The sequence below is a fragment of the Ruditapes philippinarum genome, unplaced genomic scaffold (genome assembly GCF_026571515.1).
Source record: "Ruditapes philippinarum isolate M1 unplaced genomic scaffold, ASM2657151v2 ctg2575_1_1_1_1, whole genome shotgun sequence".
NCBI classification, from domain to species: Eukaryota; Metazoa; Mollusca; class Bivalvia; order Venerida; family Veneridae; genus Ruditapes; species Ruditapes philippinarum.
Genome location: NW_026859698.1, coordinates 229,437 through 299,736, shown reverse-complemented (window position 1 = coordinate 299,736; position 70,300 = coordinate 229,437). Strand labels below are relative to the sequence as shown.

At 32.2% G+C, this 70,300-nt stretch overlaps 2 protein-coding genes across 2 annotated transcripts; both read left to right on the top strand.

Annotated features, from left to right (window-relative positions):
* Nucleotides 1-9,592: 9,592 nt before the first annotated feature.
* Nucleotides 9,593-22,913, top strand: LOC132757555 (uncharacterized). The gene is made up of 5 exons (XM_060748869.1): nucleotides 9,593-9,746; nucleotides 16,846-16,953; nucleotides 21,282-21,626; nucleotides 21,936-22,007; nucleotides 22,888-22,913. Exons 1-5 carry the CDS (start codon nucleotides 9,695-9,697, stop codon nucleotides 22,911-22,913), a joined length of 603 nt encoding a protein of 200 aa, XP_060604852.1. The 5' UTR covers nucleotides 9,593-9,694.
* Nucleotides 22,914-37,811: 14,898 nt separating this feature from the next.
* LOC132757554 (uncharacterized) lies at nucleotides 37,812-40,418 on the top strand. The gene is made up of 5 exons (XM_060748868.1): nucleotides 37,812-37,817; nucleotides 38,254-38,416; nucleotides 38,643-38,996; nucleotides 39,633-39,908; nucleotides 40,390-40,418. The coding sequence occupies exons 1-5, from the start codon at nucleotides 37,812-37,814 to the stop codon at nucleotides 40,416-40,418; spliced, it is 828 nt and encodes a 275-aa protein (XP_060604851.1).
* Nucleotides 40,419-70,300: the final 29,882 nt, after the last annotated feature.

Genomic DNA, 70,300 nt, shown 5'->3' with positions numbered 1-70,300 from the left:
CTCAACTATAGGTTAAATACTTTTATTGCAGAAATTTATTTGAATTCAAGAATATTCTTACTCGATATGTCTAATTTGAACAAGAACAATGGGTAATTCAGCCGTTTAATAATGACGCTTTTTCTTTTACATATATCGACGGCATATATAATTGTTGTGTGATGTATACTGTTTTTTACAATAGTATACAAATAACATAGCTTTAGTTTTAATACTTTTAGGGGGAAATGTTGTACTATGTATGAAACAAATTTATTTCATGTAAATCAAATACTATCCAAATATTTGTCTTACTGTAACACATAGAATCAGAAAATCGGGCAATTTTATCTCAGGGGAATGTTTTTATATCACTTGTAGAAAATTAAAACAATTCTTCATGTTAAAATTGATATTTTTTAGCTTTAACTTCGGGAAATGAATAATACTTTTAGATCTAGTATAAGTGATGCCTTTTGTGTTTATTGTTATTTTTCAAAAAAGACTACTCTGTCGTCCATGTTTGATTTTAGTCCCAACTTTGTATAATTATGTCCCTTTTAACAATCAGCTTGAAAGTTAGGGTCGTCTAAGGTCATATTTTTGTGTAATCAGATGTGTATTAAGTAGATGTATTTCAACTAACAAAGAATGATTGATGAATAGGTATTGGTATGTTTTATTCATTTGTTCTTAAAAGTAACAATTTCGACAAAATTAAGTTGTGATTATTATAATAAAAACAGTTGGGGATATATTTAAAGTTATTTAGATACATTTGTAGTATTATTCTTAAGTGTTAGAATTCAAGATTGCAGCATACTTTCTTATCCTACACGAATTCCTAGAAATCACTGTTTCTATTTGTTATGCAATGATGTTTTTATTTTACAGTAATTAGAGTACAGACAATTAAGATCACAGAGTTACAGAAAATCAGTTCCACAATCGGTTTAATTGTTACATAATGTTTATATGTCATTGTTTTTAAATGGCCCAAGTTACACAGACGGTTTTTAAATTTTAAATTTACTCGCTGTTATGATCGGTTGTCATGCGTTATTTTATTTCTGGTTTTCTGTGTCAACGGCCATCGGTGACAGAAAGCAAACTCAAACGGGGTTGGATCGGTGATAAAAATGATGCTGAAATACTATCGGTTTTTATCGTTTGTAAATCGGAGCTAAATCGGGCGTAACGCTGATAAATCGGTGTTTGATAGCTAGTCATTAGTGGTTAAACACTTTCCGTCTGATATGGCCGGTGATTCATATTTGGTTATCTTTGTCCGATCGGCAATATCGGTGATTAAGAGCTTGCATATCTCGTGATATAGGTTGCTGTCGGTTATTTGTAAACTATTTTCACCGATCGAGAATTTTAAACATGTTTAAAAATCCCAATCGGTAATTTTTCACCGATGAAACTTATCTTTCCCCAATAGCAGTTGATAGGTGGAAAACAGGTGACCAATAGGTGATATCGGTGTTAAATACGTTGTCATCGGTTCACTCCATAATTTGTCTGAAAAATCTATCGATCAATCACCGATGACTCTGTGTAACTGGGGTGTTATGTTTTGGAGCTACATTTTATTTAAAGTTAACCATATACAATGTATTGTATATTGATTTAATAATAAATACTTAAGTGGTATTTAGATGCAATTATAATATGTTTTAATACATTTAAATATGTATTTCATTTGCATATAATTTGTTTAGGAAAGATATAATTCATGGACTATTTCCATTGACATATCTATTGTTAGATTGGATTAATGATATTTTGGAGATTGTAATGTATGTACTACACCATATATTCCATGCTAGTATAAAATATGTAATAATACTATAACTGTTAGGGCTTGTTGTGTTACTGCTGTTTTGCAATGCAATGTATGGTTACATTGTGTTGGAATTGCGTAACATAATATTGTAGTAATTAAAGAAAAACCAGTGTAAAATATGTAGTTTAGATAACTTCAATCTTTAATAATCCAATTAAATGATTATTTCCTCTTCCCTTTTGTTATCAAGAATCAGGGAAATTGAATGATATATGTAGCAATTTGAATGGAAATGTCATATCCGTATAATCCTGTATCCACACAATACAATCAACATCAAAACTATTCTGATAATTGATGGAAAAACTCTTAATACACCTTTCTATCCTTAACGGACTTCGGAAATGGATTTCGTAATACGGAATAAATTTGGGGATTTTCTCAAAACATAACTGTGCAGAAAAATAAGTTAAAAAAGTAATAAGCAAAAACTGTATTAAACGGTTTTTGTAATGTACATGCTTGTTGTAGTATTTCTATAGTCCATCAACACATTACAGATGAAGACTGAAAACAATACAAGTTTCTTAATTCATATGCATTGTAACACCGCAAAACGTCCGTACCGCAAAACGTACGCGTGTAGACATTTTGCGTCGCATATCGTACACACGTGGACGTTTTGCGGTGCATATCGTACTTGGTACGTTTTGCGGCGAGAGTGTGTCTTTGCGTCGCATATCGTCCATATTTTTTGTATTGAAATATATTTATTATAAACGTTACTTTTATTGGTTCTGTCACTTTCATATTGTTTCAGGTAAAGATATGACGAAATAAACAATTTTTGTGATCCTATGTATTTCTGACTTTTTTATTTAAAAAAAGAAATATGCTTAAGCCGAGGATGTTTTCCGAATAGATTTTTTTTATGGAATGGAACAAGCAGCAGCAGAGATATAAAAACGATGATATTGAAATAAATGTAATCTTATAGAGATACAGAAAAGGACGGCTATACGGACGGACAACCCGGGGATTGGACTGAGTGAATGAGAAAAAATATTAAAATTAAGCTTTGCTTTTGACAATAGCTTTTCATATAATTGCATCAAGAAGTGGTAATGATTTTTTGTGTTCTTGTTGACTATGGAGGTTTGGTTCTACCGTTCATTTTTACGGGGGATGGATGGGAGCTTTTGACAGCATAGTCATATTTGAGCGAGAGAGCTATATTGTCATGGAAATGGGGCCTTTAAGCCGCCATGTCATAATTGAGCAAGATAGCTTTTGTCGCGAGGGGCGAGGGTGGGGATTGGGGTGCTTTTAGTCGCCTAGTCATATTTGAGAGAGAGAGAGAGAGAGAGAGAGATAGAGAGAGAGAGAGGGAGAGAGAGAGAGAGAGGGATGATGTTACCCGTTCTGTCAGGACATTTAATGCACCAAAAACCTTCCTTGTTAGGACGCTCAATGGGATGTCAGGACAAATCATTGTCCTCACTTCAACGGTTCTTGTTATGAACATGCTTTGACCGTTTGACATTTTGCAAAATGAAATTCCTTGATGGGACACGTGTCCTTACAAAACCATATCTCACTCTCATCACCATAAAATATTATATGCATCTGATTAAGTCACTCTAGGATAAGATATGAGATGTTCCGATTCAAACGGGTACCTTCTTTAGACCCACTCATTTAGACGCTTATCTACAACTGAAAGCCATATCAAGCGCCTGTCGATGTGAGCGAAATATTTAGCGGGGAAATATGGCGTCAGGTATGTCGAATTAATTACAATTTTTAGATAACCATTACTTTCAAGACATTGAACGTTTACATATTTATTTTCATAAATACTAAAGTTAGAGAAATTGTTTAAGCCTTTCGTCGATACCAATATAATGTAACCGCAGGTTTCTTGGTCTCTTGAACATGTTGAACGTTTCGGCCCAAGGTATTTCGGACTCAAATCTCATGTCTATTCGGCAAATGTTCATCTTGATAAGATATGTATAAGATGTAGACATCTTATTATTCTATTAGAGTTGAGAGGATTGTTCATGGAGCCTTCTGACAATAGTCTGATAAGTTATATTAGGTTTCCACTGGCCTTTTACTTTTCCACCACTAGGGAGGAGGGTCTCACTAAAAAGCGTCCCGAAGGATTTTAGCGTCCCGAAGCGTCCTGAAGCGTCCCGAAGCATTATTGTTAATTTAAACAGCCAGAAGGGTTATATTTATTGTAAATGAGCTGTATTATTATGTACTAAGGTATTTATGGTAGAAAAAAATATTCTTACTTATCGTTTTTTCTATTGATATAAAAAAACCTAACATACCTTCGACTCCAGTTCACTTGCTCAAAAACCACCGTATACCGACAAAGCGTCCGGAAGGTTTAATGTTTATCTAAACCAAAATTATTTTGAAATACTTCGTAATTTTAGTTAATGAAATAGTTATGTAAGTAAAAATAATAAGAAAAATGTTTTCCATACATAAAATTATCTTTATAGCGCCCGAAATCGTACGTCTATCCAAATTAAATATTCTTTGATTTTTTTCGCCAGCCTTTTATTAATGTATTTTATTTGATTTCCGAAGCGCTCTTTTGTCAAACCCGGTGCTTTAGAAAATTCGCCTTTGGTCAAAATTTCACAAATATAAACTTTTTTAACCCCAGAGGCCTTTAAATTATCCACAAGAATTTGGATTCTACTGACGATTTCGTTCGGGAATGATTTAGCTGTATGTCATTACCGCCTACATTCAGAACTACAACATCTGCGTTTTGGCGCAGCAGACGAGAATATAGGGCATGGTCCATATGGTCGGTTCTTAGACCGCCTTTAAAACACCAATGCACGTGGATCTTCGGCACAATGATAGTGAAGACGTTTGATATAACTGTCACCAAATAGTACGACTTTAGCCATTGTAAGTCAGACTGTAATCAGTACGCAATAACTAGTAGTTTATATACATCTAAACTGAGCTGAAAATGTCATATTTTAATGTTTGAATGAAGTAAACTGTTAACACAATGTAACACCTACCTGCATAAATAGTGCCTGAAGTAATTATATATCAATCACGATTTGTATACAGCCGTAAGTGTGAAAAATAGCATACCTACTCCTTAGATAGTCTCTTGTTAATTCGTTCAATTATATACATTAGAATATAATCTATTTTTTTTCCAATTTCAAATTTTATTGCCTGAAACATTATACAATGTTTATAGCATATAAACAACATAAACATATATACATATATATGCAAGCATTGCATGACAACAACATCTACAACTATAAAGAATGTCATTCCTAGAATGATGTGATGCATGCATTGCTCAGCACCATTTATTCTTGACCAAGCTGACAATACAGAAATTTGTCAGGATTACAAGTCTGACAATGATTCACTTCCAACTTTACAAGCTCATAACTGGTTGGCAGAACAAAATACGGACCCAATCATTTCTTTGGTAAAGTCAGTCGTCTCACTTGGCAATCGTCCCACTGAACTACAAATGAAGGATTATCCCATTATGGCGAGGAAATACCTTCGAAATTGGAAGAAGTTATTTATTAACGACGGTATTCTCTTTCATCGAACCATGATTAGAGGAGAGATTATGGAGCAAATTGTTCTTCCAGAATCTGCCAAAAGAGATATATTTAAAATCCTTCATTCTGATATGGGCCATCAGGGAAGAGACCGTACAACAAGTTTGTTTAAAGAGAGGTTCTATTGGCCGGGTATGGACTCTGACATTTCGTTGTGGGTGAGTCAGTGTGATAGGTGCATTCGTCGTAAGGTACCACCTACTTTAGCGACAGGGTTGGTGAACATCTGTTCTTCGGCGCCGATGGAGTTGGTGTCCATTGACTACCTTTCACTCGAGGTATCTAAGGGCGGCATAGAGAATGTACTTGTCATCATGGACCACTTTACTCGCTTTGCTCAGGCCATACCAACAAGGAACCAGACTGCTAGAACTACAGCCAAAGCTCTCTTTGACAATTTCTTTGTTTACTACGGATTTCCCGAAAAACTCCATTCAGATCAGGGTCAGAATTTCCTCTCAAAGGTTATTAAGAGACTTTGTAGGATTGCCGGTATAAGAAGGTCAAGGACGACACCATACCACCCACAATCAAACGGACAAGTGGAGCGTTTTAACCAAACACTTCTTCAGATGTTAGGAACGCTTACCGATGACAAGAAGAAAGATTGGAAAACAGCCATACCTTCACTTGTCCATGCATATAATGCCACTCGTCATGAGAGCACTGGTTATGCACCTTACCAGCTGATGTTTGGTAGACCACCCAGATTAGCAATCGATGCATTTCTTGGTCTCAAACGTCAGCATATCAGCGGAACTTCTCCATCTGATTATATGCAGAAGCTAGAACAACAGCTTTGCGACGCATACCAAAGGGCTAACGATGCAGCGATCAAAAGTGGGAAACGGGGCAAGAAATACTACGATCAAAAGGTCAAGGAATGCAAACTCATACCTGGAGATCGTGTTCTGGTCAGAAATGTTGGACTCAAGGGAAAACAAAAACTTGCCAATGTTTGGGAAGAAGTACCTTACATCATTCAAAAACAGCCAAATGAAGATCTGCCAGTATTTGCTGTAAAAAGAGAAGATGGTGAAGGCAAAACACGTGTTCTTCATAGAAACATGTTGTTACCATTTACCAGCTTGCCGACTCCTATCTCTGACCACACTGATGAAAGTTCATCTGAACCTGAAAAAGATAACGGTGATAAAATTAATTCTGTTTTCTCTGATTCTTTTTCAGATTGTAACAGCTGTTCATCCTCTACAGACAGATATCGACCTCCGCACAGACGAGGACCAAATGAACCCGGACTTCTTCCTCGCAGAACACGGCAGAAACCAGGTTGGATGACCTCGGGAGATTTCATGTTAGGTCAACATACGTTTACCGTACCACGGGACCGCGTTGTTCTTCTATAGATATCAGCCAACACCTATTATGATAATACTATGACTTGTACCAATATCCTGATACTGATATTGTAGATTTATAAAGTTTCTAATATATGTTATCTGACAAGAGCAATCTTATGACAGTTTTGTAACTTCATTTTTATAATGTTGTTATTGCTTCAATTGAATTGAATGTTACATGTATATTGCAAACTCATTTGTAACATTGTCCATAATATTTCAATAAATACAACGATAACACCTGATAGCATTGAACTTGTCTCTACAATATTCATGTCACCTTTATTTATGGGTAACATATCGGACGCGCGAATTTGTAATAAACGCATTGTATCTACCTCGTTGCTATATTTTCACTGGTAATGTCGAGGACGACATTTTTATAGGAGGGTAATGTGTTACAGGTGCTTCAATTACTATAGATAATATAAATAAAATCCTGAAACAGTATTTTGTCTTGTATTTGATTTTTCCCTCAAATATATTATCCAATCATTAAAGCATCTTTGTAGCCGTAACTAGACTATGTAGTTGTAGGCCGTAGCATAGTATGTAGGATGCCGTTTCAGGTAACATTCTATTTATCTATCTCTCTAACTGTGCACTTTACACCTTATTCTATTGTTATGCTAAATATTTGACTGTATTGACCAATCGCAATGTACAATATCGATGAGACTACCATGTTATCATTGAGTTGTATATTCGATTGAGAAATACATTTGAATAATTGCAAAATATATATTGTTTTATATATATTTTCCAGGTAATTTTTAAAGCATCGTGTTTGAAATACATGTTTCTACAATATTGTATGTTAATATGTAAATCTGTTTCGTAAATAATGCTTTTGATGATGTTTTTCTATGCGTCTTTGTGTAAACTATATACGTCGCCATATTTGTTCATTGTTTACATTGACAATATCGATGAGACTACCATGTTATCATTGAATTGTATATTCGATTGAGAAATACATTTGAATAATTGCAAAATATATATTGTTTTATATATATTTTCCAGTAAATGCCCGCCGTCAGTCCAGCTTATAACCCTCAATCCTCAGTCGACGCACTTATAAACCTAATCTACAGAATCATATGACATATATATGAGACCCATACTGTAACATATAATTGTATTTTTGACATTGTTGTATTTTTGACATAAAAACACCGTTGTATTAAGCCTCTTATTTGCAGTCATGATTTTAGTTAAACAAAACGTTGTTTTTTATTGTTCGGCTAATACCCTATATTCCGTAAGGCTTATAATATATTTTTCTAATAATCCAGTATAGCTAGAAGAGCATATGTTACACCTACGTGACACACTATTGTTTGTACATGAAAATAGGTATATATAGAATGTATATGTTCATTTTTCATATCTTCCTGCCATCTTATGAAAACTCAATTTAAAAAACCAATTGACGGTCAATTTAAAGCTGTACTAAAATTGTGTTCTTATATCACGAAATCAATCCATCATATCAAGCACTTTTTATACTTTTCACTCTGTCGTTTTTCCCAATCTACGGTCTTTTCTTGTAGAGAGTAGATATGTAAAATCTAAGTTGATTCAGAATTTATGTGGAATTAGTAGCCGGTTTCTTGTGGAGAAATTGGGTAAACATTGTTATCGGAAAGCCGTAAGACTCTTTTATGAGGTGGACTCACCGCCGAAATATGACAAACATTTGTTAGAAAAGGCGTACAATCAATCAAACAATCACAAAAATGAAGCAATATATTTGCCTTGGATTTTAAATTTAATTTTATAAAGTTTGACTTGTACCACGTGTCTGGTTACGCGTATGGTTTCTCTAACTGTTTACTCAATGTCATTTTAAAATAACGTGTTAGTTTAAACATCTAAAATAGGTTATGAATACATACCAGTTAAGGAAACAGGAATAAAACATTTAAAATTATTTTACAGATTTTCTATCCAGGTGCTTTCTTAATATTTATAAATATGAAATTGTAGTTTTTAAGAAGAAATTTTTTTAATTTCATTCTATAACACACTCACGCACACACACACACACGCACACGCACGCACGCACGCACGCACGCACACACACACACACACACACAGGTCAGGTAAACCGCAGCACATTCACGCACACGCCCGCCCGCACATACGCACACACACACGCACGCATACGCACAAACACACACGTACACGCGCACACGTACGCTGCCACGCACGCACACTCACACAGAATCATGCGTTATTCTCTGTGGTTATTTTCTTATGTTCTGAGAAGAAAAAACAACCTTAATTCATGTGAAAAGGAAAAAAAACAACAGCTGAAAAATATGCTTGCTTTTTTAAATCAGTCAGAGTGAATATAATAAAGGGATTTATATTTTAGAGATAAGCATTGTTATATATGGCGGCATTTGTTATGAAATCAACACAGTGAGACACAGAAAGAATAGTGTTACCATGACTCTAATTTATCTGATTTATATTTTTGCATCTCTATTACCAAACATAGGACATAGATACAAAGCTGAATACAGGAAAATAAAATAACATCAAAATATAACATTTATTTGATATTAATGAATGGCAAATTGCTAAAAAAAAGACCGCACTCGTTCAAACACATAAACTGACACCCCTAGTTTCAGACAGGAAATTCAAATATCATAAAAATATGACATTATTAAACGCACCCAATTATTTTCCCTTTACATGTATTTGATTATTCAATATGGGAAGAGCATTTTATTTATATTAATGAATTATAAATTGCTAGGAAATGCCAAATCGTTATAACGAGTCATATTTATCTCTCACTTGGATTTGATCGAGCGGCGCAACAAGTTACTCCGCAGATTCATTCGACTTTTTGGTGAAGACTTCCGTTTAACGTAATATGCCGGATTGAGTGTGAAATTTAACATTCATATCAAGCCATCATGGCTTTGAAGTGGTTTTTCATCTTTATTTTTGTCAGCTATTTGAATACAGGTATGTCGTTTATTATATTAATTAGATAGGATAGTTTAAATTAAGCTTGTTATAATTTGTAACGTGTTTGGTAGGCAAATGACAGAAAAGGACAAACGCGGAACCCGTTTGCCTAAACTACCCTTTCTACGACTATTCTTGATTTGATTTATATTTTATGACCGCTTGCTTCCTTTACTGACACCTGTCTCACATGACTTTCTGCATTCTTTTTCCAAACTTCTTATTGTTTACTATTTTGTTTCATTGAGCTATTTTAAAGAAACAAACAACGCATGTATTTTCAATAATCATACAATTCAATAGATTCTGATTCTGTACTTTGGATTTACCTCTTATCCTAAGCCTGGCGGAATCCTGATATGAACCTTATATCTGCTAATTAAATGCTATAACAACTCTAACGAGAAATTATTAAGGTTTTTTAAAACGCGTATATAAATATAAACGTGCACGCAAAGTAATAACAGAAGAAGAAAAACAATCAGACGGATGAATTTGACGAATTTTAATGATTTTATTTTAAGATATTTCAAGTCCGCGTACTGCAATCTTTTCAACGCTATTTTGTTTCAAACGTTTGGCAATAATAAACAACGGATATTTCTACAAGCATAACACCTATTGATATACCAAGTATGATAAAATCGGTACTAGGGTGTAGAGGAATCTCATGTTGAAATTTCATCACCATAGAGTAAAACTTTGCTAAATCCTTATTATCTTTTATCTTAGTTCCAAACTGTACCTAAAACAATACTTCACTGAAAAAAAAAGAACTTTCACAAAGGAAATACTAGTATGTGTTCTAAAACTTTACACATTTTAATGACTGTATATAGGAAATGTTCGATACATTTTCCGGATATTTTATTGTCGATATATAAGTTAGAAATTTAAAATAAAAATATAGCAAAGTAAATGCGCATTATATGTATATGTTTTCTGTTTCTATTTTTTAACAAATTAACATACCACAAACAATCACCGAAGGTACTGTTTGGCAATATAGACCTGAGACTGATTTATTTTCGAAGCTTTTTACGTTAGTCTCTGTGTTAATTTTCTGTAATTTATTTCGATTAACCAATTGATTTTAATGATATAGTTTTCAATAATAAATTCAAAATGACGGCGCTATGTTCTACTGTTAAGTATTATGGCATAACAGTCGAGCAGTTGCAAGTTCAAATTTTTTTTATAAAATTATTGTTCGAAAAAAGAAAAGTTTATATTACAGAAAGAAAATGTCTGAGATAGAAAATTTAAAGAAAGGTAAACTAAGAGATTTTCGGAAATATTTTTAAAAACAATTGAACAACTTTGGAAAAAATATTACAGTGGAACAATTTAAAGAATATTTTTCTTAAACTCGTATATGCAACGACTTATTTGCTTGTTGCAATGAGGAGGCTAATCAGTTTTGTCATAATAATGATTTTATGAAATCACACGAAATTTTTCCACAACTAGACCAGCCAATTACAGTTTGTGAAAGTTTAACTGCTGTAAAATCATTAAAGCGTAACCAAGTGTATGGTAGCGACTGCTTATTAAACGAGTATTTTAAATGTAGTTTTGAGTATGAACTTTATTTGGATATTTTGCCAAGATGTTTTAGATTTTATTTCTGTAGATTAAGAATGAGTAGTTTGCCTTTGAGAATATAAACTGGCAGATATTCTCGAAATATAATTGTTAGAGAAGAAAGGTATTGTTTATGCAGTAATGCCTGAGACATTAAAGATGAATTTCATTTTGTTTGTATATGTTGTTGTTATTCAGAGTTAAGAAAAAAATATTTGAAAATTAAATATACCAGAAACCCGTCATTTTATAATGTTTTACAATAATTGAACTCAAAAATTAAATATGAATTAATTCAGTTATCCAAAGATGTTAAAGAAGCACTTGCTTTGAGAAACACATTGTTAATTGTTGAGCGTTAAACATCATAATTGCTCATTCTCCTTTTCGTATGTCTTTCCTTTTTTAATTCGTAGTACATGTATACACATTTATTACTTCATTTTCTTGTTACTTGATAAATTAAGATTAAGAATTTTGAAAAAATGTCATGATTGATATTACCATTATATTGACGTTATTTTTGTAAAAGATACCCTTCCGACAATTTACAATATTAATAAATATTTGCAAAATAATGCAATATCTAGCATAATATTTTATTCTTTTGTGTTTAAATAAACAAACAAATCTGTGAAGAGTCGCGCATAATATTTTGCATAAGATATTGTGGTACATATGGCCGCCAGTATAGGATTTTTATGCTTTTGCATTTAATGACTCATTCTTCACGCTTTTGTAGACATTTTGGACTTCACCTTATACTCTAAATAAAATCAAGTTTAAAAGTTTAATTTCAATAACTTATCATCATAAGTACAATATAAGAACAATATTTTATACTGAGACCACTGAAAACTTCTTTAAAATGTGATAATTTAATGATTTATTTCTACTATAAACGCCAATTTAATGACAATTACTACTGTTAACGCCAGGTTCTTAGTTTAAAACATATATTCAACAGAATACAATATCACTGAGTAATATTTAACAATGGGGTGACGATATAAAACAGCTAGACATATATCAAACTAAGGTAATCCAAAGTGGTTGACTTGTAGAATTAATAGAATGATTATTTGTACTTTGACCTTAACTAATAGAACCGTTGAAGAAATACTCGACTGGACCTAACTGCTTGTCCGAAAATATTTAATCTTCCCACTACTCTTTGTTATTCCCGTAACGATTTTTTCTTCCTTTTAACTATAGTTGATATTAATTGGGAGAATTCTTGAATTTTTTTATTTGGGATTCGGACCATTAATTTGGACGTATCAGTTTCTAAACCTAAGAACACCATTACTGTAGTTGGATTTACAGACTTATCATGAGCTATGGGGATGACTAGTTTCACAAAAACCTGTTCAAATGTTGATACTAAATGCTGGCTTGACTGCTAGCCATGATAAAATCATCCAGGAGGTGATCAATTGAGTTTGCATTTGCCTTGTTGATGACAAGGCAGTTAAGGAAAGAAAAACATATTTTGCACAAGTTTACACTTTGGCTTAACCCCATCGGTAAAAATGATCAATGTAATATTTTCCTTCCACACTTATTGGCAGAACCCTATATGCTGATTTAAGCTCGCGTTTTGCAATTAACAATGAATGACCCAAATCGTAAATCATTGCAGTTACTTTATCAAACAATGTGTATTTTACCAAACAAAACTGGGTGTCAATGCCATCATTAATACTTGATCCATGAGGGTATGATAAATGAGCGATCATTCTTCAACCCCCATCAGGCTTCGGAAAAATTCCTACTGGGATCAAATGGCCCAGCAATCCTACCCAGTGCTATTTCTATTAACTTTTTCCTGCAGTTGTTCTTTATGTTCATAAGCAGATTTAAGAGTTTGAACACTTGGTCCATTGTTTTCAATTTTGAAACCATGCACAAAGATCCTGTATGTTTTGTGATTGATATTGTTACTGTGTGTATACAACACTTGCAAAAAATTATATATTTATATAATTATGCAAATAAAACAATTTTCAAACATCGAAGAATATGTAAAATGTGTACTGCAAATATTTGTGCACATTATATTTAATCAATAAATTAAGTGCATTCATTCTTATTGGACAATTTGGCTTAGAATTTATAGAAAATAAATTTCTAATTACCTCCCTTTATTTACACGAAATGTTAAATTGGGTATTATCTTTATAAATAATGCTTATTTGAACTTACAATATTGACAAATCTCAATTTGAGCATCATATTATGAAATAAAACCATGGAAAAAATGTGTTACAGGATCTTTTAACCCATTAGCTAAAATATTTGCATCTGTGCAATTCTCATAATGCTGCAAGCATTTTTTTAGTACTTGGATTTTTACTGGTGAGGTACCTAGATGTAAACATGTCACAATTGCATTTGGAATCTTGGTGTATTAGAGGAGACGCGGGGCCTAAATGGTTGCCTGCTTGACCAGCGATGCACCTTCTGTTGTGGCATGAACACATTGGCTGCTGTGCCCCATGTTTGGGTATGTCTGCCTCTTGCATGATCTAACTGTGTGATTTCCCCTACAATTTTAAAAGACAAGACGATAAGTGCAATCCAATCTTGTGCAAAAGCGGTAATTGAAATCATAGCATGTTTGTCCCCCGTTGACATAGCTATTGCACTTTGACCCATAAACAATATCCATAGCTCTTCATCTATAGCCCAAAATGACATGTTTGAGTTTGACTATAGTCTTAACCGAAATTGAGAGTCATAACTCTAAATGACGCTTAGCTGCTGTCCTAATAATTGACCCATACTTCGGACTTGCCCGAGTTTCTGTGGGGTAAGCGCTTAGATATATGCTTGCAAATACTAAAAATGCATCAGACCATTATTATATAGTATTTATTTTCTTTGCGTTTGATGGGGCCATAACTAATTGACCAGCTCCGTTTATAACAAGTTTTGCCCCTTTTTCGTCTTGAGGAATGGCGCTATTGTTACAACTAGGCAATAATGTAGCCATATCTATATATTGCCTCTGTTTAATCTGTTTTTATATATTGGGGAGCAAACACCTCTAGCATAGATTTGACACTTAGAATAGGTTGTACATTACCTTGTTCGTTTGCCAGTTTGAAGTTCTGGTCCAACCACTGTTGCCTCATGTCAGCAGGTGGTGGTATGGGTGCCCTGTGAGATGTTGTAGGATCCCTGGGCGGTCGTGTAGGTACCCTAGGAGGAGGTGTGGTGGCTTGAGCGGTTGTGTTGCCACAGTTGGTGACCTACTTGACCTTGCGGGTGCTCTTGGCGATGGCTAAGGGGCCCTAGGTAGTGTGGTCGCCTTTTCAGTTTCTGCCTGTCATCATGGTCCTCTAGTCTGCCAGGTGTTTTCCGCTTTCTTGTAGAGCGTATCATCTTCTCTTGAATATGAAACCGTAAAATATCAAGTTTCCATTAAAATGGATTAAATTAAAACAGTAATAAATATACTTGTAAACTTTAATTTACATTTAATGTAAGTTACCTTGTCCTATCCAAACCATTTACTATTGTGAAACGTGTCCCCTTTTAGGGATTTTTTTAATTTTTTTTATTTCATGTTTTAAGTCGATATTTAAAATTGTAAATTATTTTCCCAATCCACAGGAAACACTTCCAAATTTAAGGTTACAAAATAAAAATATTGAATAAATAAAATTAGGGTTTCTTTACTCTTATAGTGCTTAAGTGACCGTAAAATAATCTTAAATAGCGATTTTTTTCATTTATTGTATCACTGCAAATTTAGTCATGTATATTCCCCTTGCTTAGATTTGTAATGGATAAAAAAAAAACATTAACATTTCAGCTTTTCGGATCAAAATCTGGAAACAAAGTGATCCCTTGGAAGCATTAATCACAACAAAATTATATGAAAATTGCAGACTCGGTTTGATTAAGTCTGTAAATGAGGGATAATGAATAAGTGCCTAACGCCCCCAGCACCGGCTTGAGCGGCACTCAATCCTCAACACTTAATAGTGCTGGCATCAATGATCCCGAAGGACCAGAAAAATAAATGTGTTGTACAATCCATGTGTTGTATATACATATTCAAAATGTATTCGCTACTTTTACATGCCTTCTCTTTTGTAATTTATGTAGATATCTCGATTTTAATAGTGACCAGACAAACCATTTGGAGACCTACGTGGAGTGCCAAATTGTTTAGCAAATTTTCTATTTTAGCCGCTTAGTGCATAATTTCTACTCTAGATAAATTTAATTCTACCAAAAACCAAAATAATGCAACTTAAAATGCACTATAGTTATAACTAAAACCTGATTGTTTTTTATGCGACAGAAAATTTAACTTGCCTCTCCTGTTGCTGAAAATTTCTGAAAGAACGGTGATCGTGAAAATATCCCTTGTGTAATTATTACACCGATATCTCAAGGGACAAGACCACTATATTCAATGTTCATTATATAACCCCCTTATATTTGTGGATGGTTTATAAATAACAATACTTAACCTTTTGCTTTCCTATGACCCGTTCCCACTCATTCCTTTGTGTTTATATTGACAAGTAGATATTCAGTATTAGTGCATTTTTGTATACTGTAAATCCGATATTTTTCGCTATGTTTTAATTTTCGCTATTACTCGCGAATCGGCTGCTTAGCAAATTCATGATGCCGCGTAAATTTTATAGCATAACATACACTATAAAAAGTTAATCTGATGATTTTTTTGTTCAAATTGTGATAAAGTTTGATAATGAATACAATAACTGAATACAAAATAATTAATATGTGCAATGTTTTAGTTACATCATTATAAAGATATGGAGGTTTAGCAACATATATTTCGGATTCCTTTATTTTCATAATTACAAGCATATCAAACACAAAATCTCACATTATTTTCTGACAATATGCACTAATTTTGCACTTTACAGCCAAATGTGAAGACATATTGTTTAGATAACAATATATTTACGATGAAACAGTGATCAAAGGACAATTTTCATACGATAGATTTAGTAGATTATAAACAAGTATATTACACCTTCTTAAAAATATTTCTTTTGTCAGAATATATTGAGTGTAAAATACACGTTTTGTTTGTCAGAATGAAAAGTGCAATGTTTTTATTCAATTAGATATTATAATAAAACGTAAGAGCAAATACACTACTGTTCTTTTCATTTAATGCCTACTTATTTCGAAAGAAGTAATTTTCCCGATGTTGTTACTGTTCAAAGCGCTGGTAAAAGACCATTACTAAGAAGAAATTGTGATCTTAATCGAGAGATATGCCATTATTAATATGATAAATTCCAACAATTAATTTGTATGTGAACTAATATGTTTTCATTATAGTTATTTCGCACGAACTAACAAAATATTCGGTAAAATATATCAGTCATGGTGTTAAAATATAATTATCTTGTTTTCGTTGATGTCCAGGATTCTCACATTTCTCAAGAATTAAATAACCAGAGTTTTATCATCAGCCAACATAGCTTATGTTTATCCTACATTTGATATATTTCAGTGTCTCTTCAACCTAAGGTTGTGTATAAACCAACTGAGTTTCCATACTCAAAATGTTCTGAAAATGGTGTGAACCGAGTGAATTGTGAAAAGCTTAATATGAGTTACGGTAAGTAATATCGCATGCATTGGTTTTGTTTCTACATATTTTTGAACACTTTTACAGTTAAAATGCAGAAGATCAGAAAATCTTATAATTCAGTTTTGCGAATTTCTAAGTCACTTTCGTTTAATGTCTTTTTCTAAAAAACTATCCAAAATACAAATTTTACTTTGAACTCCATGTTCACTATCAAAATTGATACATTTTCGTACTGACAGTCATTTTGTAACAATCCCTTTTCTGCTGTCAATGATATTCATTTCCAACTTGAAATACGAGGGGCATATTGTAATTCGTGACAACCAACGGCAGCCTGTTTTGATAAATAAGTCATACTTTTGAAAAATTATTATAAGAGTCCTTCATTTATTTATTATGGACCTCTCCACACTTTTCCAACATCAGAATCCATTCCGAAAAAGTATTTTTGAACTGCTCTTTGGGTACTAGTATTTTGTTTGTACACTGTTAGCGAGCGTTTCCGACGGGACAATGGGTTTTGAATCGGCGACAGCGAAGGCAAGATTTCATGTATGGATTCAACCAAAAGTCACAAGGAGGGAGGTCAGGACTATAAGTGGGATGTAGGAAATTGTTTTCAATTCTCTTTTCCTCTTAATAAGCTTATCTCCTCCACGGTATATCTTGCATCTTCATCAACTATGGCTTTTACAGTGCTGATGTTTTTTCTTCAGAGGTAGCAAAATTTGGCGCCTTAAACAGTGATCATCCTTAACATAAGTTCTACTTTCCTTAAACATTGACACTCACCTGAAAATTGAACGATATTGAACATAAACTAAATCCAGATCCGTTTTTATTTCTGACGTGCAATTGCCGAATAAACCACACATTTTGCAATGAGCTCTTTGCTCCTCTCTCAAATTACAATGCAAGTCTGCCTTTTTTACAACTAGTTTACAAAACCACATGTATTTACATGATTTGCTAAAAATTATATTAATCGTGCGAGAATAGACAGTTGGTTAAAAAATATCAATAATCTTTTCAACGGTATAGTATACATGTACTTTCACGTGCAAATCATTGTGGAATACAATTGGTGTCACTAATTAAACTATGCCCCTCGTACTTGTTCAATATAAGTGCATGTAGTTCTGCTTTGCGTATTTGCAGATAATGTTCTTATTTCTTCTTTAATTTTCTTGTAATGTCCAGAAATTAGAATAAACTAGACATGTTGAACGCGCAAAGATCCTGTGTTCCATAATCCCTCGAGTCATGATTGCATTTTTATATGAATTATGATGCAGGGATTTGAACGCGAGATTTATGGTTTTTGTCATAAATGATGTAGAGCTTTGAGTCGCAGAAATTAACATACAAGTCTATGTGGGTGTCATTGCTACTTTTTAATGTACGCTGGAATGAATTTGTCACTGTCTGAGTATTTCATATATGCTTCAAAAAATGTCTTTGAATTTTATATATGCTAATGAAAATGTCATTGCACAACATATTTGCTAAAGTTAATATCCATCCATGTTATTTTTAACACTATGTCATTGTACGTTAAAAGGGACTCCACTGAATTATTTTTATTTGACTTTACTAGAAACAATTTTACAAGATTAATATTCCATTTGATGAAGGTCTAGACTAATAACTTGTATACAAAATTACATTTGCCAACTATATTTTCCCAGAATAATTATTTTGATTGCGAAAAGTTACCTAAAATTGAAAAGAAATTACAACCCTTTTCACTTTAATCGGACTAAAAATAACACACAAATACAATTTTCATTTTATTTGGAATATATTTCTTAATTATCTTTCTGTTTTTAGTGTCGACCATATCTATGTGAGACATTCAAATGCAATATCTTTATGCTTTTGTGCCTGGTGTTCCCTTAATGTCACTGTACTTTCATATATTCTTAAGTTAATGTTATTGTATTTCATTTATACTAAATGACAAAAAATGCTATTACGCTTCATTTATGCTAATGTAAATGTCATAACTGTATTTCATTTATAATGAAGAGAGTTGGGTGTCTTTTGAATGTCATTTGCTATATGTACTGAGGGAAATATACGTTTTATGTCGATGAGAATGGTTTTAATCACCCTTCGTTTGAGTTTCAAACACTTTTATACGTGTAGGTATTTACCTACATTTGCAAAAATATATTTGGTCGACAGGGTTGTCAGTAATAGTATTTACAGAATTCAGTAAATGTATGGTATCATACGTAACACAGAAACATATTTTAAAACATGCATTTGCTGCAATTTATCATACTACATTTTTGACAGGGTTTTCTCTGGGTTTTTTTTCTGGCAATTGTCATAGTGATATTATACAGTTTGAAGGTTTCTAGATATAACTTTGCTACTCCTCTGTTATTGTTTTTTTTTTGAAAACCGCACAGTTAAATTATCATAATACATCATATATTCAACGATCAAGCTTCTATTATTTTGACCGATGTAACAACCGTATTTTACACAGACAAAAAACTTTCAAATGGTTTTCATTTTTTGTATATATTTTGAATTGTATTATTTATTCTTAAGTCGTACAAAAGTAGTTATTTTGGTTGTTCCTTTTTAGCAAGTTGAATATAATATTTTTGAAATGATAATTTTGACTTTTTAGTAGCATGTTTAACTTTAACGGGTTATGAGCAAACATATATAATGACACCCTACATTTAAAATCCCTTGTAACACCAAAAACTGCCCGTAATGTGAAAAAGACTTTTAAAAATATGGAAGCGTATAAAATTTAAAAAATTTTTTAACTAAAATAATTTTAAATTTTAAAAAAACGAAACCGATTATGCAATTATATTTAGTTATATTTTTTTATTAAAGTGGAAAAAATTTTGAAAATCGTCCAAAAAAACATTTTGGGATTTATATTTTTTTCTTTAAAATTTGAGGACTATGATGGTAAAAATAAAATAAAAATCTGGCATTTCATTAAAAATTTTAAGATAAAAAAAATGATATATCGTTTCCTGTTATTATGCCCCTCCGTATACCAAACCCCAAAGGAAACTAATTAACAGGAAAACTAGCTTTTACAAATTCATGAACATTCCTTAAGGGTTGAAAAGAGCGAAATAGAAACCCCCAAAAAAGTCAAAAGGCAAAATTAGAATGTTACGGGTTGGGGTTTTTATGGAGATTTTTTTTTTAATAAATGTATCTGAAAGCTTACAAACAAATGTGTTTTTGATTATACAATTTATTAGGGTAAAAAAAACCGGCCGACAAATAAATTTTTTACAGCACTGAAAAGTTTTATTTTATTTAAGTGAAAAAAAAGCCTAATAAAAAGGGACAAACTATTTTTAAAAAAAAGTTTTTGCGGTTTTTTTAAAAGATGTTTTTCACTAATTTAAATTTTTTTTCTTTGGGGGCCCGAAAAGCAACATTTTCAAAATTGGTTGTTTTTAGTATTCTTTAAAATATCCTTTAAAATTTTCCCCTGGGAAAATTTTAAAACTAAAGTATCATACAGCTGCCCCAAAACATTTCTATATATGTTAATAAATTCATTTTATTTCTACTGTAATTAATAAAATATTATGCCGTTATTAAGATAATATTCTGCAATCGGTGCTAGGAGCATGGAGGGAACATTGAATTAACAATTGTCGCCCATGAACAGGCGCATAGTTAACAGACTTAACAAGCTTTAAGGTTTTCATTTCCTGTAATTGTTACTTTTATTGCGGAATTTAATGACAGCATAATAAAAATTAGAAATATCTTAAAACATGACAGCCCAGCGTTGCTGAGTAATTTTTAAGTCATTCGCTCAAAATGAGTCTTTTTATTTGCATTGCAAAAAAGTGTGTTTTCTTTAAGCATCGTAATAAGCTTTAAAAATAAAAAAAAAAGTGTCAAGCAATTTTGCCCTCAATTCATAATAATAGCAATATTGAACTATCGTGAACACAAAATGATCGAATTTGTTTATTTATTTATCTATCTATGATATAAAAGATACAAATAAAAAGTGTTGCACACTAATTTTTAATTAATTCTAATGAAGAGAGCATTGCTTCCTTTAGAGTAACTTTAAATAATCGAGTTACTTCACATTTTACATAAAATATTACTTTGTTTAATTTGTTGAAGGTTTCAAAAAATTGAATTGGTTATGTAATTCACATTTAAAATGTTGAAACACAGTCATACAAATATAGATTAAAAAATGCTACAAATTAGTTTGACCTTTTTTCTGCTTCAGATGACTGTGACTAGAAGAAACCAGACATTCTGCTTTGTTTATCAATTTATTTTGAAAAAGTTTTTCAATTTTAAATATATCCACATTATTTTTTTTCTGTTTACAGATAGACAAGATAAAGAGAGCGTGTGGCCACCAGGGCCATACGCAATACCAATGTGTAAATATGGCTGTCCAGAATCACAGTCTCGAGGATGGTCGAAAAGCATTTTAAAAGTCAAGATGGTAGAATTTAGTAAAAATTCAGAAAGTGTCCCTACAGTGTTGGATAGGTATCGGGAACCCTATACTTCATTCATAAATGATGACTATTTTAAATCGCCGCATCGTAAAGAAAATTGGACGCATTTTCATTTCTGCGTGAAATTCCGTAATGACATTGCACTTGATAGGGAACAATGGATTCCAGGAAACTACAGCATTTATAAGATAGGATCTTCATGTCCTATGGGTACATATCAATTATTGTATACTTTTAAAAAGTTCTGATAAAACTGCATGAGCAATAGAAATCAGACTTTCCAATATCTCTCATGAACATATTCAGTTAAGTTCGATTCTGCGATTTTCATATAATTATATTTTCATTTCTAATCTGGAATCAAATATTTCGAGGTTTTATGTTCATAAATCACTTCCATCATATTCCATCAATGGTACATTTGAGCTGCTATGTTTATCATTATAGGTACTTTAAAATTTATCTGATGTACAGTATATCCAATAATACAATGTTATCCTTGTATCATGATTTTTCTAGAATTTGAAGAATCCACTAGAACATTTCCTGTCACTGAATTTGTGTCGCACGGTCATGTTCCAGAGATTTTGGGTAGGTGGATTGAAGAAGGGTTCGTGGGTAAAAATTATTGTTCTGTACGTAGTCAAAAGAGCTTAATGAGACTACACATTTTAGGTGCACAGAAATGTACGAAAAGTGAATTGGAACAATTATCAATATCTTACTGATAGTTCTTAGAAATGCATGATAGCATAACCTGTTTACATCTTTAAATGGAGCACGAGACTTTTATTCGATTTGGCAATTGGTTTGTGCTAAACAGATATATTTTAGGCCCCATTTGAATATGGACGGATAGCCTATGCTTTCTTTCTGTACGCAGAAAGGACAAGTATGACTTCATGATGTTCTTAAGATGAGCGATTTAGAACGCATGACTCCATTGAGGAAAAGTTATTTTGAATTCGAAATAATATCATGTATGATTAAAGATAGGTAACTGTTTTTTTAGGCCAAAGGCTGGTATTTTGGACTTCCAATACAAATACTTATTCGCTGTAACTGTACTAAATGCTGAAACGCAAACAAAAAAGCAAGCAAAAGATAACTCCGGTATTTGAACAATGAGAACCATTTTTTAAAAACTGTACCAGGACATTTAAACTTTCTTTTGACAAATAAAACTTAAGATATTGCAGGCTTTATTTGCTGAAGCATGTGCTGGGAGGCGGTGTGGTAGCTTCCAATCATGTCATCACAACTATCGTCCATGAACATGCTAAATCAAACCGAGCCTGCAATATTTACAGTTTTGATGTGTTATGCTTTCTTTTGTTTTTCCCTATTTTAGAACCCGTTTAAATGTGTCCTGAAATTTTTGTTAATCGCTTTGTTTTCTTCACATGCATGCTTTACTGCTATTGTTCAGAATGATTGCAAGATAAAAATTACCATTTCTGTATTATTCCAGGGCAATCTGAAAAACGCTTTAACTAAAACCTCCACTCATTTCAAGTTTTGTACACTAAGAAGAATGTGTGTTCTGAATGTGGTATACCGAACGTTCATGCAAATATGAAAAGATTTGTTAACGATTGTTGGGAGACATGCATTTCATTTTTGAAAAGGGCAAAGCGGCTTTTATTTTATAGTAATAATTAAAAGTATACTTTAATATCCAGAAATCAAAAATGAAGTAAAAGGCAAGTTACTAAATAGAACATTTTGACGATAATGGTAGTCTTTATTATCACCAAGTACAGAGGTAAAGTCCTGCTTTACGTGACGCGAGCACGATAGAAAGTTGGCGGCAATTATCGATATGAATTACACGCAAGTTGAGTTGAACCGTATTTGATGCGTAATCTTTCTTTACAATTTGCATCATATTCAATCCTGGTCTTGAAATAAACGCATCTCTGTGTAATGAAATCGAATTTGTAAAAAAAATATAATTGTACAATTTTGCCATATATCAAATGTTGCACTGAACATTGATATATTTCTATATCAGTTGGAAAAAAAACATATCTCGAGTACAATAACCTTTATTTTGACAGGAGGAAGATACAAATTGCCCCCAGTTCAACGTAACAAATGTGTCTCAGGGTGTGACTCACTGTTTCTATAACCCAAAAGGTAAAAAATCTCTATTCAAAGTTGAATTCTATCTTAAAAATTACATTCTTTAAATTTCGGTTTAATTTTTGTTTGTCAGTTAAAGCTATATTTTATAAATATGTATAAATATTTTGCCGTCCGCCTAATAAAACCAAGCAGTCTGCATTTTTATTAACCTTTTTATCAGTATGGTTGTAAATATTATCAAATATTGTTTAGAAAATATAATTCTAAAAGGAAAACCCAACGGCAAAACTAAAGTTCAAATACGAATTTTTACAAGCAAAATGAAAACTGTGTATGCGTTACAACACAGTCTTAGACTTTTAAAAAATCAATAGTTGTAAAACGAAAATGTAGTATTTTCTCATGTAATCAACTTTTACCGGTATCCGTTCGCGGTACATAAGGCTTCGTTGTACAAGGGGTTTCAACGAAACAACCATCATAAAATGCGGAAATATACCGTTAAATTTGGACTTATACTAACAGGCATGTTTATCGTTTTATTTTCTGTTGATGTATTGTTTGGTTTTATTAACCTGTCAATTACATACTGATTACACGGTCGATGCACACAGTATATGAAATTTCGGTAGATGTTCGATGGAATTTAATTTAATTTGTATCTCTAAACTAAGTACACTCAGCGTTATAGCGCAATTGGGTAAATCACGAGTTTATGATTTAAGTGCCACACGTGTTTTAAGTTCGAGGCCGCATTGGTCCATGTTTTTTTTCTTATTAATACTTTCAATATTATTGAATCTATATATGATTATTTTATGTTGTTCGTTGTTTTTATTATGTTTTACTTAATTTTGTTATGTATATACTCTTTTTAAATAACATGTTTTTTTAAGAATTCATGTTTAAAATTAAAACGGATTAAAATCAATTAATGTCTTTTCAATGCCGTAAATCAAACTACAAATCTGTTCCATTAAAATATACTGCAAAAATAAAGAAAGAGTACTAAAACAATGGCAACAGCAAGGATCGAACCACAGACCTCTTAATTATCAGGCATTCTCTTTACCGACTGTCCTATTGTGAATTAACGAAAACCTTCACATTAAGCTGGTGTGACTTTCAATCCGTGACTAATATATTCCGCATTAATTCTCGTAAACTACACGGACCAAACCGAAGTTGGATCGAATATTTAAATGTGTCCTATGATGTATTCATAATTGACAGGTCAATAAAATCAGACTATACGGATGGCCCATCGGCGAAGTTTCACATGTAATGAGGAAATGTACTCTCGATTTCGCAACAATGAAGTTACTGATTTATAAGGTTATAAAGCTCATTTTGGTCGTCTTGACGCAAAATTAAGAACGGGAGTCGCTATCAACCCCATTTTATTAAACAATTGTAGCTATCTATTTTTTAATAAAATTTATTAAATTCAGCTTTAAAAACAATAAGTATCTTATCAATTTTTATAATTCACATTTAACATACCTTTTATTTTGGATATTAAATTAACATTATCATTTTATCATATTAAATCAAATGTCATGTAAGAAGCTAAGGCTCAAAATCCGAAAGTAAATGGATCAATCAAGACAAATGAGACCAATCAGCGGGCGTCTACTATACTGATCATTCGGATAAACGGAAAGTAAAAACACTTTAAATCATAAATAACATCAATTAATTATAATCAATTTGGACATAATATCAAATAATTTTAAAATTATATAAGTATAGAAACTTGGCATATCTCTTAAACTTGCTAAAACCATGTTTAAAAACTTGTTGAATATGCCGTGATTGATCAATTTCAACTATACACATTTTTTGTAAGTATCTATAAAAAATCATATCTTGGTTTTACAATGTTCAATGAACAAATACATGAAATATTTAAAGTTAATTTTATTATGTAAATCTGATTAAAAGCTATTTGGTTGTGATTTAGCATTTTCTTGTATAGGCCCACTTTCGATTTTCTAGTCACTGATTGGTCAACCTCTACACTCGATATTAAAATACATATTCCCACATGTGGATATGTTTTTGTTGCAATATCATATATATAATAAATATGAATAAATAAATTATTTTGAATTATATTTTGCGGTTTTGGCACCATGTAAACTATTTTTTTTAAATGATTCATTTTACGTCTGTCTAATAGGCTATTGAGCATACATTATTATGCAGATAAACATTTGTTTATGACACAGTACATTTATTTTTTTTGCCATAGGGATTAGAATCTTTTTTCCTTATGATTATTTAATACAATAATAATTATTTCTGCCGCCAAGGAAAAGCTATAATTTGTGTTTGTCATTACAGTGTGAGACTTTAATAGATATAGGTTAATTCAATACATTTTTTAATTTTATGATTCTTTAGCTTGGGGTGGATTTGCCCCCCAATCTTTTTTCCGCTTAAAATGTTTCTATTATCATATTATAACATATAAATGCTATAAATATTATCTCATATCGCAGTTCCGAGTACAAAAAATCGTACATGTTGAAATTATAAGTATACAAGAACTGAAGAAATATGTTATAGAATTATTTTGAAAAACTACTACTAGTTTTATATGTCAGCATTATATTGCGAGATACACTATAATTTAGAATTTTGCTAAGGTTAAATTAACATAGATTCTACTGTTTTGACACATTAGTTTCCAAAACAGTTGTCGTTCATATCGCGACTTGTTTGATTGCTATGATAGATCTTACATTTTTTTGCATTTGGACTAAGGAAGTGACCATGAAGGCCATAGTCCCGAATGGTAAATTTTCGCCATAATCGACACATTGGTGTTAAATATCCTTGAAACATGGCTCAGACCAATACTTTTTCGATTCTTACAGGACAAAATAAGGAAGGTCACTGACGCTATTTTTCAAGCGGAAATTATTTTTACTGCCGATTTCAGTATTTGACCGTTCTTGTCCGCATCGTACTGTCGCTGAAGTATAAAAAAATAAAAGAATTATTTAAAAAAAGAAACTTTTCAACAGACTGAATTGTATTTGTTTCACATCGATGCTTTACCCCCCCCCCTCGATCAGGAGTTGCGTACTTCTATACAGGCTTACTTCTATATCTCTACTTGTTTCCTAGCAGTTTCCGGCCACAAATCGCACTTTTTAACAAATAAATTAAAAATCAGTCTACGGAGGGGTACAAAACTTTGGTACCTGTCTAGCATTGTCATGTGTTTAATGTTAACCTTTCATTTAACTTTTTAATTTGAATATAGGCCTGAAATGTAACACTTTTTTCACCTTTATTCAACAATTCATAGCAGTTTTCCGGACCGTTTTTATTTTGAATATAATTCAGTACCATAAAGCAATGTTAAGATGGTTTTATCAGACAAACAGAACTTCCCAACCTTTTCCGTGTCGTCTGCAAAAATATTTTCCGAAGTATTGATTTAACTAAAATTGGGTCTTAGTTATTGCGAATGGATATTCAAACTAGAATTCCCCAGGTGTTGCTTATTTTTGAAAGTCGCAAGTTCTCTTATGTAACTTTAAATAACAGGCAAAACTTCAAAACATATAAATCTATGTACTATTTTAAATGCTGTTTAGCATAGAAAACAAATGTCTCTCTGATTGATGAAGTAATGTGGATGCCTTACTGGTAAAAATAGACTGGACGAAAATGATAAACGGCCGGAAAACTGCTAGGGGACGGAAACTGCTAGAAAACCAGTACTAACGAATAGTCAAATATACCTTCAATATTAATTATATTAACGGATCTGAACAAAATTCTATGTGAGATGATTTTAAACATTATATGAACCATTTACCATTATATGAAAAGAAAAGATATTTAATATTTCCGTACTAACGGTTCAAATGTTTCTTTCTTTCTTTTTTAATTGTTACCAGTCCAAAGCATTGATAATGAAACAGCAACAGGTATGTCTATATAGTTATCTTATACATCTTTAAAGTATTTTCAGTAAAACATGAAATTTGATATTGTCATCCTCATATAAAGCAACATTATTAAAAGGTTCTCTTTTTGAACAATTACTTTCGGAGTATTAAAAGTTTAACTTTACAATCATCCATTCCATCAAATTCGTATGTAAAGTATATTGGTAAACGACTTTTACAAGAACATTATTCAGACATTCAAAATCAAATCAATACAATACGATGTACACAATGATATACTGCAGACTAGTGAAATGGTTATTGTGAACAAAACTATAAACACTATTAAGATACAGAATTCAAATCATTTATGAATTTCATTTTAAAGTTTATTTGCTTAGTATTTTCAGAGTTGATTCTAAATCAAAGAACCCTCTACAAACTGCATCAAGGTAAGAATTAACTCCATGTCTTGAAGACATACATGATGTACATTTGCAAGTGTTATGTCATGTGTAACGGTCCTTATATGTATGTATTGCTGAACTTTAATCTAATTTCAATCTTTGTTCTAAAATATTCACGAAATAATGAAGTAATCAAAGGCAGTAAAATTACTCAAACATGTACTTCTCATAGACGTGTGTTTCCTTTTATAGGCATATTTTACATAATCTCAGATAGAAAACTGTAGGCAAAGTGTTGTTTGATTTATTTCAGATATAGATTTTGTTTGGTATTTCATTGACTGTATGCGTTCACTTGAGGTAGTTATGATTGACATCAAGTCTACAAATTTGGTGAGTATGTTTTATATATAGTAACTATAGCCAATGCAATATGTCTGAATACCTGTATTTTCTTACATGGCCCAAACCTTTTTGTTAGACGATCAACTTGAAATTCGTTATACCCCTTTATTGAAGATGAATTGATTAAAATAATATTGGACAAGTTCGTGAGTTAATGTGCCAAATTCTCCGTGACAAATTTTATAACCATTTAGATACATAGCTGCCAATACATTTTTCAAGTATGTAGTCATACATACCATTTAAACAGTTATTACAAACTTCATTAAAAAGTGCAAAAAAGGCATTAAACTATTACATAAATGCCGTAACAACGATGGGAAAGCGACCTATATCAAGCGGCTTTATCGACGTCAAAGTATTTTGATGATCTCTCCTCGACAATAAAAACGCTGAAAGTGGTATTATCCAAAAATTTATCGAAAATTGTAATATTGGAATATTACACCGTAAGTTCCCTGTTGAATTCAATGGTGGTGGGCATCATTCTTTTATTTGACTAAACCTACCGTCCTAATATTCCTATTTTAGCTGTAGAATAGCAAAATCCAGAGGTTAATCGGGGATAAGACACCAGTCAATACATTTACCTACTGAATCAGTAACACACCAGTCAATTAATTAGGGCTGATGTTAATACACAAACGTATTAAAACATGTTTAGCATCGGGGACATAGACCTTAGTGTCGTACTGTTCGATAACTTCATAAAGTAACAGGACCTCCTAAAGTATTAAAACAATTCAGTTATCTTCGCGTGTTGTTAATTTATCGTTTTTAAAAATAAAAACAACATACTAGACACGTACCGCGCGTGTTATGTTAAGTTTGTCTATATGAATTCTGTAAACGGAAATAACGGCGGTTGATGACGAAAATATCACAAAGTGTGAGGCTGTGATCAGCGTTAATTCACTCCTTCAGCAGATCGTAAGTTTTTTGTCTAATGCAAACCAATTTCCAATATATTTGTTTCCCTCTGACCTTTTTACCACTGTCTTGTTTATGATCATGTCACTTGTAAACACGTGCTGGCGATACGTTACTAAAAGTCTCTGTGTGGCCGATTTCGTCAATAGAGATTCGCTCAAAACTGTGTAATTGTTCGCTGCGCAAATCACATTTTTGGTAACGTGTTAATTTGGTCAAATTCAATGACGTCAGCAGGTCAGATGACGCTTAGCAAACACAACATCAGATATAAAAATAATCAAAGAGGTATAACATGCACGTGCTTTGGGAATTTACACATGCACACATGATATTTTTAAGAATTGTGTAACTTATCGTATGTTGAAGTTAGTGAATGGTAAAAGAATTAAATAGATTTAGGGACTTTTCTTCTTATATATTGTGTGCAAACTGTGTGATTTTTCCTTTTTTATAAAGACTATTTACGTGGTTTTGTTAACGTGGTTATTAACAATAATAATAACACTTTCATTTTGATATAAGATTTTTCACACTTGTTCTGACATCCGGTGCATTGTTAAATGAAATAACAAAAAAGTCGTGCGCAGAATGTTAAAGCAACGAAGAAAAAAAAAATTGTAAAATAAATTAAATATCACTGTTTTGAAATGCATAGTACCTGTATGAATTAAACATTTATTTGTTTATTGATTGCATGATTTTAAAAGTCTTTATTCAATATGATATGAAACAGGAATATTTTCCTTCAGGGTAATACCTATTTCAAGTGTTTTGTCAACGATGTTCCTCGGAATGTACAGGAATCTTCAGTTTGTAACACAGAAACTACCATTCTTCCTGGAAAAGTATATCTAAGGTAAAGAAATTATTCTGTTACATTTTTTTTTCATCACTTTTACTATCTTTACTTACTGTCAAATATAATACCATTCATTTCATGCCTGTATACATCATTGCCACGTTTTTATCTTTATCATATATGAACATTACATATTTAACTTACGGTTATAAGAGACTAACAGGCAAATTTTAAAACGCTTTCATTTGATTTATCTAAACATGTATATGCGTGACCTTACGATATGATGTTACTCTTGGGCAGTTTACAAAATGTAACTAAGACAATCAAGATGTCAGGTTATCTTGCAATACATCATGTCGTCACAAGCACTTGAAATATAACCAGAAAGGATACACGTGACCTAAACATACATTACATCAACTGATTACTAGATAATCAAAACAATTATTTACAAATATATATTAAATAGGCTGCGTAGTAACATCATTATCAATGCATAATTAGCACACCTAATTCTTTAAGTATGTAAATATTACACGTCATTGACATGTCAAACCCGAAATCATTATAAATATAGAACAAATAAGACCACAGCATGTAAAATCGCCAGTATATGGTGCTAATCACAATCCATTACATTATATGTTTTATCTCTTCAACGTATACTGCTAAGTCTACAAGTTTAAAAAAGAAATGTAGTGCAGAAAAGAAATATACTCGACATACGTAAATAGTTAAAGATCCTGTATGTTGTAATCGATGTTGTTACCACACTGGAGTGAAATTTTATATATAATTTGCTTATGCTTATAGAACAATTTTCAAACATCGAAAAATATGTAAAATATGAATTGAAAATATTTGTGCACATTAAATGTAACCATTAAAATATATGCATTCATCTCTTGTTAAAAAAATGACTTAGACATTATAGAAAATAAATTTCTAATTAACTTTCTTTATTAACATGAATTGTTAAATTCGGTAATATTTTTATGAATAATGCTTTTTGAACTTACAAGAATGATAAATCTTAATTTGAGCATCATATTTATGATTTAAAATCATAAAAAATGTGTTACAGGATCTTAAATTTCACCTGGAATATACCATTTCAATTTCATGTACACAAAATTTGCATTACAAACACGGTTAAAATGTCGAGGGAAAACAAAGTAAACGCAATCCTTATGTCTACAGAAGCTCATATAATACAACCAATACAAACCATACGTCAGACAATATGTAACCAATAAAAATGAAATAAGTCTTTAAAGTTGATGAAAAAAACCCTCAAACACAGTTGGTTTAATAAAGGTTTAACCAAAACTTTAAATGGAGATATATTTTTAGTGAAAATCTGGAGGCCAGCCCTTTTAAGTTTAACCAACGTGTATGATATAGAAAGTAATAATATGGCCTGTTTTTTATTTTGAAAATTAATATGTCAAAAATATAAAATTTCTCAAAAGTTTTGATTTTTTGCCAGCTGTTGGGAATTTGTTTTTCAAAAAAGGGAAATAGACCATACTTTGGATTGAGAATGACTTCTCGCTCAAAAACCCTGTTCACACAACAACATGTATAATAGCTTGATAGCCATTAGTCTTATAATCGTTAAATTTGGTTGTAATTCTCATTGTGAGGTTAGTAGGTGTTTTGTAAAAGCCCACAATGGCCTTCAAAACAAATAATCATTTCTTAATGTAAAATTAGTTTTTCGTAAAAACGAATCAATATTTCGTTAGAACGAATTAGTATTTCGTACAAACAAATTTATATAACGTAAAGCAAATTGATATTTCGTAAAACCAAAATCACATTTCGTAATAACGAATTAATATTTCGTAATTCTAATTAATTTTCGTAAAAACGAATTATTTTTACGTAAAAACGAAGAAATATTTCGTAAAATCTAAATGATATTTCGTAAACATGAACTAATATTTCGTAATTACGAATTAATATTTCGTATAAACGAATTAAGCCCCGGAAGAAAGGGTGTTGAATATGTCACCTAAGGGGCTCTATAAATTTATGCCTTTCGTCGTTTTGTCACTGTTGTACTCGTCTCGTATCTGATGAATATAGCATGCATGATTTCCGTAGTTTAATTACTTATGTATTTGATATTATGACTATAATAGAATATATATCATATAAGAATAATATCGGTATCTGTGAAGGTCGTAGGCATCAAAGCGACTAATCGGTGTTTACCTGTCATACCGATATTATTTCGATAAGGACAACACAAAATAAAAATAAGGGATATCATTTACGATATTTTTAAACGGATATTATTTCCACTGCCAATATTCGTATAATGCTAAATTAGTCGCTTAGGTATGAAAGATGTACGACATAAATTAGAAAAAAATCGTTTTTTATGCCCCCGCCATATAATGGCAGGGGCATATAGTGTTACCCTGTTCCGTCATTCCGTCCTTCCGTCATCATCAGTTTCCGTTCATTATCTTTTAATAACCCTTGCACATATTGAACTCAAATTTGACATAATATGGATATGTCATGAAGAAAATACAGGTCAAGTTCGAAAAGTGGTCATGGTTTCGATGATTTTTGGCAGAGTTATGCCCCTTTTACATTGAAATAATTAAAAGAAAATTTCAGTTTCCGTTCATTATCTCCCCCAACGGTTCAAAACATTCAATTCAAAATTGACATATGGATATGTCATGAGAAAATACAGGTTAAGTTCGAAATTGGTCATGGTTCGATGATTTTTGGCAGAGTTATGCCCCTTTTACTTTGAAAATAATATGAAATTTTCAGTTTCCGTTCATTATCTCCCCCAACGTACAACACATTCAATTCAAACTTGACATATTGATATGTCATGAGAAAATACAGGTCAAGTTCAAATTTGGTCATGGTTCGATGATTTTTGGCAGAGTTATGCCCTTTTTACTTTGAAAATAATATGAAATTTTTTGCAGTTTCCGTTCATTATCTCCCCAATCGTACAACACATTTAGCTCAAACTTGACATATCGATACGTCAAAAGGAATGCGCAGGTCAAGTTGGAATTTGGTCATGGTTCGATGATTTTTTGGCAGAGTTATGTCCCTTTCACTTTGAAAATAATATAGATACATCTTAGGAATAAGCATGTCAGTTTCAAATTTGGTCATGGTTCGATGATTTTTGGCAGAGTTATGCCCCTTTCACTTTAAAAATGATATGAAATTTTCAGTTTCCGTTTATTATCTTCCCAACAATATTACACATTCAAACTCAAATTTGACATATGGATATGTTTTTGGAATGCGCAGACCAAGTTCGAATCTGGTCATGGTTCAATGATTTTTGGCAGAGTAATGCCCCTTTCACTTTGAAAATGATATGAAATTTACAGTTTCTGTTCATTATCAACCCAACAGTGTTACATATTCAACTCAAAATTGACATATGGATATGTCAAAGGAATGCGCAGGTCAAGTTGGAATTTGGTCATGGTTCGATGATTTTTTGGCAGAGTTATGTCCTTTCACTTTGAAAAATAATATAGATACATCTTAGGAATAAGCAGTTTAAGTTTGAATTTGGTCGTGGTTCAATGATTTTAGACAAACTTATCTTTCCTGAATGTTGGAAAAATTTTGAACTTTCAGTTTCAGCACTCATACTTCTGTGGAAATGTATATAGCCATTATGTTGGCTACAAATATGCAATATGCTATTTTTAAAAGGTTAAGACTGAATAATTTCAGTGCCTTGAACATTGTATAAAAATGGTTTGTGTTAACATTGAACTTAGAATGAAAAAAATAATTTGTGCAAACAAATTTGGAACTAAATATTATAACATTTGAAATTTTGGCTGCATGCGGGGGCATCCGTGGCATGATGACACATTTCTAGTTTTAAGAATGATTTTATCAATTTTCAACAATTTAAACATACGTACTAGACCTGATTATTTTGGTTTTTCACACCGATGTCCAATAAATATATATTAATTCTCCATCCATGTCACTTGAGAAATACGTCATTGTGCCACCGCTATGAATGAGTTGTATATTTAGATTGACGTCATTTCTCTTCTTGTGCATTGTCGTAGTTTTTTTTAAATCAAAAATAAGCTGATATGGATGAAACCTGTCGCGTTATTTTAGGTGTAATTTTAGCGTCATAATAAGAACGGGTATTATCAAAATAAGTGCTTTACTTTTGATACCGTGAAAAAGGCTCCGTTGGTGTAAAAAGAACAATCGCATGCACTCTTATTCCGCAATCAATTTGGCAGCTTAACACTGGTTACATTTCTTTGTGTAAGGAACAAAGTCAGGAATAATGATAACATCGTGGTTTTCGCCAAGAGAGATTTGAGAAATCATTGCCCAAATATGACACGTTTCATACGCATTTGTTTCATCACAAGCCTAATTGCTGCAATATTTAAACATCATTGTGTGATGATAATCTATGTGAAATAAATCAAACTAAAACCGTTCATATACTTGATGAATGAAGATGGCATGTTTTCCATGCTAATGTGTCTTCATGTTATCAGAGATACTTAAGATATGCCATCTATCAAAAGGACAGAGTCATTAAACAAAACGGCAACATCAATTTTTTAAAATCATAGCACAATATATCAAAACCACAGAGCAGTCTCTCAAGATATATGAAGCAATTGTAGCCTAGATATGACCGGATGTAAGAGTCAACAAATTGTGTATTGTTCGCATATCTTTGAATGGACCTTTCCAGTGTTTACAGTTTTATGTAAATTAGCTAACTTGTTATCCAATTGCTACACTGAGATAAAACATAGTCACTGGTTGACCTGGTTTGCACAAAAGAACACGTGCTTATGATTTGTGATACTGTAGTTAACCTAGCAATGAATGGAAAAGGTGTTGCTAAATGTTCCGCTACGAAAAACCGGAAAGATTCTATCGTACGGTCTCTAAATGCGCTTCTTAACTATTTTCTTCTATTTTTCCGAATTATATGGCAAAAGAATTTTAATGTAAATTGAACTATTAAATTGCAGGAGAACACGAGGTCGTTTTTTTACATTTGCTTTGAATGTACACATAACAGGCGTCATGACATTTCAGGTGTATGTATCGAGTATAGAAGCACGTAAGTAAACTTCATGAAACTTAAAAGAAGCATGAATGATTCACCATTGATAACTTCGAATATCAAATTCGAAAGAAATAAGTATTTTAACATATAAACTGAAAATTTTGATTACTTTTGAATCCATTTTCTAACAAATTTCATAGGTTAACATTTGAATATTCTAATTTGGGATAAAATGATTTAATTAAGTTTTAAGAACTTCTGCCTAATTCAATTAGATTTTTCTGAAGCTTTAACCGTATTGAAACAACCTGGAATCCGTTCCTGGAACCAACCAGTACAAAAAAATGAATTTAAAGTTTCTTACTAACAGACTCAATGGCTTGTCACTTGTGAGGTTTGACCCAGGCGGCAAACATTTTAACGTTCGTGTGTTAACCACTTTGTAATGCCGCCAATTAGTTATTTGTTTACGTGTTTCAATTACTGCCTGAAATGATTTTGGCAATATGTCATTCTAAGACCAAGAAACCTCAAAGCATACTGTTAACTTCTAGTATGATATGGAACACTGGCGTTATCCAAGTATTCAATCAATACTTTATTTTCAATGATTTTTCATTAATCATACAGTGCAAATCATTAATTGTACCTGTTGCAAACCTTTTAACAAAATGTTTTGTTTTTGTTTGAATACTAGTATGTATTTGTTTGTATAAGACTTCTAATGCTTTGTCTGTAGAAAATGGTGAGCCATGTTTTGAAAGTATTGAAATAGACGACAAACAGGTACCAAACAGTCAGATCATTGTTTCTTCTGGAACCACAACACAAATACCTACAAATACAAACACTATCTTTACTGGTTGGATTCATGATGCTACAGATCTGACACCTTGGGTTTTGGTTTGTATAATTCATGTAAAAATATTCTCTAATAAAAAAACACGATAATGCATTGAGCAATACTTTTAAGACGAAGTGAGTATTTTATTGCATCTATTTATTAACACGTTCAAACATTTTCAATGTGGAAGCATTGAGATGCCATTCTTCCTGCCTGTTTACTTGACTAGAAAAAATTATTTCTTACCTCCTTACATGTAAGTAAATTAAAAAGTAATGAGAAATAATGATGCTTACATTTTCCTTTACTTTAAAGAATATGCCCAGATTTTGTTGGCAACTTGATATCTCTATTAAATAATTTTTCCTTTACTATTTACAACTTATTGTATTTGTGAAACTAGTCTTTCTGTGAAACTAATCTTTCTGTGAGATAAAAGGATAAAAAATATTTTAGTTATACTAGCTTATAACATGTAGGGAAAATTTATGTATGAATGAATTGTTATAAATATGTTATTTATATAATACAATCTCTTTCCGATTTTGAAAATAAGGAGGTGATTGATGCAAATATCGCAAATATCTCTTTTTAGAAGCATTAAGATCTGTGCAGATGTAATCCTAAATTCATAATTTTAATTCAAATGAGCTTATTAGAGCGTGATGTGAAAGAGATTCAAATACGTCACAACTATTTAAACAATCTACACATTTAATCTATACACATTTTAAACTAGTTCATCGCAGTACTTTTTTCAAAACGTAAGATAATAAGAAATCATTTTTACTGTTGATTTCACACACTTCATAACTATAAGTACAATCCAGGGAATCGCTTCTTCTAAAGTGTTTAAGCGGTAGGAAATGGGTTTGAACAATTAGTATTTTTTCTGATGCACTTGAAATATACTTCTGCAACTCAAAAATGTTTGTAAGAATATATACATATTGTTCAGATACCTTATTTGTAAATTAAAATTAATTCAGACACATGTCAACACTTTTAGTACACATGATCTTTATCAATTTAGGTGGATTTAATTGATGTTACAACAATAGAAGGAGTTGGCGTTTACGATTCGAAAGAATGTGACATGTGGACGACTTTCAGTTTATATTTCGGCAACAATAAGGATACATTACAGTTATACAAGGCCATGGTATACTCGTTTCGTTTGTGAAACCACATTTTAAAAAGCAATAACAAAACAAAAGTATTCATTTTAAAGCAACATGCCTCCCGATTCATACTAACTTTCATGAAACTAAAAGAGACATAATGTCACGTGTATTAAGGAAGTAATTTTTACATTGCAAATGACACTTAAATCTTTGAAAAATACCAAGATTAGCCTAAGATCAGAATGTGCAAAAATAGTCCTTTCTGTGATAGCCACACAGTAAAGATTTCGTGATTATTACTGCATAGTCAGACATTAATTGTCTATCACATGAAAATAATTAATTTGATTTTAAATATTTTTACTTTAAAAAACAGTCTTAGAACATTTTTTCAAGGTTGATTCTCTTGAAATATTTTGGCTCATCTGGCGGCATGCAGTTTTAATACATATAGTTTTTATCCATTGTAAATGTTCCAGATAACTTTAATAGTAGTGCTTATTTATTCATTCATTAATTAATTTATTTATTTATTAAATGTGTGTCAGTATTTTAAATTGTAGTTCAAATGCTGTATGACCTCTAAACGTGTGTTTCACCTGAAACATCAAACATATTTCTGCGTGTAAATTGTGAATTATGTTTACATTGTTACGTTATAATATGAGGTTACTTAAATCCAAACAATTGTGTCCATTGTTCTCTTGTTTTGATATGTACGTTTATGCATAATTACTTTAAACATTTCCCCGCGATAGACTGTTCCAGAATAGAATCAAGGGTAAGTGATCACCACCGTGGGAACTTACCAGTTTAGCGATGAAGGTAATCTGACTGCATTTATTTTAAGAACAGGACAATGCGGCAAATGTGTATCTAAGGTCACTTATTTTTTGTTGGTGTTAGAATAGGAGAGTTCTGCCTCAGAAAGTAATAAAAGTCAAACACACTTCTCCGGTGCATTAAAGTGTACCACAGTTCTTATCGTAATTTGCAGTTTGTTAATTACAAAACACATATACCCATTAACTTCATGTTTAGCCATACTTTCATAGTTTGAGAAATTGTCATTGCATTTCTAATGGTTTATCTCAATATAAATTTTTATATTGTTTTTAAACGTTATGAATCAGCCTTTTTACATTATCAAAACCAAACCAATTGTCAAAAAGAATGTAGATGTACATGTTTGTACTATGACCTCGAAGAATAAAGCCAAAACACATTAGCAAACACGTGAACTGGTGATTCCTTATTTCAGGAATTTAGAACATTCAAACCTGAAAACTGGCGAGATATAGATCAAGTGTTCATTCTACCCAGACCAATCAATGGGAGATACGCAAAATTCCAACATTCACTTGAAAAGTCAACAAGCAGATCAAAATGTCTTAATTTCAAATTTTTCGGCTGTAAACTGACACGTAAGTTGACAATTTATGTTTGTGTCATGTTAACTATTAATGGATTGTAACAAAAATATCGATTAAAGATAAAATTTACGCGTGCTTAATCCGAAACATGTTTATATTGTGTTTAAATTTCCGAGTAAATCTTGACGCAATATAAAGTGTTTACTTTTCTAAAATTACCAATACATTTTCTATGATAATTTTTAATCAGTTTAGATTTACAACTCTCATTTTACAGGTATAACTGACATCAACAGCAACAAATCATCTGAAATGCTGCCTCTTGAACATGAATTGTTATCTGGAGATTCAACTGTCTTGAATACAAATCTAACGAGATGTGTTGAACTTTGCAGTATTCAAAACAATTGCAGTGTTGCCAGTTATAATATATCGTCAAACAAATATGTATATGACCAACCCCTTGGTTCGTATGGCGACTATAATGAAACGAATAACGAACATCTCGAAACAAATAGATCCATCGAACCAGTCGGACTTTGTAATCACTACATGGATAGTCCGTTTGGATTGTGGAAAAGTAAGGATATAACCAATGGTGGGCATTGTTTTGCCAAACTACAAAACATTGGTATGTTAACATTTCTTAATAAAGTATTTTTTCAACAGTACAGGTAAATGTTTCATACGCTTGTGTGATATAATTATAGAGACTATTGCTTATGGCCACCTTCAGATGTAACATAGATACATCAGCATGTAGTATAAGTATTATGATAATCAGAACTGTATTATGATTTAAGTGGTAGAACAATTAATTTGTGTATATTATAGATCTTAGTAAATGATTTAAAGCATAAGCCTTGTGAATAACACAATTTAAATAAATGTTTCCTAAATACTTCTTCGCATTATTGAAGTAAGTTTAGTATAAATGTTATCTATTTCAAAATATACTATATAAGTTTATGGATTGATCAGAATATACTGTATGAAATTTTCTGATTAACATTGAACTTTGCTCAAGTCGCGGTTTTTAACTTTTCCTTCAATTGCTTGATTCCGGCTTCTTTTCATTAAGTTATGAAGACAAATACTAAAACTAATGTTCTCAATTAAATGTAATACACCGGGCCTTTACGCTTTGCTAGACTTGTCTTAAGCTTGTCTTTATGATGCAATGACAATTCCTGAGAAACCCTATCACTCAGGCATATGAGTCTCTATATAAGCTTTTATTTAGGCTATGCTTGTTATATTTAAACAGGAATTGTGGTGTCGTTCCCGAGAGCTAAACGCAAAGATGGATTGTACTTTGGTCACGTACAATACGTAGATACAGATTCTATTATTACGTCCTTAAGTTACCCCTTCAGGACAATTTTGGACAGTAATCTACAATGGATTGTAAACTTCAAACAACATCAATTTGCCAAATTGGTTTTCACAAACGTCTCTTTATCAGAGGTATACATTTATTATATGAAATATGGTGCTTTCTATGATGTGGAAAGCCCTTATCATTTAATTACAAGCATAAAGTGTTTCATATATAAGCATGATCTTTTTTTGACTTTGTAAATAATGAGTAAATGTATGTATTTTTACCGTTAATTAGATTCGAATTAATAAGTGTTGTTCAACCTATTTTTAAGTGTTCGGAGTGTTTTCGATGCCTCGTCTGCCATTTTTGTTAATCTCTAATCAGTGTTATTCTTTTAACGTTTTTTAAACGTGATGATTTATCAAAATAGATATTAAACGGTATGTTTTTTTTTTGTAAATGATCGTTACTTCAGATCTTTTCAAAGATTATTATATTCTTTTATTGATTTTCTGCATCATACTTCTACCGAAGGCGTAATAAGGACAGATTAATTTTGCGATTTGATTAAGTCTGTACATGAGGGATAATGAAAAGGTGCAACATTTCATAAGAGAAAACCATTCACCGATCTCGTTTTCAAGTTTATCTGCTCCTGAATATGACTGTTTTTGTTGATTTTTGTTGTTTTATTTGCTAGTTTCGAGGGAAGATACGAAAAGTAAATAAAATCTATTATAGGCAGATAAAGGGCAGATATTTTTCTTTCTTTTTTTTCTTTACATTGTGACATTCATCGGTGAAAGATGCTTTCAAAAATGGATTATGGTTTCAAAATAGTATATTTTTAAAGAATTTAAAGTCACTCTAATGAAATTGAAAAAAAAACAGATAACAGAAATAGTTTGGGGAATTGAATGTGATTTTTTAATGTGTATAAATAAACTGAAAAACATAGCAAAAAATAAAAATGATTTTTCAGACGTATATGTACGTTCCCTACCTCTGAGATAACCCCATTTCAAAGTAAAAAAAATCAAATGCACGTGCAGAAAAAGAGATCGGCGACCCCTACGTTTTCCGCTTGAAATGTTTCTGTTATTCTAACATATTCTAACATCATGCAAAGTTTAAAGAATATATGTTGAACATCTTTAATTCTGCAAATAATAAATAAATAATCTTTATTCACAAAAGGTTACAAACCCATGAGTGTCATGGTATACAATCAATCATTTTATAATAAATATAGGTCAATGGTGACACATATAACAATGACATATAACAATCTCTAAAAGACATGTTATATTTTAGTTTAAGGTACACATTTTATGTAACAATTCTTAATAGAATTAATTGTGTTCCATGCATAAAGCCTTTAAACACCACTAAGAAATAAAAAATAAATAAGACAGATTACATTATGTTCTAACCGAAAGTAACTTAATAATTCACAATACAACCTGAACTTGTGATTAAATATATTACAATCACATATAAATATGTGTGTTTTACTAGAAGAAACTTTATATTTAATTCAATATTGCATAATATAACATGAACTAATAATCAAATTCACATGTGCATTACACTAACATATAAAGTGTATATTTTTAAGTATTGAATGATTAAACAAAACAGATAATAAATATATACTTGTAAAAATGACTTGTAGGAGAAAAGTGTGAATAGAAATATTTTTTAAGAAAAGTATATCGGTGTACGGATTTCAAAAGCTTTTTAAATAAAAGTGGACAGTTTTCTTATCATAGTAGTCGATTCATTTGACATTTATTCGATAAATTTAGGTATGTTTGGTCTTTTCCAGTAGTACCTTGGTAAAAAACTTAGTTCTTATTTCACAATATAAAGTACATTCTAATAGAAAATGGTATGCATCCTCGAGTTTGTTACATATTATACATTTTATTTCATTTCTTGGAATTTTGTTTGGTTTATGCCATCTCTCTGTTTCAATTAATAGCCTATGTGCTGAAACTCAAAATTTTGTTAATGCTATTCTAAATTTCTGAATGTTAATTTGTTCAAGATACAATTTAAAATTAAAGTTAGAAAAAAGAATGTAAAGGGAAGCTTTTGATGAATTGCGTAGAGATTCTGTCCAGTTTTGCATGTAGTTATCTTTAAGTCTCTGTTTTACCGAGTTCAAAAATAAAGTTTCATTTCCCACTCCCTGATTACCCAAACTTGATAAAAGCCTAGTCTCTGAAGTAATTGTTTAATTGAATTAGCCCACTATGTATAATTTGGTTTGTGATCTATATTAAATATCATCATATTGTAAACTTTTTAATGTACAAATGTTGTTCCGATTTCAATATTTTAAGCCAAAATTTTAAGATTCGTATCATTCTAAGCTGTATTAATTGTTCTCTGCCTAATTCTCCATAAACAAAGTTATTTTGAGTTTGTGGCCTTACTCCTAAAATTTTTTTGCAAAATTTCAAATGTATATTTTCTATCTTTTTTGCTTCCATAAAACCCTATACCTCGCATCCATAGCTTAAAATAGGTGTTATTAACTTGTCAAAAAGGTCGAGTGTGTGTGAAACTGAGATATTAGGAAAGTTTTGCATATAAGAGTTAAGTTTAAAAATTGCCTTCAATGCTTGTCCTGAAAGTGTTTCGAAGGTTTTTGAAAATGACCCTCCAACTGTAAAAACGATTCCTAAATATGTGAATTTATTTACTATTTCAATTTCTGTATTTCCATATAAAAATCTTTAATTCTGCTGATTTCTCCCTCTCTTTTTAAAAACCATTATTTTTGTTTTATTAACGTTAAGTTTTAGTTTCCATTCGTCGCAATAATCTTTTAAAATATTTAATCCATTTTGAAGATCTTCTTTTGTTTACGATATAATAGCAATGTCGTCCGCGTATAATAACAAGAACAATTTCAGAGTACCTAAGTCTATGCCTTTAAAACCTTTAATATAAAAGTATCTTCTAAGTCATTTATGTACATAGAAAAGAGAAAAGGGGACAAGCTGTCCCCTTGACGGACCCCTAATGAACACATGAAAGTTTCGCTCAATGTATTTGATAATTTAATTCTGGATTTGACGTTCGTATACATAGAGTTCAAAACTTGCATTACTTTTCCCCTGACTCCTAATTTTATTAGCTTGAACCATAGATTATCCCTAACAATAAATAATTAAGACGTGTATTAAGTATTTTTGAAAAAAGTTTTACCTAGGGTACTAGTTATGTCACTCCCCTGTAATTTTCCGGTGAATTATTATCTCCTTTTTGATAGATAGGTATTATGAAACATTCAGACCACATTTGGGGGAAAAAACCTTGTGATAGTAATTTTTTGAAAAGCTTGAGTAAATATGGTAGAAGCGAGTTAATTCCGTATTTGTAAAATTCATTTATAAAATAGTCGGATCCTCCGGAACGACGATTCTTAAGTTCTGAGCATGCGCGTAATATTTCATTTTCCGTGATTTCTAAATCAAGTTCATCAAACATTCACTGAAATTCCCCATTGACATATCGTTCGTTAAAATAAATTGCGTCATCGTCCGGTTGAAAAAAAATTGAATCTGCAAATATGTGTTTATAATTCTTCACGTTTGTTACGTCGATTTTCATTGGATTTTTGCACAGTATTATGATATTAATTATAAAGGGTTTTGACAAGTTATACGGTCGTTTGTTGCAGAGCGGCTTAGCTAGTGTTATATTTGCAAACAACCGTTTATATACGGCTATATAACCCTAAATTCTTGATTACAAATTTATAATACAGCAAGCTATCTATCTTTTTATCTTTTTAGAGAAAAAAATCTTCATAGACTGACATCAGCTGTGTATATAATTATAAAGATTTTTGACAGGTTATATGGCCCTATATAAACGGCTGTTTGAAAATATAACCAGAGCCACTAGGCGAGGGCTATTTTGAAAACAACCGTTTATATACGGTCATATAACTTGTCAGGGATATTTATAATGAATTTATAATACAGCAAACCTCCTTTTTGAGAAAAAAGTGAGATTTCTTATAAAATTGACAGCATTCGTGTATATAAAACTATATAAACGTCACGATTATCCAATGAAAAGTGACGTTACAAACGTGTAGTATTATAAAAATCTATAAAAACGCTACAGTTATTTAATGAAAGGCGTCGTAACAAACGCACTGCAGTATTATTATGTTTGTGTATATAATTATATCATTTTAAACGTCAAACAAACACGTTTCTCTGTTGTCAAAGAAAGAAATGGATTGTACTCTATTAAAAACTGCATAATATTTCAAGTTAAACCATCACAATAGACATAAATGTTATCGGGCCCACAGTACTGCGTAGTAGTCGAATCCACCACCGTCTGAGTTGTAATCAATGTTTGTAAATTCTTTTATGAAAAGGCAATAACAATTTCCAAAAGTTCCAAGTATGATACAATCGATATGATACTGGTGTATTTAGTGATAGTTTTGTACACATGTGTACGTGCTATTACCAAAATTAGGCAAAAGTGGCGTCCCCTCGACGAACTGTACAGAAGTGTTTGCATAAACGACAATGAATTGCACTGTGCGCGAGTAATCAGTTGGAAGAGTATATTTGTCTCAGTTTAAGTAAAACGTCAAAACACAAAGTAAAAGTAACTCATAAACTTACCAACAACAGCAAACGACCATATCTTATCCACCAATTCTGCGACGAATATTCAACCGCTGCTGTGATGGACCCACCGCCTCTGCGTTATTTGAAGCCAGTGTGCAAATAGTGGAAAATGTTTTAAACTCAAGAATCATTTATATCAGTATGTATGTATTCTAATTTATATTATTTCAGTAATTTAGCCGCATATCTATAGACTATTCCTTTATACTCTTAATTTTGTTCGTGTAAATTTGTATCAAGTATCTGCAACTATTCAAATCGCGTTAGAACTTTAAATCAGTTACTGGGATTGATTTAAATGAATTGAATACTTTTCCATATTCAATCATCGTTGAACTTTCAAAATTAAATGTCAGGGTTTAACACAACCTACAAATCTTTTTATACTTTCTAAGATGTATTGGCCTTAAAAACACAGGAAACGATTTTTGTGATCTTTGTGCTTATATGTAATTTATACAAGTACGAAAATCCTACAACACTTAAAGATTTTTGTTATCAATAGTAGCCAAACTATTTCTGAATTTGGAATGTCAGCATCCCCAAAGAAATAATAATTTAGGGCTAAGTTTAAGAATTTCTCAAGGTCAAGTGGATCTTACATCGGCTTTTATCATATACCATGTTGGTACTAATGGTGATACTGGTCCGAGTTTAGAGGTCGACATTATTGCAGCTGATAATGATTTAATTTTTAATGATCGTCATCAATCTTCTGCTAACATAATTTTGTCTGCTATTGCGAATTTCTTACAATTATTTACCGCGGAGTTTAATTCAATTCGAGAGAATTTCCTAATGAAATAGCTCTAAGTATTGACAATGCAGTTAATCATATCATTAATATTTATAAAAAATCATCAGAAAAAAATGCCCGTTAGATATTTAGCGCAAAATAGTGTAAATAATAATCAACCATGGTAAAATCGAGAATGTGAAACAAATAAGCAGCTTAAATACCCAGCTCTACTACCATTTTTCTTGACTAATAACATATTAGTCTTTTCAGCAATTGGTAGCGCTCCGAAAACCTTTTTGAAAAAAACGTGCTATATAAAAAGTATCTTTACCAAAAGTCTAAGCGCTATCAACTTATTACGTAACGATCAAATCCAAAGCTTTTTGGAAACTGTTAAAATCTAGAAATAGTAATATAAATGAACAATCATCATTGATAGATACGGGAGCTTGGTTTGATTATTTTCATGAGTTATCATTTCAAAGTAGCCAGCCTAATATATGAAAGTAATTGGGATTTTAGAGTTAATACTGATGAGGAAAGCCTGTATTTAAATTCTGAAATTTCCTCTGACAAACTCATCAAAGGAATAAACAAATTGAAATGTGAAAAAATCACAGGGAAGTGATGGCATCGGAGTAGAATTCTATAAAAATACTTCGTCATTAATCGCACCTGTATTTTGTATTATATATGTATCTTAATAAGATACAATGTATATTTAGTACTGGGGTTTTCCCAGACATTTTGACGGATTCTATAATAGTACCCGTGTACAAGTCTGGGCCTCAGGATGGCCCTTCTAATTATAGAGGAATTTCCTTTATCAATGCTATGTATAAGATATTTTCTAATACATGTATTATATATGATAGCTTATATAATTGGGCTGAGAAATTTGATAAAACAGATGAATCCCAAGCCGGATTTCGAGCTGGTTACTCTACAATTGATAATACTTTTATATTACAAAGTAATAAGTACAAAGTAAGAAATTACAAGATATAGAAATATATTAGTTAAGCGGGCGGATGGTTTTATGTTCTTTATGTAGATTTTAAAAAAAGCATATGATGGACTTAAACATTTTAATTTTTCAATACTATCAACAGATGTGGTGCTAGAAGGTATTTGTTTCATGTTACTTTATCAATGTGTCACGGTTCAGAACTGTTCACTATTTAGGGGAGATGATGTGTAAGCGGTCGGATAGCTCAGTCGGTAGAGCCGCGGTACGGTATTCCTAGGGTCCCGGTTCGAGTCCCGGTCAGGCTGCACATTTTCTCACCCTGTGACATTTGGCGCCCAACGGGGGCCGTGACTGATATAGCTCAGAGTTTAATTTACATTGCTCTGTAACTTTGTTAAATTCGAGGACGAATTTCAATATAGCAGGGGAGTATGTCACGGTTCAGAACTGTTGACTATTTAGTGGAGATGATGTGTAAGCGGCCGGATAGCTCAGTCTGTAGAGCCGCGGTACGGTATTCCGAGGGTCCCGGGTACGAGTCCCGGTCAGGCTGCACATTTTTCTCACCCTGTGACAAATGTACTCAAAACTGCGTGGATGTGTACAAGTTAGTACTACCATAACTACAGAATATTTAAAATGTAACATAGGTACAAGACAAGTGGACGTAACAAGTACGATTATGTTTAACCTGTATTTAAATGAGTTATCTCTCTTTCTGCGTAAATAAGGGACATCGCGGTATATTCATTACGGAACACATTCCCGATATATTATTCTTTTCGCTGATGATGTTGCAAATTGCGCCGATACTGCGATTGAATTTCAGTCTCAATTAAATTCAATTTCAGATTTTTGTAATAATACCGGTATGTCTATAAATGACAATAAAACTGGAATTATTGTATTTAGAAATGGGGGGGGGGGGGGGGGCTCAGATCATATGAAAAATGGTTCTATAACGGCAGTTCAGTAAATGTTACCTCAATATACAAATATATGCCTTGGGTCTTTTATTTACACCTATATTATTTTGGACAAAAGCAAAAACTAAACTTGCTGCACAAGCTAGGAAATCTATTTATGCTATTAAATCATATCAAAGAAATTTTGGAAAGTTCTTACACTCTGATTATTTTAAATAATTTGACTCTATGGTAAAACCTTTACTTACCTATGGTGCCGAAATTTATAGAAGTGGCATCTCAGAAATTCTTGAACAAGTTCAAATACAATAAGATTTTTAGGTGTAAATTCTTTTGTTAATAAATAATAATGTTGCCTTGGGAGAATGTGGAAGGGTGCCTTTATGTATTGATGATCATGTAAAATTATCAAAATATTGGTGAAAACTTCTTTGTATGCCAGAACATAGATATCCTAGAAATTGTTATTTGATGTTAATTAGACCAGATAATGTTAGAAAGAAAAACTGGGCTACATCAGTAAAAAACTTCTTGTATACTTATAGGTTTGGCTTTGTATGGCTAAATCAAGAAATTGGGGATATCAGTTTATTTATGATTTGTCAATTTAAACAAAGGATTATTGATTGTAAAACACAAAATTGGATGGAAAAAATTGAGAATACACCCCGATGTGACACCTATAATTTTTTCAAATCTATGTTAAATCCTGAAAAGTATTTATCTATTGATATGCCATTTTATGTAAAAAGATCATTATCAAGATTTAGATGTTCTAGTCATAAATTATATATAGAAAATGGACGACATTTGGGTATACCAAGATATGAGCGAATTTGCCAACACTGTTTGCAAAATTACAACAATTTGTTCATCGAAGATGAATTTCATGTATTTTTATTAATAATGTAATAATGTATCTTATCTTATCTTATCTTATATTTGATTAAAACTCAAAATGAAGGAAAAATAAAGAATATTGCTTTTTTGTTCATGAAATTATGAAAATTGTTAAAAATTAATATAAATAGGAAAACATGTCATATATAACAACGTATATTGTAGACACAGCTAAATATGCTTATCTGTTTTGATTATATTGTGTATTTTGGAACGGAGGCCTTTATTTACAAAATGAAATGTTTTTGTTGTTGTTGTCAACAGGGTTAAAAGAAATCTAAACAATAAGTTGGTAGCATTATGAAATTCTAGAAGTGTTTCTTTTTTTAGAAAAAGTATTTTTTTAGATTCGGCTTTCCCCATCATGAGTATTTAGACACACAAGATGGAGGTTAACATCTTAATCTTGAAGATGCTAGGCGCTTAAAGTATTTTATTATGAATACTATTGCACACTTGAAGTAATAAGTGTTTGATGATAGGTGCATTGTAGTCTTTGAAGAAGTAAAATTCATTTAAATTGAAATCTTTTAGTTTGCATACAAGCTAAATATTTATTATAAGAATTGTCAAATTCTCATGTTTCTTTTGAATTTTGATGATATCAGTTTCTATTTGCTTGGAACACTTGGTTTCTCTGGGAAGCTTGATCTAAGCTTGAATAATCGATTTTCCGTTGCGGAGGTAATAGGGAAGCCTCTGAGTGGGGTTGTCCATTTCTATTTATTATAACGTTGAATGAAGTTGACCTTTATAACTCTCTTTCATTAGTCGATTTTAGTTAATGGTTTACGTAGGCCACCTACAATTTTCTATTTTTGTCTTTTTCTTAACTGAATATTTAAGTCCATTATTATATGTTTCATTGACACAATTAATCTTATCTATTGAAATTGAAATTTGATGAGAAAAAATTAGTTTATGGAATGGTGTGTTCATCAGTAGTCATATTACTCAGCCGATAGGAGTTTTTGAAAATTTATCATTACAAAATATCTAAAGTCTATATTTTTTGATGTTAGAAGAGCAAGACTCTGTACGAACGGAAGAGCAAGTGTTTATATGAATCTGATACTTGCTTACTCTAATTTACCTAAATAATATTTCTGATAAGTTTTATCTAAAATTTTTTTCGTGTTTTCTTTCAAATTTAAACTTAGAATTTATTTAATTCATTTCTTTCTTTTTTCATATTGGTTAAGCCTATTTCTCATAAAACGTTTATTCATTATCATCGTTTACCATGATTACCTTTAAAATTAAAACATTGAGTCGTCCTTACTCTTCTCTCGCCAGAATATCTGAATATATTTTTTATTTAATTATAGTTGAATACATGTACTAACTTGGGTTCAGAATTTTTTTAATAATATTGTATATTCGAGCAGTGTGCACTCGTTGTTAAAACATCGCAAATGGGCAACAATGAATTTGTCATTGATGAGAATTTCAACGAGGAAGTATTTGTAGTAGAAACAAACACAAGCTTGTTGTTTTTAACAACTACTCTAAGAAGCTTATGGCTACCATCAATAAGATTCCGGGCAATCATAACTGCTGAAGGTATATATTATTATTTTTGTATATAGCATTTAATATTTCAATTCGATTTTGATTGAAATTCAACATTAACCCTTGCTCCTTGAAAATGGACTATAATGTTGTTTTTTGACACATAATACAATTTATATCGCAAGCTGAATCATATTAAAAGTTAAATTAAGCACCTCAAACTCCGAAAATGAAGATAAAAATACTATATTTCACGGGTGTTTCTCAAGCATAAAATAAAAAACAGTTTTCGAACGAAATCCGTAACGTTTTCCAGGAACTCCGTGACAGTTATCATAAGAACTCCTGAAAATTTATCATAAGAATTCAATCCTTCGTGTAACAGTTCCTACCCCGTGGAACAAGGCATTCCATCTAGAAACCATGCCTCAAGAATAAGTTTCGCGTTATATCTATGAGCACATACCTTGATTGACATTAGTTATAAAATTACACGTATTATATCGTACTAACTTCGTTTGGAATATGTATGAAAGCAAAATCAGTTTAGTATGGTAAATGACTTAAAAGGTTTAAAGTATTGAAACAGCAAATGAATCGGTAACTTTTGAACACATTTTGAAAGATATAGAGCAGTGAAACGGATAGTGTTGTTACTGAAACACATGCACTCAGTTTCATGTTTATTATCATTTTAGTATTTTTTCTGCAAATAAAATTAACAAACTCCTTTGCATGAAGTCAAAAATGCATGTTTGCAGTTTACAATGATATTCAAATCTAATGAAAATTACGTTTTTCAAAATATTTGTTACACGAAGTACGAAAAGGTAGAAAAACCTTGCAAATATCACATGCTTACAAATTTGTTTTGTGTTTTGCTCATTATATCAATTTGTCACCTTTTTCAAATTTAAGTATATATAACTTTCCGTACAGTTAAATAATTGCACTCAAGATACAATTCTTACTTATTCGAAGTTTGGTCTTATTTTATACATTTAATTATAAACAGTTCAATATGCGAGTGTTATAGTGTGTAATTGTTGTAACATATTGTTATAAAGACTAAATTGCATACACATTTCCTTCAAGAAACAGCAGCCTGTCTTTCAATCGATTCACTTAGTCATTCAAAAAGAACTAAAAGACGAAATGAAATTTGCACTGAGCCAACCATGATCCTAACAACTCTTTCGGCGTTAAATCTTTGTCAGGATTGTGAAGAAGAGTTCACAATTCAAGCCGGGGAACATCAAAGCATTGATATTACCTTCATATACTGGGACACAATTTGTTCATCTTTAGCTAGTAAGTATATTCAAATCTTACCAACTTCAGATATTCGAGCTTATATAATATTGATTTTACAGATTCCTTGTGTAATGTAATGTAATGGTACTGTTTACTAAAATGACGACCACCTGACAATCATATATTTCGGAAATTTATTTAACATATTACAATTAAATGAGCAAATACCTGTTATAAATTTTAATAAAAATGTTAGTTTCTTGTTTACGAGCATTCTAGTTGATAGTGTAGATACAATGTAGCGGAGAGACCGAAGTACAAAACTAGTAACAAATAAGTCTCAACAAGGCAAAAAAATTAACTTATTTGTCCTGCTCGACTGATCATGACTGTAATACCAATATTTAGGAAATTCTGTTGGTCTACGCTGGTAACACGAATGGGACCGTGTCAAGTTATTCAAATGAAACAAATGATACGAATACATCATGCATGTTTAAGGTATGGAATTTCTACATCTGGAAATTTCGACAGATGACTATAAGCCTGGGTTCGATCGATTTATATTTCAACAAATATGTGTATATGTTGCTTCCTTTGTATTCTTAAATCCTACTCATTTCCTTATTTCAAAAGAGGTCACTCAATGTGTTCATGAAAATCTTTTATCATGTTCTAGTTTAATTTATCCTTTTTTTTGTAAAAAGTTACGCTTCTTAAAGGAAATATTTTTACTTAGCCTATACAAGTGTTAAGGTAATCCTTCTGTCCCTGATCTATGCCTAAGACTTGACATAACACTGTAACTCCAAAATTGAAGCGTAGTTGCAAAATCATCTGTCATATATTCAGACACTACAACGCTCTATAGTTCGATTGGATAATGCGTCACAATGATGTTTGACGTAGCATGCACTAAGTGATAATTCGACAAATCCCTCACGATATTTGCATCCAAGTTTATAATATGAGAGTTATCTTAACCGGGCCAAAAAGAATTAAGACAACAAAATGTAAGACACTGTACAAGTTAACATCTATCGATAGCTGAACATTATAGTTACGGTTTTATTGATTTTGAAATGATGCATTTTTGCAGGAAAGCAACTTTAATAATGTTCTTGTTTTAACACCACTAGCGTAAGTTGCATACAAGAGTTCCACTATCTTAGTGTTTTCTCGAAAACCCGTATAACAACAAACTGTATGAAGCTGTGTCTTTGTGAAAAGGGTATGGCTTTACACGAAGTAAGATATCAGAAATACAGCAGGACATTGAAACTTTGTCAAATGTATCATCAACTTCCATGTTGGCACGACATTTGGCAGGACATAAAAAAGTACATTGAAACTTTCCCCAAACGCCTGCTGACACGACATTTGGCAGAATATTGCTAAAATTTCAATGTCCTCCTGATAGTCCTTCCGAATGTCGTTCCAGCATAATTTTCGGTCAAATTCCTATGTCATGCTGAATTTCATTCAAGATGTCGTGCCAGCATGGAATTCGGTAGAATTTCATGTTCTACCTTCAAATGTGATTCTGTCTCCCTACTCCATTTAATTGTGTTTCCATCTCGAGAATACCTTAAATAATGTCTATGTCTCCTAATCATTTACAATTGTGTCTCCGTCTCCAAACCAATTTCAATTGTATTTCTATCAACAGACCACCTTGAATTGTGTTTCCCTTTCCAATCTACCTTCAATTGAGTTTCCGTCTACTGACCACCTTTAATTGTTTTGTTCTCCGTCTTCAGACCAACTTCAATTTTGTTTCCGTCTCAAGACCAAATAGAATTGGCTCTCTGTCCCATGACCACATTCGATTGTGTTTCCGTTGAAATACCTACTTAAATTGTGTTTTCGTGTCCTGACCACATTCCGTTTTGTTTCCGTTTCCAGACCACCTATATGTTTTTCCGTCTCCAAAGACCATGAATTGTCTTTCCGGCTCCTGCCCAGTTCCGTTTCCATACCACCTTCATTTGTGTTTTCGTCTCCGGACCACCTTCAATTGTGTTTCCTTCTACAGATCATCTTAAAATTTGTCTTCGTCGGCTGACCACGTCCAATAGCGATTCCGTTTCTATACCACTTTCAATGGTGTTTCCGTTACCAGACCCCTTCAACTGCGTTCCTTGAACCCCGCATTTCCTTGATCATCTTGTTTATCATATTTTTGGTTTCCATACCACCTTCAATTGTGGTTCCGTCTACTGACAACCTTCAATTGTGCTCTCGTTTCCATATTACCACCTTCAGATGTGGATCCGTCTACTGACAACCTTAAATTGTGTTTTCATTTCAAGACCACCCTCAATTGTGCTTCCGTTTCCAGACCACCTTCAGTTGTGGTTCCGTCTACTGACAACCTTCAATTGTGCTTTCGTTTCCAAACCACCTTTAGTTGTGGTTCCGTCTTCTGACAACCTTCAAATGTGTTTTCATTTCCAGATCACCCTTAATTGTGCTTCCGTTTCCAGACTACCTTAAATTGTGTTTCCGTCTCGAGTCCAACTTCTTTTGTGTTCTCCGTCCTCCGACCACCTTATATTGTTTTCCTGTCTACAGGCCACATTGAATTGTGTTTCCGTTTCCAAACGACATTAAACAGTATGTTTTCGTCTCCTGACCACTTCAATTAGAATTACCGGTTCCAGGCAACCTTCAATATTGTTTTCGTTCACCTTGAATTGTGACTCAATCTCCTGACCACTTCCAATAGCGTTTCCGATTCCAAACAAACGTCAATTGTGTTTTGGCCGCAAAGCCCTTCAAATGTGTCTCTGTTTCTATATTACCTTCAGTTGTGTCTCCATCTACTGACAACGTTCAATTTTGCTTCCGTTTCCAGACCACCTTCAATTATACAATCTTTGATTGTGTTTCCGTCTCCAAACCAACTTCAATTGTGTCTCCGTTCACTGACCATCACCATTTTTTTTCTGTTTACAGAACACCTTGAATTTCGTGTTTTCGTCTCCAGATGACATTACACAGTGAGTTTCAGTCTCCTGAAAATCTCAGTTAGTGTTTCCGTTTCCAGACCACCTTTAATATTGTTTGCGTCTCAGGGCCAATTTGAATTGTGTCACCGTCCATCTCCACATCACCTTCAATTGTGTCTCCTATGCTAGACCACCTTGAATAGTGTATCCATCTCCTGAGCATTTCAGTCAGTGTGTCCGTTTCCAGATCACCTCCAATAGGGTTTTAGTCCCCAGACCACTTCAGTTCTTGTCGCCGTCTCATGACCACCTTTAATTTCGTCTCCGTTTACTGACCACCTTCAGTTGTGATTACAACTCAAGACCACCTTTAATTGTGCTTCCGTTTCTAGATCACCTTCAATTGTATTTCCATCTCCAGACGACCTTGAATTGTCTCTCTATCCCCTGAAAACTTGTGTTTTCGTTTCCTTACCAACTTGAACTTTGTTTTCGTCACTTGTCAACATTCAATTGTTTTTCAGCTCTAGACCATCTTCAATTGTTTCTCCGTTTCCAGACTACCTTGAATAGTGTTTCTGTCTAATGACCACCTTAAATTGTTTTGGAACTGTTTTTAGACCACTTTCATGTGTGATTCCGTCTCCAAAATATGATAAACAAGATCAACAAGGAAAGGCGGCGTTCAATGAACGCAACCCCCACATGACCCAGCAACAAGAACCAACGGCAAGGAGCCCAGGCGGACACCAAACATAAAAAGGACAGGGCAAAGACAGGTTAATCATTAAATGATAAATAATTTGTAACTGATTAGGAATTCAAAGTAAATAATAATAGTAGACCCACAAAGGGGAAGGGGACAGGGACCTACTTCAATTGTCTTTTCGTCTCCGGAACACCTTGAATTATGCACAACCTTCAATTATGATTCGTCTCCAGACCGTATTCAATTGTTTTTTGTCTCCAGACCATCATCATTTGTGTTTCCGTTTCTGGACAAATTTGAATTGTGTCTTCGTCTCAAGACCATCTGCAATTGTGTGTTCAGTTTCCAGACCACTTTCATTTGTTTTATGTCTCCAAACCACCTTGAATTGATTTCCGCCAACAGACCACCTTAATTTGCCTTTCCGTCTCTAGAGCACCTTCAACTGTGATTCATTTCAAGACCACCTACAATTGTTTCCGTTTCAATACTACCTTTAAATGTGTTTCAATCTCCATACTACCTCCAGTTGTGTCTCCATCTCCTGACTACCTTAAATTGTGTTTCCATCTCAAGACCACCATCAATAGTGTTTCCGTCCCTTGACCACCTTCAATTGTGTTATCGTCTCCAGTCAACCTTCAATTATTTTTCCGTTCTCTAACATTTTTAATTGTTTCTCAGTCTCCAGACTACCATGAAAAGTGTTTCTGTCTAATGATCACCTTGAATTTTGTTTCTGTTTTTATACCACTTTCATGCCAAACCAGCTTCAATTGTCTTTTCTTCTCCGGAATACCTTGAATTGTGTCTCCGTTTCCACAATACCTTTAATTGTGTTTCCGTCTACTGATTACTGAATTGTGTTTACCTTTCTAAACTACCTTCCAGTGATATTCCGTATACAGGCCACCTTCAGTTATAATTCCGTCCGTATTCATACGCCGCTTTTCATGGAATGGCACGGAAGTGTCACATTGAAGGTTCCATGATTACCGCCGTATGAACACATCTGCGGATGTTTCTAAATTCAAAATTTTACTAGTTCATGTTAAATGTTGAATTCTGCTTAAGCCGGTGCTAGGGGGCGTGGACGGTAACTTGCACTTTCCAGTACCGTCAATGAACAGGCTCAATCAAACCGAGCCTGCAACATTTTCAATTTTGCCGTGTTGGGCTTTCTTTAGTTATTCTGTATGTATCTATTTTATGTCTCCAGACCACCTTGAATTGACTTTTAATCTCCAGACCATCTTCAATTGTGTTTTCGTCCCTAGACAACCTTCAAGTGTGATTCCGTTTCCAGACCACCTTCAGTTGTGTCTCCGTTTCAAGACAACCTTCAAATATCTTTCAATCTCCATACTACCTCCAGTTAAGTCTCCGTCTCCTGACCACCTTCAATTGTGTTTCTGTCTCAAGACCACATTCAATTCTGTTTCCTTCCCCTGGCCACCTTCAATTGTGTTTCCGTCTCCAGACCATCTTCAATGACGTCTCCGTTTCCAGACTACCTTTAATTGTGATGAGACTCCCTAGTCCTGTTTACCTTCAGATATGATTCCGACTTCAGACCACCTTCCATTGTTTTTTCGACTCCAGACCACCTTCAGTTGTGTCTCCGTCTCCTGACCACCTTCAATTGTGTTTCCGTCTCCAAACCACTTTCAATTGCACTTCGTCCCCTTACCACCTTCAATTGTGTCCCCGTGTTCTGACCACCTTTTGATGTGAGTCCGACTCCAGACCACCTTGAATTGTGTCTCCGTCTCCAGACCACTTTTAATTGTTTTTCCGTCCCCAGACCGACTTCAAATGTGTTTCCTTCATTAGACCACCTTTAATTGTTTTTTCTTTTGTCTCCAGACCACCATCAAATCTTTTTATGTCTCCTGACCATTTCATTTGTGTCTCCCTCTCCTCCAGACCGCATTGAGTTGTGCCTCTGACTCCCGATCACATTGAATAGTTTATTCGTCTCCTAACCATCTCAATTAGTTTAACCGTTTCCAGACCACCTTCAACTGTGTTTTCGTCTCAAGACAACATTAATTTGTGTCTCGGTCTCATGGCAACCTTGAATTTTGTCTCCGTCCTCGGACAATCTTCAGTTGTGATTACATTTCAAGACCACTTTTCTTCGTCACAAGACCACCTTTAATTGTGTTTCCGTATCAATACCACCTTCATTTGTGTTTCTGTCTCCAGACCACCTTGTATTCTGTTTCAAGGCAACCTTGAATATTGTGTTCTGTCTTCAGACCACCTTCAAATGCGTTTCCGTCTGCAGACCACTTTCAGTTATGTTTCCGTTCCTAGACCACTTTCAATTGTATCTCCGTCTCCAGACTACCTTCAATCTTTTTTTCGTATGCAGACAAATTTTTAGTGTGATTCCGTCTTTAAACCACCTCCATTTTTATTTCTATTTCAAGACCACTTTTTAGAATATTATGTTTTCCACTTGTGGCCACCTTGAATTGTGTCTCGAGACAACTGAAATAATATGAAAAAGATGTAATGCTGAGAAGGACTGATAGTTACAAGCACTTGGGTTCCCTTTAAAGCCGAGCTAGGGGCTCGGGTTCGCTAGCACACTTTCTTCGTCGTCCTTATCCACTTTCATTGGCTTAATTGAGGCCACCGGCAGCGAACTTCATGCAGACTTTATCGTGCCCCTTATATGTTACCGCGAACTGTAGAAAGTATGCGAACTTAAAATTTTACACTATGCTGTGGATCCAAGATGCAAAATCATAGCTAATTGGTCATAATGACACGGATCATTCCTTTTATCGGATTAAACCATTTCTAATTAACTATACTATCAAGTGTTTACTCTTATTTTATGTTATAATTCATATCTATGCATGTTCCTTCTTAAGGATATTGGTAGAAAAGCATACTTATTACACTTTAACGACTGCTTTCATTGATACTGATATTGAAGACAAGTGAGGTAACACTTTTAATAACAGACTGAACACTACTATATGTCACAATGCTGGAAAAAAAGAAGATTTTTCAATAAAGCAAGCGCCGTACTTTTAATTTGAATGTTTGCACAATATCTAGCCATTTACAGCACAAGTCATTGTTTTCAAATATTGTGAAAAGTATTATGTCCTGTGTAACAAAGCATGTTTTATTACGTTCTGACAGATAGAGCTGAAATTAAATCAGGACTCGTCATCAAGGATGTTCATAGTGTGTTAGAAACAAGTTGTCTTCTACTAGAGAAATACAAATCAAAAGGGTCTAAGATTCATATTCAGATTCTGGATATACATAGTCCTTTGAATATAAAATGGAAAATTAAAAGGATTCAGGTTACATTATAAAATGTCAAATCATGCTCTTCAAAGATATACTACACATACTACCAATGATGGTAATATGTATTTATCAGGTATGTTAGTTAAATCAAATATACTTAAATAAAGAGAGTATTGTTAAATCTATACCATAACATGGTTAATTATCACTTTTAAACCGTGCACTTCTTACATTTTTAAATGACAAATATGTATGTACAAGGCAAATAATTAATTTGAAGGAACTTCATTATTTTCGTAGTCCAAGGCAGAGTTGAAATTTTAAAAATAATCAAAATCATTAATTCTAACACGACCCGCATTTTTCCCTATTGAACATAGAAGAACCGAAAGTGTGTATTATTATGCTATAAAATCACTGTTTGACGTTCTATATTTAGATATGTGACGTAATCATTATACACGTGACGTAACCACTAAAATGTGACGCGCTGACAATAAGTACGGAAACAAATCAGGCTCAGTTTCGCTATTTATCGTGGACAGAAGTATTTATTTGTTGATGTCGTGTTAGAATCGAAATAATATATCCAAATCGGTGATTTTATTGCTTGATAACATCACTGTTTGTCGTTCGAATGCGCATCATTATATCACTCGGGCTACGCCCTCGTGATATAATTCCCCGCATCCGAACTCCAAACAGTGATGTTATTGAGCAATAAAATCACAGTTTGGGATATATTATTTCTTAAACTACCTCACTTATCGTTCTAATAGTGAAATTTTCATATTTCTTTATAAAATCGTTCAACAGTGCCACGTATAATAGTGAAGAAAAACTCTTCTTAGATATCGCATAACAGTTCTAAAAACAATAAATTATGTTAAATGGTATATGTTTTTCCTCAAATTTAAGCTTGTTCATCGTTTTTCCGAAAATGCTACACGGTATTCTTTGAAAAGGAAAAGGTATCCTGGGATATTGCAAACACTAGATGCCGTAATGACAATAGCCAGCTTGTTACTATTGCATCAAAAAAAGAAATGAATTACGTCCAATACTTACTTCGAAGTTTGATGTATATGCAAAAAGGAGACGCTGGTGAACGAAAACTTCATTGGGCACACATTGGTAACTTCTTAACTTAAACGTGCAGTTATGGGCATAATTATCTATTTGTTTTCCTTTTCAACTCTGTGTGTGCATGCGCGTGTGCGTGTATGCGTGTTCGTTCATGTGTGTGATATCCTTTTAAAAATGTATTTTTAATTTCTATCATTTTATACACAAATTTTGCAATGCTCTGCTGTTTTCAAAAACGTTCTGTCAGCACTGGTGGACTGTGACATACAAATTCCTGTTTTAGTTTTCATAACACAATTACTTTTGTTGAAGTGCAAACAAAATATGAATTTGTTGAACGTAAAAGTACATTTTTCTCAATGTTTAGGTGATATAACATCAGGATGTTAAATAAAATTTCGTTATCTTTACTGTCCATACTGTAACATTATGTGTATGAGTACATGCGCTACAACATAAATAAACAAGTTTTATCAATTATGTTGATTTGAAAATAATATTGTAGTGTTAAATAGATTGAAATATTTAAAGCCCCTACACTTACTTATTGTAGGTGAATTACGTAAAATATAAAAATGCTCAAAGACTCGAAAAATCAATAAAATCTTACCCCGAACCTTACTAGAATTACCTTTCATCTTACTTAATTTTCGCAGTCAAGTCAATATACTTTCAATATAGAACATAAACTAGGTCTAGGGGCTTTAAATAAGAGATATATTTTTACATCTGTATAAAACTGTTTTGCCTTTTTAAGGTTTAAGGCGTGTGAAGAACAGGCAAATGAGAATGAATTTCATATGGATAAATAACAATAACGTAACTTTCAGCGATTGGTAATATTTTGTCCTAGTTTTATGTATCCAATTCTGAAAAAAATGCAGCTGCTTATACTCAAAAGAATTTAATTACAGACAGTTTAAGCGACTTCATTTATTGTCTTGTTATGTAATACTGGTGGCCTATATACAAGAAAAATCAATGAATTATGTGATTTTGGTCCCATGTTTAAATTGTTTTAGAAACCATATCCTTACTAGTTTTCTTTCTTTCTGAATCGCCAGTATACTTTGGCCAATATCCTAGATGGAGGACAATGTTAGTTTTCAGTGTTAAACAATAAAAAGTTATGTATAATTTGCAATCGGTAAAGTATCATCATAATAAAAAGATTTGTTTCTGGTATAGATAAAGCAGGTGATGCAATCTTAGCTAGGCCCACTGATGTAGAAGATAAATAATTTGTAATTGGACACTTAATTATGTTTTTTTTCAATTGTGTTATATGACATTTTGTTATAACCTTCACTCCATATATTATATAAATAAACCAATCAAGATGGTAGAAGGAACATGTGTTTAACAAAGTTTTAATAATATATTTTTCCAGTAGTAGAAGCTACCTATTTGAACTATTTGAAATCTTGCTGCAAACTATTTTGATACGATAAAACATTTTACGAACTTTTGATTACCATGCCCATTATATATTTTAGTGTAATATCATATTTCCCATTATTTGGTTTATAAAATTATATGTTTAAAATTATAAAGCATTACCATGACAGGAAAAAAAGGCAACCTTCAACTTGGGATTGTACTCGTACCTCATTCGAGTATTTTAACACCGACGAGCATTGGGAAACAGAAGATTGTTATAATGATTTGGTAGATTTTTACATCTGTGAAAAAACGTTTATAGTGGACACAACTAAACGTATGTGTCATATATTTCTTTCTATTTCATTTATCATTCATTGGGATTCCAAAAATTATTTTATTTTATACAAATCGAAAGAATATATTGTCTCCAACGTTTTAATTCTTGCAAACAAGTTGTCCGTCTTGCAAGACTGTTATAGCAACATTATTGATTATTCTTGTATATCCGACTGCTGTTTCCGTTGGTTTTGCTCATGCTGGCGTGGGGCGCAAAATGAGTCGCGTCCAATAAAATGACGTGCTTAGGATGACGCAATTTCGCTGTAATGAATGAAGTTGCAAGTCCATACGCTGTTGTAAGGAAAAAGTTATGGGTTATGACATAAATTCCCTAGGAATCCTGTTTTTATAATGTAAATAATTTAAAATATGATGGTATATGGTTGAATATGCAAGAAAAAGATCTGACATATGTTTGCGGTTCGTATCTGAATAATTCGTCCTTCTGGAATCCGCCCATAGGCGGATCCTCTCAATACGAATACTAGTATTACGATCTAAACAGAAACATTTGTCATGGGGCCGGTTTCTCAAAGCTCTGTTTAATTTAAGCTTTCGTTAAATCCACTAACGGACGGTTAAATTTAACCTTTGTGTTAAATTATGTTGCTCAAAATTAACGCTCATTTGAACTGCCACTTTCACAGCTGAATCTGTTAATTGTATCGAGGTTTGAACCTCCGTTAAAATTTAACAGAGGAATCAAAGATGGCTGCTTTTATGTTAGTTCCTATAAGAAAAGAACGTCAGTTTTGCTACACCTCGCATTTACATGAAATGACCGACAGTGAAATGATACGCAGGTATAGATTTAGTAATGAAGGTGTTAATTATATTGTATATTTACTAGAAAATGACCTAAAAAGGAGTACTTAGAGAAATCATGCCATTTCACCACGAAATCAAGTTTTGTTAGCATTAAGATTTTTTGCATCTGGTGCTATGTATTAAGTAATTGGGGTAACCTGCGGATTTAGTAAAAGTACTGTGTCAAGAGCGATTGACAGTGTCACAGATGCACTAGTAAGTCACATCCATGAGTTTGTGCGCTGGCCACATAATGAAGAAAAAAAGAAAATTTCTTATAACTTTTTCGATGTCGCCGGATTTCCAAATGATACATAATCGGCTGCATTGACGGCACACATGTGAGGATCCAGGCACCAAAGACCGACGAGGCCTCCTTCGTAAACAGAAAAGGCTATCAGAGTATTTCTGTACAAGTTGTCTGTGATAATGATGGTATATTTTCAGTTTTCAAAATCGTTTGTGTATCACGATCTAGGTCAAAGCTGCTTACAACTTTTTATAAAATACCATACAATTTTATTCAATGTCATAAAGCACATAGATATAAAGTTTCCCGTAAAACATATCTGGGTGGTTCAACCGTCATTTAAGTCAATGTTTAACAAATCACAAAGTAAATTCAGTCAATGTTTAACAAATCACAAAGTAAGTTTAATTCATGTTTAACAAATCACAACGTAAATTAAGTCAATGTTTAACAAATCACAAAGTAAATTTAGTCAATGTTTAACAAATCAAAAAGAAAGTTTAATTCATATTTAACCAATCGAAAAGTAAATTAAGTCAATGTTTAACAAATCACAAAGTAAATTCAGTCAATGTGAAACAAATCACAAAGTAAGTTTAATTCATGTTCACAAAGTAAATTAAGTTAATTTTTAACAACCGCCATTTTAGTCAACGTTTAACACATCACAAAGTAAATTTAGTTAATTTGGTTCAATCTATTGCTTAACATCTTAATTGTAACGGGAATTTATTTATAAAATAGATAATTAATAACAGCTCGAGGTGTTATAAAGCTGCATGTTTTATTCAGTTGCCACCTAAAAACTTTCAGTGATAACATAGTTTTATTTCGTACAGACAATCTTCAAACTGAATCTTAAGATACGACGTTTTGAGTAGATCGGACAAACTTGACCATTACTCTTGAATGATCTTGATAATCACGTTATAATGCTGCTTGATATTTACTATAACTGGATATATGAATTTTTTACGGGCTTGGTCGCAACAACCTATATAGGAAAAATCCTTCCTTTAAGGAGACAAAATTTGACATTGACCCATGAATGACCTTGATATTGAAGGTAAAATTATTGAAATGTGCTTTAATTGTCTAGGCCAGATCACAGGTGCTCCTCCAGTCTTGGTGCCCATAATTGAAGTTAAAAAAACAACAACAAAAACACCAAAACAACTATTCTGGGTTAAGTGAAAGAAAGACAAATTTGAAAAAAAAAATCCCTATATAAAATTACGTCGTAGTAATTGTACATAGGGATTTTTTTTCACTCAACCCAGAATAGTTAACTTAATTTTTTTATAAGGGTACCAAGACTGGACGAGCACCTGTGGGCCGGATTGGATTATTTTTTGTCATAAACTTATGTGTCTTATTTATGCTTGCGCGTAACTTCCATTTAGAAAAAGACGGCTAATATAAAAAATGAACATAAACTTTATTTGACCATGACATTCAGTGCTTTCCTCCGATTTGTAATAAATAGTGGGAACATTGTCCCCACTCAATGGTGGCTCTTTTTGTAAACTTGGAATAACAATACACTGAAATTACATTTGTAGGAATCCATGTAGACATTTCCTAATGACACCACTCTTGGCGACAGACACAGCTGGAAAAATGCGCTACCAAGAGAGTTACACAAAGACACATGTAAATACAGAGAGAGCTTTTGGGCAGTTGAAGCGTCGCTTTCATGTCCTTCATCGCCTAGTGGCTCGGGTTATATTTACGAACAGCCGTTTATATAGGGCCATATAGCCTGTCAACAATCTTTATAACTAATATAATATAGGTATACAAGAACCGATTGAACCGGATGATGCTCCAAGAATAGGTTTTAGACACAGAAAAGTATACCTTTTGTTGTTTGAGAGTTATGTCCCGAACAAGGTTCAAAGTGCAATTATTCAAAACTTAGACAAGACAGAAGTTACTGTTCTTTGCATTGCTCATCTACACAAAGAATATCTATCTATCTACAAAGTTGTTTGTTCATATCTCTTATAGTGTAAAAGTTATGGCATGGACAAAGTTCAAAATATAAATATGAACAAAGGGCAATAACTCCAAAATTAGGCAAGGCAGAGTTATAGTTCTTTTTCACTGCTTTTCTACCCAATGGGATCTATCTACCTACACAGTTTCATGTGATACATCATTGTTGTTATGTTCCATACAAGAAAGGCGGACGTAGGGACGGACGACCGGACGGACGGACGGACAAAGCGGCGACTATATGCTTATCCTTCGGGGAGTATAAAAAATAAATATCATGTTACTGTTCACAAAGTAAGTGAAGTAAATCGGCAGCATTCATCTGGTTAAGTTTGCCCTCTGCTGCCTTCATGATCCGGAGTTTCACTTCTAAAATCTCCTTCTCCAGCTCTTGTCTTTCAGCCATTCCTTTAAAATAGAAATTTGGTAGTCAGTTAGAATTTCGCCTTTGCCCTTCTTTACTAGCTTGCGCACTGCTCTGGAAAAGTAAAAATAAACTTTAAAAGAACCCCATCAAAGTCCAAAATGATAAAATTTGAATTTCTTACAAGCAGTACTACTTGGGCACTTGAAGCAAAAAGGTAAATTAGTTTTTAAATTTACTCAGAAATGTATTAAAATTAGTATTTTTGTGCTATTATATGCCAGATTTTAGTTTTAAATGCATGCTACTGCTTTTTAATGTTAGGTCATTTTTCACAAATACAATTATTATCCTGGAAAAACTAAGTGAGTGAAAGATTATCATTCTGGAAAAACTAAGTGAGTAAAATATCTAAAAATTAGCAAACTTAGCCAATTGGTCTAGAACTATATGAAATTGAACAATAATACTGAAAAATTGTTTCCATTTCTAAACTCATTGAGTCCCTTTAATCCATACAGGAGCATTCAATTCAACATGCCCCCAGATACCCCTTCACTAGAAAAACATGAAGGATCAAATTAGAAAAAAATATATTGTGTAACTAGAATAGTGCATGTACTTACAATTTGTTATTGGATGAACGTTTCAAGCCATTGTTGGTCTTGCTTCCACTAGTTGATATAGACAAACTACTCTGTTCACTCTCTACAGTGTCATCAATTCTGAAATGTTAAAATTTGCATTATGTTTGGTTAAGTGTTTCAAAAAAAAATAGAAGAAGTCAAAGTAAAATCAAAACATTTTTACCAAAGTATAAATAATAAACATGACAAGTTATTCAATCAAAACCCAAATGAGAAACTGCCTTGGACAGTGACTTGCAACTAAGATCCTTCAAACTTGCATCAAGGCATTACATGTATAATTGACAATGTTTCAAAAAATCATATCATCTAAAACTTTACATTTAAATAAACTTTATCAATATTTATTCATGACACATACACAAAAAATAACAAAAAATTTACCATCTTCTTTTATTTTAAATATTGATGATTTAAGATATTTTTGTATTAGTTAATGGTATATGGAACAACAACAACAAATATCTTTTCATCAGTAAAAGATAAGATATTTTGAACTAACAAAAAATGTAAAAGATTAATGTTCATTTATTTTCTAAAATTGCCACAAAGTGGGCTTGAACCCAGTCACCCATCATAAAAACTCTTCTTAAAGGCGGTGTATCTGCATTGGGTGTCTAATGTTACAGTTGTTTCAAAGATAGATGTGACATGCAACACTTAAACCAAGAATTTTAAAAGCAAAAACCATTGGTGGTTTATGAAATATGATGTTGCATGCAAAAGTTCTAAGTTCTAATTTCAAATATTATTTTCATTATTGGAGGATGTTTGATTAATTTCATATACATAATTGTGAATATAAACATTTATTTTCTGTATTTTAAATTGGGTATATTATAGTATCCTAGTATCTTTAGTAAAATTATATTATTTATTATTAGCTTATCTGATAACTCAGTACTTTATCTTTTCACTCTTAAATTGTAACCAATACAATAATGTATACATGTATGTAAGTATATATATTCTGCTCCGAATATTCAAGTGTTACACCATTTGCTTTTGGCACGGATTCCGGACAGATTCCAGGCGGAAATGGGACAGGTTGTGGGCGGAATTGGGATGAAATATGCAAATGAGTTGGGGCGGAATTAGAAGCGGAATCTTGGGGCAGAATTTTGAAGCGGAATCTTGAGGTGGGGGTAATATTTTGAAGCAGAATCTTGGGACGGAATCTCGGAGCTGAATTGTCAAACGGATTTGTCAAACGGTCAAAAAGATTCTTGGCGGAATTCTGGGACTGAATTCAGGGGGTCGGAATTTCTATGAGATTAACATGATCACATATTTTGGGATAATATTATCAATAATGTATCACATTAAATTTTCTTTCACAAAATTTAATACATATCCTTTAGTCCAAATACAGTATAGAATACCCTACAAACACTATAACACAAACAGTTTCTTCTAGCTGCGGGTTTTCTTAGAATCCAACACTTTGTTTTTTGCAATTATTTTGCTTGAAGTGTTTCAATCATAAATTTGTTTCAAATATTTCTGATTACTATTTCTTTAAATGATGTCTGTTTTAAGTCCACTGCCTGTGTTTCCTAGAACTTCTTGTGGTTGTGCTCACCTTTAATAATAAAATTAATAGTTAATTAAACAAAAAATGTGTAATGAATTATGTTTTATTGCATAATTATATGCAGTTATATTTTATATTTTTTAAAAATATCAAATTATATGTTTCAAAAGTATTAAATATTATCTATGCTTATGCATATTCAAAAATACTAAAGCAACACAGAATCTTAATTCAGTGCACAAGTGTTTAAGAATTGCTCTGTATAAGAATTAATTGACTGCTTTATTTGTGACACTATTTATTACTGGTTATGTATTTTTCAAGGAAAGATATTGAATAGTAAAGTGTAGGGATTTAAAAATATACCTTTTCAAGATTAATACTGCACATCATTATCAAACACCTGGCATCTCACAGTCAGCACTTAAGTCCCAGCCTGCAAATATGGGTGTAAAGTGTAATTTTAGATTGTTCCATTGACAACACAACACATACATGTGAAATAATAAATGATTATAGTGACCCTGTTCATCTGTACAAAACTACTGATTGTACCATTTAGTCCTATTTAATCAAATTAATTTAATTTGTTTAATTTCCAAGAAATGAAAAAGATATACCTAATGCTATTTATACAATATACACAATCATTATATCAACAAACAATCATTGGTGAATGTTTATCTTGCAAAAAATACATGTATTAAAGATTTAAAACAATTATCAGAAAAAAAACAAATGTATGAAGTTGAAAATATAAAAACAACAATTGACCTCTTGTTACAAATTTTAATTTGGTACTATTGATAGTTTTGACATAAAGTTAATGTAACTAAAGGTTTATAATTCATGTAATTACCTAATAATGTTGTACATCTCCTTGTCCCATGTTATCATACCAATACTTTAACACTTTGAGATCTTAAACAAAACTATATCTCAAAAATTGTAAAAATACCAAGTACATCCTCTGTAATTTGCACTCTTTTTGCTGACCCAGATATTTAATAGATTTTAAAATTCACAACTGTATAATGGACCGGTCCATCAGTATGTAACAGTGTAAATTTACTCATCATCTTAACTTTCATTCATTGAATGTAAAAAAAAAATGAAATAACAAATAGATATATATATATATATAGATTCTAAAAATAATTACAAATTTTTGTACAAAAAAATTGCAATGCCCTAGACAAATTCTGCATATGAAATTTATAATGTTATCTCTCCCCAAAATAATAACATGGAACAGCCTGCTGGAATGACCAGTTAAGTAAATTAGTCATGCATAGATGGTGGGAAACTGCTGGTCAGTTGAGTTTTATCAGAGCTTTGATCTGTGTAGTTTAAAATCTCAGTGAATATACATTGTAGTATTTTTTTACCTAAATAAAAGCAATTATTGGGCATATTAGTTGGATTAAATGGGCTTAATATATGAGATTATTTCATGCACTGTTTTTGTTTTGTTTCTGTTTATTTTTTGTTTATTTTCTTTATAACAGAATCATGAATTCTAAGAAGCACACTATTTGTCCCAGTGTGGCTGTTCTATATTCTATAGGATATTCAAATTTAAATAGCATTCTTATTTCAATGTTGCTCCTAAAATCATATTTAAAAATTCATAAAACAGTACATGTTTATACAAACTGTATGAAAAATCTTTATATTATAAACTTAAGCATTTTGGAGGTGAATGTTTTCAAGTTCTACACTAAGATTACTACAGTTGTTTTTCATTACAGAAAAGATAAATTCGTCTGATAATATATCATTTGCCACAATATCTAAAAAGAAGACCTATTTTAGTGTCTAAAAAAATAAATCTATTAGTTCTAAAAATACACCTGTAATTATTGGTCAAATATCATACTATACAGCAAAAATAATAAGTACAGTAGGTAAAATTTCAATGTCTGCAAGTGCAAAAACAAGAGTACGATTATGATTCGGACATCTTATATGTGAAATTCTGTTCAAGAAAATAATTTAAGAATAGAATTCCGCCCATAGTGAAGACCATTCCTTCCCAAGAAAATTTCAAAGTTGAAAATTCTGTCCAATATGGAATGTTTCAGTATAAATTCTGCTCAAAATAAAATTCCAGCCGGAATTTTTCTAGTTTTCCGCCCAGATATTTGAACACATTTTTTTCTTGTGAGACGGAATGGCACGGATTTTGCGTTTCCATCCCTGGTCCGACCAGAAATCACTGATTCTGTGCCAATTCCATGCTAATTCCGCCCAGAATCCGTGCCAAAATTTTGTACGGGAAGCCTTTTTTTAATAGAAAAGATATGGAGTTCTCCATGATGTTGGTGAAATATAATAACTGAGCTTTTAAATTTTTATGCCCACTTGACTAATAAGTAATATTTTATTTAATTCTTTAGTCTTTAATATGCATTTAAATCTTTATTGTGCTATTAATTGTTATTTGCTTAAATTAAGTATCATAAAATAAATTATTACAACAGTTGTATTTTAAATAATATATATTTATACAATCATGTAAGAACAATGTTGTTATTGTATCAATTAACTCATTATGTTATCTTCTACCAAGTGTAATGAATTTGGTAAAGGGTTTTTAAGTGAGAAAGATTATTCATAAGTTATAATTATAGGTACCATCAAAATTTTAAATCTTGAAACAAGACAGTACTTGAATCACAAAATCTCCGGACAACATCACAAGATATATAACCTCCATAAACAATGGGAAAGATAGAAGTTTACCAGTAGAAAATATAATATTTATCAGTTGTGTCATTAGATTTATCAACTCTGTAACCAGGAAGTGAGTTTATTTGTTTATAAGCAAAGGAAAGTCAAGTATAAATTCTTGTATTACTATAAAATTTGGGTAGAGGGGTAGTGTAATTTTGATGCAGGAATGCAAGCCTACAAACTGCCTGAAATTCTTGTTTTATATTGTTTGTATGTATAATCTTAGTCCTTTTTATTTTTCTTCTCTCTCAATTTCCAGAGCATTTTATTGTTGATCTTTTATCTAGTTTGGGTCATCATTAAAGTGGCCTGATGCTAATTATTGTTTCGCTGTCAAGTTGAGACAAAATACCTATATATTTAAAAAGATTGACTCATGATAACTTTGTCATTGACAAAGAATTGTAATGGCAAAAATTAAGAATAATTTAAATATCAAATACATGTATGCATAAAATATACATTTCATACAGATTTACTCAATTCAATTCAAATCAATTAAATCTCTTCATAAATTGAAAGTTACTACTATTTTTTAGACATTTATGTGGGCCACAGAGATTAATGATTTTTCAGCTGATTTCAATTACATTATTTAAAACAAATAGTTTCTTATTATTGAGTAATCATTTAGTGACTTGATAATTGTGGTTCACTGTATGTGATGTTGGTAGAAAAATAATCAGCATACATTGATAAAAGGAAGACAGTCACCACTGTAACACCGCACTTTGGGGTCAAACGCACTTTGGGGTTCGACCCCAAAGTGCGTTAAACTTCGCACCGCACGTTGGGGTCCAACGCACTTTGGGGCTAAAATCGAGAAGTTGACCCCAAAGTGCGTTAATATGCTACATATCAACGCACTTTGGGTTCCAGAGGTCTAAAGGTGTCATTTGAGTTCTGCTTAAATACTGAGTACTGACTTATTTTTGATCTGCGACATTGAAATATTTGAGGTGGAGTTCAAGATCGCGGTCAATACTTTGATGTGCTTAAGTGATAAAAGTTTCATTAATTTTACCACTTGAAATATCTAAAAATTGTGTTCATATAACAAAATTACGGTGGCATAAAAGTGACATTTGCATTTTTGTTAGTTTTGCATACATACTTTTTTTAGTTTTGCATACATATTTTTTTATTTTTGTTAGTTTTGCATTCATATTTTATGTTACCTTTTCGTACATATTTTATTTTTGTTTTTCGTACATATTTTAGCCAATCAAAACAGCCTTCACATCTCATATCATCCCATAGTTGAGTATAAAACTAGCACAGTGGTGTGGTCACAATTCGGCCCATTTTTGGAATCGACCCAGTCGTTTTCTGCTGGGCAAGTCTGGTTTCGGTCGACCCTTTTCGGCCCAGTTTTTAAATTATATGTATTTTATATAATTATTGTTTTTTATTATTATACACTATTATATAAGAGTCTATTTGGAAAGGGCTGTTGATTGGTGATCAGTTATTATTATGAATATGCACCACTCAACTCCACCCCCTGAGGATAGCGGGGGGGAGGGGCATTGACTTTAAACCAAGTCGACCACTGGTAAA

Coding starts and splice junctions, on each gene's coding strand:
- LOC132757555 (XM_060748869.1), top strand. CDS start 9,695: ATGGCTTTGAAGTGGTTTTTCATCTTTATTTTTGTCAGCTATTTGAAT. Junction 16,954..21,281: donor AAAGCTTAATATGAGTTACG/GTAAGTAATATC, acceptor TTCTGTTTACAG/ATAGACAAGATAAAGAGAGC. Junction 21,627..21,935: donor AGGATCTTCATGTCCTATGG/GTACATATCAAT, acceptor TGATTTTTCTAG/AATTTGAAGAATCCACTAGA.
- LOC132757554 (XM_060748868.1), top strand. Junction 38,997..39,632: donor TGCCAAACTACAAAACATTG/GTATGTTAACAT, acceptor ATATTTAAACAG/GAATTGTGGTGTCGTTCCCG. Junction 39,909..40,389: donor TTTAATTACAAGCATAAAGT/GTTTCATATATA, acceptor TTTATTTGCTAG/TTTCGAGGGAAGATACGAAA.